Source organism: Triticum aestivum, chromosome 4A, assembly GCF_018294505.1.
Source record: "Triticum aestivum cultivar Chinese Spring chromosome 4A, IWGSC CS RefSeq v2.1, whole genome shotgun sequence".
Taxonomy (NCBI): domain Eukaryota; kingdom Viridiplantae; phylum Streptophyta; class Magnoliopsida; order Poales; family Poaceae; genus Triticum; species Triticum aestivum.
The window spans coordinates 124,501,697-124,573,785 of NC_057803.1; the positions used below are offsets into that span (position 1 = coordinate 124,501,697).

The following is a 72,089-nucleotide window of genomic DNA, read 5'->3' on the forward strand; positions in this document are numbered from 1 at the left end:
ATCGGCACATATGGTAGCGAACTATATGGCATGGAGTCTAAAGATTCCAGACAAGTTGGTTGACGCGTATATTCATCTGGCACTTAATCAGTCTGCACGCCAAGGATGCTCCATTTCAGTTGAACTGCACAAAAAATTTGGGTGGTTCATTTTCTCAACCGCCTCCTTTCTCGTCTGCAATGTAGAATTTTGGCGAGATACAGGACCAAGATGAGCCAGTAAACTAGTTGGATGAAAGTAGTGGCCAAGTTGCTCAAACCTCCCTCGGCACGAGGCCACTATTTGAGGATAAACCTACAAGCAAAGTTCAGATTGTCTGTGCTGCCTCTTATGTACTCGAAAGTTTACTCGTACAAGAACTAATTTTAGCAAGAAGTACCTCCGATTGAACACCATTTACCAGTCTGTACCCTAGGTAATTAAAGTTCGTCCATGGATCATATTGGCTGTGATCTCAATCATTTGGATGCATAAACATACTGAACATGTGTATATCTGAATCTTTTTGTGAATTATGTATGAATATTGTCGTGTGATCTATCAATCATTTGGATGCATAGATATGCTGAGCTTGTGTATATATGAATCTTTTGAGTTGTTGATAGTGAATGTTGGCTATGAATATGAACGTGTCCTGTGAACCTGAGTTTGATATGAATGTTTACCTTTTCTGTTGTATTTGTGTGTGAACTTGTTAGTATGCCTACTGTGGGGTATAAAACGCAGGTCTCTTATAAAAGTAATGTGTGTCCAATTTATGTTTTCCCTTCTAACCACATTATATATATTTATATTATTACTATTATCGTATATTTTATAGAGACTTATATATACATTATAAAAACATCCCACGTGTTATTAACTTATAAAAGTAAATGTTTAACGGAAGTTGGCAAGGAAAATCCTGGTTGTTTTTGACTCACAGGCAAGGAAAATCCTGGTGATTGCGTACAAAAGCTTGCGAAGATTTTAAGGACCAATTTAATAATAACGCGCTCATTTTTATTTTGAGCAATAACTCGCTAATTTCTTAATTATATATATAAAAATGTGCCTCTCCGGTTTATTCTTTGATATTAATTGCTCCTTCTAACATAACATTATATATATAACGAGCCCACCTAATACGTGTATTTCAAGGAAGTGCAAATGGGCTGGGATTTCTTAGAAAATATAAATGGGCCTGATTGACGCGAAATTATTTGTTCACCCAGCCCAGCAAATGGACTGTACATTCTAGAAAACATGGGTTAAATATATGCCACATTTTTGCAGGCTGACATGTGGGCCAATAGGTCGAAGCCTACGCAGGGCGTTGTCAACTTGGTCAACAAATGATTGTGTCATCCACAGCCATTGGATTTATATCCAACGGCCGGCATGCACCTTCAATCTCTCGTCTTCTTCCTCCAGCGTCGCCGGGACCGCCTGGTCCGGCCTCCGGCGGCTAGCGGCTCTGCTTAGCACGCATCGCTGCGAAGCGCTACCCCACCGCCGGCCAGGCTATCCCTCCACCCCTCGACACCTCCTGTTATTCTCCACAGACTACAGCCCCACGCCGCAACAGAACCAGTTATAACCCTTCTCCTCCTCTCAATCTGCGACTCCACTGCCGCGTTTTCCCATCTCCGAGTCGTTCCCGTCCGGGGCCTCGCCGTCGTCCACCGCCTCGCTGCGTTCGGTGCGGCGTGGTCAACAAACGAGAGTCATCGGAAGAGGACTGTACGTGGAGAGCCTGACGGCTGGGACCCACGAGGTCCATGGTCGCACGCAAGGAAAGTTCCTCCTTATTAAGCTGAAAAAAATGTTTCCTCCACCTGACAGCTGGGACCCACCGGCTGTATCTTCGCACGGAAGGAAGTGCCTCCTTGTTTTGCGAAAAAAATTATTCATCCCGTTGACAGCTGGGACCCGTCAGATTTGGTGACTGACTTGTGGGCCTACTAAGCGGACGTGTACGCACGGCTTTGTCAACTTAATCAACAAATGATTCTAGCAGCTGGACCGTTGGATGTTAATCCAACAGCCGTGCTCCTTCTTCAACCTCTGTTCTTGCTCCTGTCTCCCGTGGGCGGCACCGCGGCTGTGCTGCCGCGCACCCGAACCAGTGAAGTTTCCCACTCCTCTCCATCTGCGACTCCACTGCCCCGTCTTCCCCATCTCTGGGTCGTTCCAGTCTGGGTGCGCTCGGCATGGTGTGGTCAACGTGGTCAACCACCGAGAGTCATCGGAAGATGACTGTACGTGAGAGGCTGACAGTGGGGACGCACCACGCCCATGGACGCATGCATGCAACGGAACGCGGCGAGGTCAACGTGGTCAAGGAACGACTTCCATCGGAAGTATACTGTACGTGGAGAGTCTCAGCTGGGTCCACGGCCGCAGCAAGTAAGTGCCTCCTTATTACGCGTAAAATAATGATTCCTCCAACTGACAGCAGGGACCCACTGGACGGGCCAACGTATTTTGTGAAAAAAACGTTTGCCCCCTGACTGCTGGGACCCACCTGACGGGCCACCGTATTTCGCGAAAAAAATGTTCCCCCCGCTGTCAGCTCGGACCCACCGGAAGTGCCTCCTTATTACGCACAAAAAAATGAATACTCCCCCGGCTAGCTGGGACCCACCTTGGTGGGAGGCTGACTTGTGGGCCTACTAAGTTGACGGGGACGAAGGGTTTTGTCAACTTAGTCAATATGAACGATTCTAGCTCCAGTGACCGTACGATGTCCATCCAACGGCCGTAGTGCTTCTTCAACCTCTGGTCTTCTTGCTCCAGCCGCCCAAAGCAGCGCCGGTCGTGCCGCATGCTCCTGCCTCCCGTGGCCGGCTGTGCTGCCGCGGAGGCCTCACCGCCCCCTACTATTCCCACCGCTGGCCAGGCCCTGCGGCGACGGCAGCCTCACACCGCAGCCGAACCAGTGAACCCTCGTACTCCTCTCCGCGCGGGCTTCCACTGCCGCGTCTTCCCCGGCTCCGCGTCGTCCCCTTCCTAGGCCTCGCCGTCGTCCACCGCCGTGGTGCTCTCCGCGCGGCGTGGTCAACGTGGTCAAGGAACGACTTCCATCGGAAGAGTACTGTACGTGGAGAGGCTGACAGCTGGGTCCACGGCCACAGCCCAGTTTTTTTGTGATTTGCCAAGTAAGTCGCTTTGTCAGGCCTGTTGGGCTGCAAATCTTTCAAGACGAGGAGAGCTTTCATTCGGCTGGCCGAGAAAATGGCCCATCAGTAATGAGAAATGGGCTGTACATTTTTAAAACACATCAAACCGGCAATTAGTTTCAAATATCTTTTTTTCATTTCGAGATTTTAAATTACATTAATTTTTATGCGTGGAGAATTTGTTGGATTTTATATTGATATACATTTATTTTTAAAATCAGTTTGAATGTGAGTCGAAATTTCGGGATTAAAAACAGTTCGGACCGCACCGAAATATGCAAAATTTCGTATAATTTTTTAACCGTGGCCACAATATGGGCTGTAATGCTAACAAAAAGAATATGGGCTCCAAAAAAACCTTAATAATTAGCAAATGGGCTGTAAATTATTAGAAATAATGGCAGATGGGTTGTATGCTGTTTTCCACAGATTTGAGGCTTTCCTAAAAAAAGGTTGACGCACAAGCAGTGACTGTTGGATGGCCATCCAACGGCCGTCGTGCTTCTTCAATCTCTGCTCTTCCTGCTCCAGCCGCTCAAACAAGCGCCGGCGGGACTGCCTGCTCCCTCCTCCCCGCGGCCGGCTCTGCTGCCGCGCAGGCCTCACCGCCCCACCGTACTCCCATCGCTGGCCTAGCCATCCCTCTACTCACCCACACCTGCTGTTATTCTCCGGCGACGGCAGACGAACCAGTAAACCCTCGTACAGTCGTACTCCCCTCCGCGTGGGAAACAACTGCCGAGTCTTCCCTGCCTCCGTGTCGTTCCCTTCCTAGGCCTCGCCGTCGTCCACCGCCCTGGTGCTCTCGGCGCGGCCTGGTCAACATGGTCAACGACCGACATGCATCTGAAGTGGACTGTACGTGGAGAGGCCGACAGCTGGGTCCACGGCCGCACGCAAGGAAATGCCTCCTTATTACGCGCAAAATAATGATTCCTCCACCTGACATCAGGGACCCACCGAAAGGGCCTCTGTATTTCGCGAAAAAAACGTTACCGCCGCTGACAGCTCGGACCCACCAGCTATATCTTCGCACGCAAGGAAGTGCCTCCTTATTACGCACAAAAAAATGAATACTCCCCCTGTTAGCTGGGACCCAGTATAGTGGCAGGCTGACTTGTGGGCCTACTAAGTTGACGGGGACGGAGGGCTTTGTCAACTTAGTCAATATGCACGATTCTAGCTCCAGTGACCGTACGATGTCCATCCAACGGCCGTAGTGCTTCTTCAACCTCTGGTCTTCTTGCTCCAGCCGCCCAAACCAGCGCCGGTCGTGCCTCGTGCTCCTGCCTCCCGTGGCCGGCTGCGATGCGGCGGAGGCCTCACCGCCCCCTACTACTCCCACCACTGGCCAGGCCATCCCTCTACTCACCCACACCCCCTGTTATTCTGCCGCGACGGCAGCCTCACACCGCAGCGAACCAGTGAACCCTCGTACACCTCTATGCGTGGGCATCCACTCCTGCGTCTTTCCCGGCTCCGCGTCGTCCCCTTCCTAGGCCTCGCTGTCGTTCACCGCCCTGGTGCTCTCGGTGCGGCGTGGTCAACGTGGTCAAGGAACGGCTTCCATCGGACGTGGACTGTACGTGGAGAGGCTGACAACTGGGTCCACGGCCGCGGCAAGGAAGTGCCTCCTTATTACGTGCAAAGTAATTATTCCTCCACCTGACAGCGAGGTCCCACCGGACGGGCCACCGTATTTCGCGAAAAAATGTTTGCCCCTGACTGCTGGGACCCACTAGCTACATCTTCGCACGCAAGGAAGTGCGTCTGGGCAAAAAAAACGATTCACCCCCTGACTGCTGGGACCCACCAGCTACATCTTCGCAGGCAAGGAAGTGCCTAATAGTCGGGACCCACCTGGTCGAAGCGTATGTAGCATTGTCATTCTGGGCGCGAACGTGTACATACATATATACTGGTGGATGTAGAGGCACGCACGTGTCGTAGTAGAGGCGCGTACATGTCATAGTAGAGGCGCGCACGTAGCATGTACACGTACGTACAGCGGCCAGGGTGCAAGAAAGAAAATACAGCCACATATGTGTACATACGGGCGGGGTCTCGAACGCCTACTCGCGCATACGTACAGCCAGGGCTCGTGTACATGGCTGGGTCGGAACGGAGAAACAGCGTCGTCGTCGTGTTCATGGGGAGGCAACGGAATGCGTCGTGTTCATCGAGAGGCAACGGAACGTGTGGGAGCGAACCGGCTGGGTCGGAATGGAATGCGTGGTCGTGTTCATCGGGAGGGCTTGGACGGAATAGGCGATGGAAACGAGGCCTGGCGTACCGCACAACGGAGGAAACAGACCTCCTACATTCGGAACAGGGTCCTGTTGATCGGGAGGGGTGTGGCGTACCGCAAAAATAGAGGAAACAGACCTCCTACGGTCGAAACGAGGGTCCTGTTGATCGGGAGGGGTGTGGCGTACCGCAAAATGGACGAAACGGACCTCCTACGGTCGAAACGGGGGTCATGTTGATCGGGATTGGTGTGGCGTACCGCAAAACGGACGAAACGGACCTCCTACGGTCGAAACGGGGGTCCTGTTCATCGGGAGGGGTGTGGCGTAATGCAAAACGGGACTCCACGGGATACTATTCATCTCCACCATCGACCTCCTCTAGCCTCCACGGGCTACCGTCTACCTCCTCCAGCCTCCACCACGCGCTACTCCACCGGCTACTGTTCAACCACCCCTCCACGGGCACCCCTCCACCGTCTACTGTTCATCCAGCCCTGCACACCACGAGGTCCTGTTCAACCACCCCTCCACCATCTACTGTTCATCCAGCCCTCCACACCACGGGGTCATGTTCATCTAGAGGCAACGCCGCCGCTCACTGTTCATCCAACCCCTCCCCCCCTGCAACACTCACTGTTCATCCCAGAGGCAGCATCGATCGGCTTCAGTTAGCAGCAGTAGCGAAGGAATCGTTCGATCGGGTTCAGTTAACAGCCATCGATCGATCACTCGGGTTCAGTAACGCGCAGCCTGCAGTGCAATCACTAGGGTTCAGTTAGAGCCCAACGCCTCGCTCGGGTTCAGTTAGAGCCAACGCCTCACACACAGGCGCATACGTGTACGAGAGAAACACACATCGCTCGGCCCCCGACCTCCCACCGTAACCGGGAACTCCTCGAAATTTTCCTCGCCCTCGCTTCTACCACAGTTTTTTCCATCATGGACGGCCCAAAGAATGTCATGCAACTGCGTCTCCGGCCCGCCCAGGACGAAAAGCCCATTTTCTGTCATGATTTTTTGTCATGGAAGTAGGAGCCCACCACATCTATGATGATACCGGGTTTTGTCACAAGTATCGTCGTAGAAGTGTCATATGTATGACAGAGAAAAAAATTCGTTCGGCCCAAAATGTCATGGATGTGTCTTTTTTGTAGTGTGGGAAAGGACACCGCAAGATTGAACCCAAAGCTAAGCCCTTCTCCTATTGCAAGAAAGATCAATCTAGCAGGCCAAACCAAACTGATAATTCGAAGAGACTTGCAAAGATATTTAAATCATGCATATAAGAATTCAGAGAAGAACCAAATATTGTTCATAGATAATCTTGATCATAAACCCACAATTCATCGGATCTCGACAAACACACTGCAAAAGAATTACATCGAATAGATCTCCAAGAGAGTCGAGGAGAACTTTGTATTGAGATCCAAAGAGAGAGAAGAAGCCATCTAGCTAATAACTATGGACCCGAAGGTCTGTGGTAAACTACTCACACATCATCGGAGAGACTATGGTATTGATGTAGAAGCCCTCCGTGATCGATTCCTCTCCGGCAGAGCACCGGAAAAGGCCCCAAGATGGGATCTCACGGGTACAGAAGGTTGTGGCAGTGGAAATAGGGTTTCGGGGTGCTCCTGGATGTTTTCAGGGTATATGAGTATATATAGGCGAAAGAAGTAGGTCGGTGGAGCTGCGAGGGGCCCACGAGGGTGGGGGGCGCGCCCTCCTGCCTCGTGGCTTTCTTGCTGCTTCCTTGTTGTCCACTCCAAGTCTCCTGGATTGCGTTTGTTCCAAAAACGATCCTTGCAATGGTTTTATTCCGTTTGGATTCCATTTGATATTCCTTTTCCGCGAAACACTGAAATAGGCAAAACACAACAATTTGCACTAGGGCCTTCGGTTAATAGGTTAGTCCCAAAAATAATATAAAAGTGCATAATAAAGCCCATTAAACATCCAAAATAGATAATATAATAGCATGGAACAATCAAAAATTATAGATACGTTGGAAACGTATCACGCGTAGGGGCATTTTTTTGGCCCAACGCTAGCTCAAAGTGGCGCCAATGAATCATCGGTGAGCCCCTTTCCGTGCAACCGCGCAGGTTCCCACGCATAGCCGCGCAAGCTTCTCGCCCGACTCGGTGAAATCCCCCAAAATCTCAATGCTTACCGGCCTGCTATATAAACCCTCATGGCCGGCGAGTCCTGCGTCACATTTCCCCCTCCCTCCCTGTAGCTTATCTCGTCTGCTTCTCTCACAATCGCCAATGCCACCGCTCCATCATTGTTGCTCAGCCACTCCACCGTCATTAGAGGACAACTAGGCTACACCGTGGCGTCGGCGTAGTCCCTAATGTAGTGTAGTGCGCGTGGCGTCCATGTTGGGTGTCCGCATAACACCCACCAAATGCTCCACCGCCACTGCCCGTCGGCAGCTGTTGCCAGCCACCACTGCCGCCACCCCACCGTCGAAAGCCAGGGCCATCGCCCAATCTGCCACCGCGGCTCGAAGGCGGGAGGTGGCCGTCGTGGCTGCCACTGAAGGAAATATGCCCTAGAGGCAATAATAAAGTTGTAATTTATTTCCTCATATCATGATAAATGTTTATTATTCATGCTAGAATTGTATTAACCGGAAACATAATACATGTGTGAATACATAGACAAACATAGTGTCACTAGTATGCCTCTACTTGACTAGCTCGTTGATCAAAGATGGTTGAGTTTCCTAGCCATAGACATAAGTTGTCATTTGATTAACGGGATCACATCATTAGTAGAATGGTGTGATTGACTTGACCCATCCGTTAGCTTAACACAATGATCGTTTAGTTTGTTGCTATTGCTTTCTTCATGACTTATACATGTTCCTATGACTATGAGACTATGCAACTCCCGAATACTGGAGGAACACTTTGTGTGCTACCAAACATCACAACGTAACTGGGTGATTATAAAGGTGCTCTACAGGTGTCTCCGATGGTACTTGTTGAGTTGTCATAGATCAAGATTAGGATTTGTCACCCCGATTGTCGGAGAGGTATCTTTGGGCCCTCTCAGTAATGCACATCACTATAAGCCTTGCAAGCAATGTGACTAATGAGTTAGTTGCGGGATGATGCATTATAGAACGAGCAAAGAGACTTGCCGGTAGCAAGATTGAGCTAGGTATTGAGATACCGACGATCGAATCTCGAGCAAGCAACATACCGATGACAAAGGGAACAACGTATGTTGTTATGTGGTTTGACCGATAAAGATCTTCGTAGAATATGTAGGAACCACTATGAGAAACCATGTTTCGCTATTGGTTATTGACCGGAGACGTGTCTCGGTCATGTCTACATAGTTCTCGAACCCGTAGGGTCCGCACGCTTAAAGTTTTGTGACGATCAGTATTATGAGTTTTTTGTGTTTTGATGTACCGAAGGTAGTTCAGAGTCCCGGATATGATCACGGACATGACGAGGAGTCTCGAAATGGTCGAGACGTAAAGATCGATATATTGGATGACTATGTTCAGACACCGGAAGTGTTTCAGGACGTTTCGGACATATATCGAAGTACCGGAACCCCCGGGGGGATGTAATGGGCCTATTGGGCCTTAGTGGAGAAGAGGAGGGGCGGCCAGGGCAGGCCGCACGCTCCCTCCCCCTCTAGTCCGAATTGGACAAGGAGGGGGGTGGCGCCCCCCTTTCCTTCCTCCTCTCTGTCCTTCCCTTTCCCCTTCTCCTACTCCTACTAGGAAAGGAGGAGTCCTACTACCGATGGGAGTAGGACTCCCCCCTTAGCGCACCCTCCTCCTGGCTGGCCGCCTCCCGCTATCTCCTTTATATACGGGGGCAGGGGGCACCCCAAAGACACACAAGTTGATCATTGATCTCTCCCAGCCGTGTGCGGTGCCCCCCTCCTCCATAATCCACCTCGGTCATACTGTAGCGGTGCTTAGGCGAAGCCCTGCGACGGTAGCTTCATCAACATCGTTACCACGCCGTCGTGCTGACGAAACTCTCTCTCGACCTCTACTGGATCGTGAGTTCGCGGGATGTCACCGAGCTGAATGTGTGCTGAACGCGGAGGTGTCGTACGTTCGGTACTGAGGATTGGTCGATCGTGAAGACGTACGACTACATCAACCGCATTGTCATAACGCTTCCACTTAACGGTCTACGAGGGTATGTGGACGACACTCTCCCCTCTCGTTGCTATGCATCACCGTGATCTTGCATGTGCGTAGGAAAATTTTGAAATTAGTACGTTCCCCAACAATGGCATCCGAGCCAGGTTTATGCGTAGATGTTATATGCACGAGTAGAAAATAAGTGAGTTGTGGGCGATGCAAGTCATACTGCTTACCAGCATGTCATACTTTAGTTCGGCGGTATTGTTGGATGAAGCGGCCCGGACCGACATTACGCGTACGCTTACGCGAGACTGGTTCTACCGACGTGCTTTGCACACAGGTGGCTAGTGGGTGTCAGTTTCTCCAACTATAGTTGAACCGAGTGTGGCTATGCCCGGTCCTTGAGAAGCTTAAAACAACACTAACTTGATGAACTATCGTTGTGCTTTTGATGCGTAGGTAAGAACGGTTCTTGCTCAGCCCGTAGCAGCCACGTAAAACTTGCAACAACAAAGTAGAGGACGTCTAACTTGTTTTTGCAGGGCATGTTGTGATGTGATATGGTCAAGACATGATGCTATATTTATTGTATGAGATGATCATGTTTTGTAACTGAGTTATCGGCAACTGGCAGGAGCCATATGGTTGTCACTTTATTGTATGCAATGCAATCGCCATATAATTGCTTTACTTTATCACTAAGGGGTAGCAATAGTCGTAGAAGCAATAGATGGCGAGACGACAACGATGCTACGATGGATATCAAGGTGTCGCTCTGGTGACGATGGTGATCACGACGGTGCTTTGGAGATGGAGATCAAAGGCACAAGATGATGATGGCCATATCATATCACTTATATTGATTGCATGTGCTGTTTATCCTTTATGCATCTTATTTTGCTTTGTTTGACGGTAGCATTATAAGATGATCTCTCACTAAATTTCAAGGTAAAAGTGTTCTCCCTGAGTACACATCGTTGCCAAAGTTCATCATGCCGAGACACCACATGATGATCGGGTGTGATAAGCTCAACGTTCATCCACAACGGGTGTAAGACAGTTTTGCACACACAGAATACTCAGGTTAAACTTGATGAGCCTAGCATATGCAGTTATGGCCTCGGAACACTAAGACCGAAAGGTCGGGCGTGAATCATATAGTAGATATGATCAACATAGTGATGTTCACCATTGAAAACTACTCCATTTCACGTGATGATCGGTTATGGTTTAGTTGATATGGATCACGTGATCACTTAGATGATTAGAGGGATGTCTATCTAAGTGGGAGTTCTTAAGTAATATGATTAATTGAACTTAAATTTATCATGAACTTAGTACCTGATAGTATTTTGCTTGTGTATGTTATTGTAGATAGATGGCCCGTGTTGTCGTTCCATTGAATTTTAATGCGTTCCTTGAGAAAGCAAAGTTGAAAGATGATGGTAGCAATTACACGGACTGGGTCCGTAACTTGAGGATTATCCTCATTGCTACATAGAAGAATTACGTCCTGGAAGCACCGCTACGTGCCAGGCCTGCTGCAGATGCTGCTGATGACGTTAAGAACGTCTGGCAGAGTAAAGCTGATGACTACTCGATAGTTCAGTGTGCCATGCTTTACGGCTTAGAACTGGGACTTCAACGATGTTTTGAATGTCATGGAGCATATGAGATGTTCCAGGAGTTGAAGTTAATATTTCAAGCAAATTCCCGAATTGAGAGATATGAAGTCTCCAATAAGTTCGACAACTGCAAGATGGAGGAGAATAGTTCTGTCAGTGAACATATACTCAGAATGTCTGGGTACCATAACCACTTGACTCAACTGGGAGTTAATCTTCCTGTTGATAGTGTCATTGCTAGAGTTCTTCAATCACTGCCACCAAGCTACAAGAGCTTCGTGATGAACTATAATATGCAAGGGATGGATAAGACGATTCCCGAGCTCTTCGCAATTCTAAAAGTTGCGGAGGTAGAAATCAAGAAGGAGCATCAAGTGTTGATTGTCAACAAGACCACCAGTTTCAAGAAAAAGGGTAAAGGGAAGAAGAAAGGAACTTCAAGAAGAACGGCAAACAAGTTGCTGCTCAAGAGAAGAAATGCAAGTCTGGACCTAAGCCTGAAACTGAGTGCTTCTACTGCAAAGGGACTGGTCACTGGAAGTGGAACTGCCCCAAGTATTTGGCGGATAAGAAGGATGGCAAGGTGAACAAAGGTATATGTGATATAGATGTTATTGATGTGTACCTTACTAGAGCTCGCAGTAGCACCTGGGTATTTGATACTAGTTCTGTTGCTAATATTTGCAACTCGAAAGAGGGACTACAGATTAAGCGAAGGCTGGCTAAGGACGAGGTGACGATGCGCGTGGGAAATGGTTCCAAAGTCGATGTGATCACCGTCGGTACGCTACCTCTACATCTACCTTTGGGATTAATTTTAGACCTGAATAATTTTTATTTGGTGCCAGCGTTAAGCATGAACATTATATCTGGATCTTGTTTGATGCGAGACGATTATTCGTTTAAATCTGAGAATAATGGTTGTTCTATTTAGATGAGTAATATCTTTTATGGTCATGCACCCTTGAAGAGTGGTCTATTTGTGTTAAATCTCGATAGTAGTGATACACATATTCATAATGTTGAAGCCAAAAGATGCAGAGTTGATAATGATAGTGCAAATTATTTGTGGCACTGCCGTTTGGGTCATATTGGTGTAAAGCGCATGAAGAAACTCCATACTGATGGACTTCTGGAGTCACTTGATTATGAATCACTTGGTACTTGCGAACCATGCCTCATGGGCATGATGACTAAAACGCCGTTCTCCAGAACAATGGAGTGAGAAACAAATTTATTAGAAATAATACATACTGATGTATGTGGTCCGATGGAGAATGAGGCTCGCGGTGGGTATCATTATTTTCTCACCTTCACAGATGATTTGAGCAGATATGGGTATATCTTCTTGATGAAACATAAACCTGAAATGTTTGAAAAGTTTAAAGAATTTCAGAGTGAAGTGGAAAATCATCGTAACAAGAAAATAAAGTTTTTACGATCTGATCGTGGAGGAGAATATTTGAGTTAGGAGTTTGGTCTACATTTGAAAGAATGCGGAATAGTTTCGCAACTCACGCCACCCGGGACGTAATGGTGTATCCGAACGTTGTAATCGTACTTTACTGGAAATGGTGCGATCTATGATGTCTCTTACTGATTTACCGCTATCGTTTTGGGGTTATGCTTTAGAGACGGCTGCATTCACATTAAATAGGGCACCATCGAAATCCGTTTAGACGATGCCTTATGAACCGTGGTTTTGCAAGAAACCAAAGTTGTCATTTCTTAAAGTTTGGGGCTGCGATACTTATGTGAAAAATCTTCAACCTGATAAGCTCGAACCCAAAATGTGTCTTCATAGGATACCCAAAGGAGACTGTTGGGTACACCTTCTATCACAGATCCGAAGGCAAGACATTCGTTGCTAAGAATGGATCCTTTCTAGAGAAGGAGTTTCTCTCGAAAGAAGTGAGTGGGACAAAAGTAGAACTTGATGAGGTAACTTTACCTGCTCCCTTATTGGAAAGTATTTCATCACAGAAATCGGTTCATGTGACATCTACACCAATAAGTGAGGAAGCTAATGATAATGATCATGAAACTTAAGATCAAGTTACTACCGAACCTCGTAGGTCAACCAGAGTAAGATCCACACCAGAGTGGTACGGTAATCCTGTTCTGGAAGTCATGTTACTAGACCATGATGAACCTACGAACTATGAACAAGCGATGATGAGCCCAGATTCCGCAAAATGGCTTGAGGCCATGAAATCTGAGATGGGATCCATGTATGAGAACAAAGTATGGACTTTGGTTGACTTGCCCGATGATCGGGAAGCCATCGAGAATAAATGGATCTTCAAGAAGAAGACTGATGCTGGCGGTAATGTTACTGTCTACAAAGCTTGACTTTTTGCTATAGGTTTTTGACAAGTTCAAGGAGTTGACTACGATGAGACTTTCTCACCTGTAGTGATACTTAAGTCTGTCCAAATCATGTTAGCAATTGCCGCATTTTATGATTATGAAATTTGGCAAATGGATGTCAAAAGTGCATTCCTGAATGGATTTCTGGAAGAAGAGTTGTATATGATGCAACCAGAAGGTTTTGTCGATCCAAAGGGAGCTAAGAAAGTGTGCAAGCTCCTGCGTTCCATTTATGGACCGGTGCAAGCCTCTCAGAGTTGGAATAAACATTTTGATAGTGTGATCAAAGCATATGGTTTTATACAAACTTTTGGAGAAGCCTGTATTTACAAGAAAGTGAGTGGGAGCTCTATAGCATTTCTGATATTATATGTGGATGACATATTGCTGATTGGAAATGACATAGAATTTCTGGATAGCATAAAAGGATACTTGAATAAGAGTTTTTCAATGAAAGACCTCGGAGAAGCTGCTTATATATTGGGCATCAAGATCTACAGAGATAGATCAAGACGCTTAATTGGACTTTCACAAAGCACATACATTGATAAAGTTTTGAAAAGGTTCAAAATGGATCAAGCAAAGAAAGGGTTTTTGCTTGTATTACAAGGTGTGAAGTTGAGTAAGACTCAATGCCCGACCAGTGCAGAAGATAGAGAGAAAATGAAAAATGTTCCCTATGCTTCGGCCAAAGGCTCTATCATGTATGCAACGCTGTGTACCAGACCTGATGTGTGCCTTGATATTAGTTTAGCAGGGAGGTACCAAAGTAATCCAGGAGTGGATCACTGGACAGCGGTCAAGGACATCCTGAAATACCTGAAAAGGACTAAGGATATGTTTCTCGTTTATGGAGGTGACAAACAGCTCATCGTAAATGGTTACGTCGATGCAAGCTTTGACACTGATCCGGATGATTCTAAATCGCAAACTGGATATGTGTTTATATTGAACGATGGAGCTGTCAGTTGGAGCAGTTCTAAACAAAGCATCGTGGTGGGATCTACGTGTGAAGCGGAGTACATAGCTGCTTCAGAATCAGCAAATGAAGGAGTCTGGATGAAGGAATTCATATCCGATCTAGGTGTCATACCTAGTGCATCGGGTCCAATGAAAATCTTTTGTGACAATACCGGTGCAATTGCCTTGGCAAAGGAATCCAGATTTCACAAGAGAACCAAGCACATCAAGAGATGCTTCAATTCCATCCGGGATCAAGTACAGATTGTAGACATAGAGATATGCAAGATACATACGGATCTGAATGTTGCAGACCCGCTAACTAAGCCTCTTCCACGAGCAAAACATGATCATCACCAAGACTCCATGGGTGTTAGAATCATTACTGTGTAATCTAGATTATTGACTCTAGTGCAAGTGGGAGACTGAAGGAAATATGCCCTAGAGGCAGTAATAAAGTTATTATTTATTTCCTCATATCATGATAAATGTTTATTGCTAGCCATAGACTTGAGTTGTCATTTGATTAACGGGTTCACATCATTAGTAGAATGGTGTGATTGACTTGACCCATCCATTAGCTTAGCACGATGATTGTTTAATTTGTTGATATTGCTTTCTTCATGACTTATACATGTTCCTATGACTATGAGATTATGCAACTCCCGAATACTGGAGGAACACTTTGTGTGCTACCAAATGTCACAACGTATCTGGGTGATTATAAAGGTGCTCTACAGGTGTCTCCGATGGTACTTGTTGAGTTGTCATAGATCAAGATTAGGATTTGTCACTCTGATTGTCGAAGAGGTATCTCTGGGCCCTCTCGGTAATGCACGCCACTATAAGCCTTGCAAGCAATGTGACTAATGAGTTAGTTACGGGATGATGCATTACAAAACGAGTAAAGAGACTTGCCGGTAACGAGATTGAGCTAGGTATTGAGATACCGACGATCAAATCTCGGGCAAGTAACATACCGATGACAAAGGGAACAACGTATGTTGTTATGCGGTTGATCAATAAAGATCTTCATAGAATATGTAGGAACCAATATGAGCATCCAGGTTCCGCTATTGGTTATTGACTGGAGACGTGTCTCGGTCATGTCTACATACTTCTCTAACCCGTAGGGTACGCACGCTTAAAGTTCTATGACGATCGGTATTATGAGTTTTTGTGTTTTGATGTACCGAAGGTAGTTCGGAGTCCCAGATATGATCAAGGACATGACGAGGAGTCTCCAATTGGTCGAGACGTAAAGATCGATATATTGCATGACTATGTTCGGAGACCGGAAGTGTTTCGGGAGGTTTCAGACATATACCGGAGTACGCGGGGATTACCGGACCCCCCCGGGGGATGTAATGGGCCTATTGGGCCTTAGTGGAGAAGAGGAGGGGCAGCGAGGGCAGGCCGCGCCCCCTCCCCCTCTAGTCCGAATTGGACAAGAAGGGGGGTGGCACCCCCCTTTCCTTTCTCATCTCTCGCCTTCCCTTTCCGCTTCTCCTACTCCTACTAGGAAAGGAGTAGGACTCCCCCCTTGGCATGCCCTCCTCCTGGCCGGCCGCCTCCCCCCTAGCTCCTTTATATACGGGGGCAGGGGGCACCACAAAGACACACAAGTTGATCATTGATCTCTCCCAGTCGTGTGCGATGCCCCCTCCACCATAATCCACCTCGGTCATACTGTAACGGTGCTTAGGCGAAGCCCTGCGATGGTAGCTTCATCAACATCGTCACCACGCCGTCGTGCTGACGAAACTCTCCCTCGAACTCTACTGGATCATGAGTTCACAGGACGTCACCAAGCTGAACGTGTGCTGAACACGGAGGTGCCGTACGTTCGGTACCGAGGATTGGTCGATCGTGAAGGCGTACGACTACATCAACCACGTTGTCATAACGCTTCCGCTTAATGGTCTATGAGGGTACATGGATGACACTCTCTCCTCTCGTTGCTATGCATCACCATGATCTTGCGTGTGCATAGGAAATTTTTTGAAATTACTATGTTCCCCAACATTCACCCCATTGTTGGCCACCATGGCCATCACCCTCTCCACCACCACAGCCCGAAGGCGGGAGGTGGCGGTCGTGGTCGCCACCCTACCATCAGCCGCCATGGCCGCCAGCCCACTGTCGACCGCCGGGGTCATCACCCGCTCCACCACCGTCGCCCGAAGGGGGGAGGTGGAGGTGGAGCCCCACACGTGCGCAACGATCTTGTGTGCTACCTTGATTTCCTGCGGGAGGAGGAGGAGCGCCTCGTCAAGCATGCAAAGAGTCTATAGCCATCATGGCCGCAGCACACACTGCCATAGAGGCGAGGAATGAGGACATCTACGAGGAGTCCCACCGCTTTGAGAGGGGTCATCTGGAGCGGCAGAGGGCGTTCGAGGTGACCGTCGCTAAAGGTGCAGCAGCGGGAGGCACCGGATTCCAGTTGTCCAGCTCGTCAGTAGGGTACTCCCCCTCCGCCCCTCTGTAGTAGTAGTATTTAGGGGCTATTTTGTTTAGTTCATCTGACTATAGATGTGGTTGAACTATACAATGTACTTAAAATTAGCTAGTATATATAGTTGAACTAGCTATTTCAGTACGTGGTTGGCAACAATTGGGAAAAAGTTTGGTCGGTTCAGCTGTCGAGTGGAACTGTTTGTATAAGGAACGACTGCTTAAACTGTGAACGAAATCTATACTTACTGAATTTTAGTTGCAAAATTTTGATAGTGCTATTGATTTTTAACTGCAAATTTTCACAAATGGCAGTGTTACAAGGTTGACAAAGGGCAATGTTACTAGATCAACAAATGTCAATCTTTCCAGTTTGACAAATGGCAATATACCCAATATGACAGATGCAAATCTTACCAAATTGTCTGTACGTGCTTGCACACGGGTCATCCGAAAAACCATTTGCGTTGATGGGATGTACAAATCAAGCGTCCCCGATTATCTCTTAGCTTAGTGGTGAAGTCTCGCATTGCATACCGTCTTCAATCTGAACTGTTTGCGTTGAAGAGATGCGCGGTGAATTTTCCCTTGGCTTACTGGGGAGGACCATAGCTCTCACTTTGCATACCCTTGTGTCGAATCAATAAATTTGGGTTGAATACTCTTCCCTCAAAAACTGTTGTGATCCCCTATACTTGTGGGTTATCAATACCTTTTTCTGGCTCTGTTGCCGGGGAGCATAGCTGTATTTACCGAGTCACTTGGGATTTATATTTATTGATCACTATGAGGAATCTAAAAGATACCAGAACCAAGATTTTTCCCTCTACTACGAGGGGAGGTAAGGAATTGCCATCACACTCCGCACTTGATTCACCTTCTGTTAAGTAAGCTTGCGACACCTACACCTGCTATTAATTCTGATATGTCACAAGTAATTGATGATGTTACTTATGCTATGAATAGTGCTTATGATGATGCTAGTAGTTAGCTTGATAATACTGTGCCACTGGGTGAATTTCTTGATGAACAACTTGCCGGAGCTAAAGATATTGAGAATGTTGAACTGTCGAAATTATTGAGACTGAACACTTTGAAACACCCATTAGACCTAGCACTCCTAGAAATGAATTGTCTGTTATACCTGAGGGTTATGTTATGGATGGAGAGGTAGCCAGAAACTTTCTTGCTTGTAAGGATAGAGAGGATCTTAGCAAATTACTAGTCAAGTTGAAAGAAAAATCCTTGAATGCTAGAATGCAATATGATCTGAAGTTTTCTGCTTCACCCATCTTTGTTACTGATAAGGATTATGAATTCTCCATCGATCCTGAGTTAATTACTTTGGTTGAATCTGATCCTATCCATGGTTATGAATCTGAAACTGTTGTGGCACATCTTACTAAATGGAATGATATAGCCACCCTATTTGCTCATGAGGAAAAAATTCATTGCTACTATATTCTTAAGTTGTTTCCTTTCTCATTAAAGGGTGATGCTAGGATATGGTTCAATTCTCTTGCTCCTGGTTGTGTGCGTAGTCCCCAGGATATGATATATTACTTCTCTAAAAAATATTTTCCTGTTCATAAGAGACAAGCTGCTTTACAGGAAATATTTAACTTTGTGCAAATTGAAGAAGAGAGTCTCCCACAAGCTTGGGGGAGGCTTCTCCAATTACTTAATGCTTTGCCTGATCATCCTCTCAAGAAAAATGAAATACTTGATATCTTTTGTAATGGACTAACCGACGCTTCTAGGGACCACCTAGATAGTCGTTGTGCTGGTTGTGTTTTCAAGGAAAGAACTGTTGAACAAGCTGAAGAATTATTGCTACTTCTTGAGCTTGCGTTGGTTTTTCCCTTGAAGAGGAAAGGGTGATACAACAAAGTATAGATAAGTATTTCCCTGAATTAGAGAACCAAGGTATCAATCCAGTATGAGGTACAAGCAAGTCCTCAATCTATGCACCTGCACAAACAATCAAACACGTGCACCCAATGCGATAAAGGGGTTGTCAATCCCTTCACGGTCAATTGCAAAGGTGAGATCTGATAGAGATAGATAAAACTAAATAAAAGATAACTAAATATTTTTGGTTTTTTTGGTTTATATATCTAAAAATAAAAGATTGCAAAATAGTAGACCGGAAACAAATATGATAGAAAATAGACTTGGGGCCCATAGATTTCACTAGAGGCTTCTCTCATGAAGGCAAATAATATGGTGGGTGAACAAATTACTGTCGAGCAATTGATAGAAAAGCGCAAAGTTATGATGATATCCAAGGCAATGATTATGCATATAGGCATCACGTCTGTGTCAAGTAGACCGACTCCTACCTGCATCTGCTACTATTACTCCATGATGACCCACAAGTATAGGGGATCAATTGTAGCTCTTTTCGATAAGTAAGAGTGCCGAACCCAACGAGGAGAAGAAGGAAATGACAAGTGGTTTTCAGCAAGGTAATGTGTGCAAGTGCTAAAATTGTAGTAACAGAGTAGTTTGATAGCAAGATAATTTGTAACGATCAAGTAACGATAATAGTAAGAAAAGTGCAGAAAGATATCCCAATCCTTTTGAGGCAAAGGATAGGCCAAAATGATCTCTTATAATAAGCAAAGCATTCTTGAGGGTACACGGGAATTTCATCTAGTCACTTTCATCATCTTGATTCGATTCATGTTCGCTACTTTGATAATTTGATATGTGGGTGGACCGGTGCTTAGGTGTTGTTCTTACTTGAACAAACCTCCTACATATGATTAACCCCCTCGCAAGCATCCCCAACTACAAGAAAAGTATTAAGTATAAATTCTAACCATAGCATTAAACTTTTGGATCCAATCGGTCCCTTACGGAATAGCGCATAAACTAGGGTTTAAGCTTCTGTCACTCTCGTAACCCATCATCTAATAACTACTCCACAATGCATTCCCTTAGGCCCAAATATGGTGAAGTGTCATGTAGTCGACATTCACATGACACCACTAAGGGAATCACAACATACATACTATCAAAATATCAAAGACATATCAAGTTCACATGATTAATTGCAACATGATTTCTCCCATGACCTCAAGAAAAAAAGTAACTACACACAAGTGATAAACATGCTCAAGGTCATAGGGGTATTAAATAGAATATTGGATCTGCACATATAATCTTCCACCAAATAAACCATATAGTAATCAACTACAAGATGTAATCAACACTACTAGTCACCCAGAAGCACCAATCTATAGTTCCGGTACAAAGATTGAACACAAGAGATGAACTAGGTTTTGAGAGGAGATGGTGCTGTTGAAGTTGTTGATGGAGAATGCCCTCCCCAATATGGGAGAGTTGTTGGTGATGATGATGACAATGATTTCCCCCTCCAGGAGGGAAGTTCCTCTTGCGGTATCGCTCCGCCGGAGGGCAAAAGTGCTCCTACCCAAGTTTCGCATCGAGACGGTGGCGCTCCGTCCCAAAAGTCTTGTCCTTATTTTTTCTAGGTCAAAATGACTTATATACCAGAAGATGGGCACCGAAGGTGGGTCGCGGGGAGCACAACCCACCAGGGCGCGCCTGGGCTCCCTGGCACGCCCAGGTGGATTGTGCCCACCTGATGGGCCCCCCTATGGTTCTTATTGGCTCCAATATTCCTCATATATTCCATAAAAAATCTTCGTAAAGTTCCAGCTTGTTTGGAGTTGAGCAGAATAGGTGGCCTGACGTTTCCAGGTCCAGATTTCTAGCTGCTGGAATTCTCCCTCTTTCATGAAAAACATGTCCACATGCTTAGAACATGTCCACGGGCTTAGAGAGAGGTGCCGATAAAAACAAAATATGGACATAGAAGCATCATGTAGATTATTATAACGGCAACTAACTTAAACATAAGACTTTCATCATAGAAGTTTTTTCATAGACTTCTCATGAATAAGTAACAATTCATCACACTATCGAAGTATAAAGCATAAATTGTGTTAGAAACCAACAAACTATGTTCTCAGTCAACTTTGTAGCTACAATTCATCATCTTTTAAGGAAGGGTCATGTATTGGAGCCTTTAGGCAAGTCCACATACTCAACCATCATATAGTATTCTATGATTGTTAACACTCGCCGCATACACATGAGAAAAACGTTTCAACCGAACACATAGAAAGATAGGGGTTTATAGTTCTGCCTCCCAACGTATTCACCTCAAGGGTGATGTCAACAATAATAACTCATGCCACCCATATTCAACTGGACATGTGTGCCTAGATCTTTCCTCACCACATGATGCTTGCCAAAGGAGAAAAATAAAAAGGAATAGAGAGAAAAACTTTGACTCTTGCATAAAAGTAATTACATAAAAGTAAAAGATAGGCCCTTCGCAGAGGGAAGTAGAGGTTGCCATGCGATTATTTGTTTGTATGCTCAATCCCTTAGTGCAAAAGAACATCATGTTGTATTGCCCGTTGTGATGGCAACCTTTATTATGCAGTCTATCGCTTTTATTCTTCACCATCACAAGTTCATATAACTCTCAATTTTCTCTTTCACTAAATGATCTCACACTTTTAGAAGCAATTTTTATCGCCTTATTGCACCGATGACAACTAACTTGAAGGATCTTACTCAATCCTTAGGTAGGTATGGTGGACTCTCAAAATAAGATTTGGGCTTAAGGGTTTTTGGATGCACAAGTAGTATCTATACTTAGTGCAGAATTTTTGGCTAGCAGAGATGGGGGGCAAACACCACATGTTGAAGGATCTATGACAATATTATTTCTATGTGAATATGAACTAACATAAATCATTATGTTGTCTTCCTTGTCCAACGTCAACAATTTTGGCATATAATATTTTGATGGGGGCTCACAATCTCAAAAGATTTCCAGGATAGTATATTTATATGTGAACCTTCTCTTCCCTTATTAATTCTTTCATGGGTTGCATCATTGACCAATGCTATGTTTGTTAATCTCTAATAAAATTTCCTACTTATACATTTCCTTATGTGGTGTCATCACCTACCATAAGATTAGCATATGCTATTTTTAATTTATTTCCTTTCTTTTTATTGGAACATGAAGGTAAAGAAGACAAAAACTCAAACTAAACTTTATTATATATCTCGCACACGATTACAAGGATAGATCACTAAGCAAGTTCTCGAAATGAAAGGATTGAACTAAACTTTCATTCATCTAAAGCAACAAATCGAACTAAACTTTTATTCATCTAAAGCAAAACATAACTGTGGATCAAACTAAAATAAGTAATGGCAAAAGATAGTGGGGTGATATGATACCGGGGCACCTCCCCCAAGCTTGGGAGAAGCCAAGGGGAGTGCCCATACCCGACACTCAATTTTATTTTGGTGATGAAGAAGGTGGTGGTGATGAAGTAGAGGCTTTGTCCTTCTTCTCCTTTTCCAGCTTACGTCAGAGAGTAAAATTGTCTATCCTCAACTCGTCGTTTTCCATCTCCAGCCTTATTTCCTCTGGCATAATGCCTCCATGCTTTCATTTTTGAAATGAGGAGGAACTGATTCATCTTCATCCTCTTTGGAAGTCCCTCTATAGTGCTCCACATCCCCATAAACCTTGGGGATTGCGATATAATCAGCAACATATCTCTCTACCTTCGAGTCTTGGGATGACATATCTTCAGATTTCTCCGCGATACGGTGGTCAATAGGTTCGGGGGGTATATAAAGATTTTTTTATCTTGGGAAACAAGCAAGCTGTAGAAAAATAGAGTCTCGAAGGTACCCGAGGAGGACACAACCCATCTGGGCACGCCTGGTAAGCCAGGCGCGCCCTGGTGTCTTGTGCCCACCAGGGTCCGCTTCCCGGTAGTTCCTTATTTTCCTAATTTTTGTTATATTCCAAAACTGACAAAAAATATTTTTGCGGATTTTTCGGAGTCCATTTACTTACCGTATCGCGTACCTTTTCTTTTTCACGATTCTGGAGTGTTCCAGAAGGTCTCTTTTATGTGTTCTTCCGGTGTCAAAGTTTGGATAATATTACTTTGTAGCGACCTGACCCAAATGGATCAAGTCTATGTGCTTCAGTGTCATCCCTGGATCGGTATGCTGACACACACAGTACTCGAAGATTGATAACAGAGGTAAATCACATGTATAAAGTAACGTAAATACTATTACCTCAATCCAAATAGCGGAAGTAACAACAAGGTTGTGGATTCCCATCAACACCAACGACAACGTTGAGTGTAGAAATCATAACCCTAACGTATGACTTCCTCGTCGTAAGTGAAAGTGCAACTATCCCTGGGTGGTTTTGGTAATTCCTAACAACATATAGCTCATTGAGCTAACATTATTCCAAGATTAATATTTGAGGAAAATCTCAATGAATGGCATGGCATGGATGAGGAAAGTGGATCCCTCAAAATTCTAAGGACAAAAAGTTTGGCTCAAGCTTCAAGATCAAGACTCTACATTTTATATTTTAGTGATCCAAGATTACATTGAGTCTATAGGAAAAGCCAATACTATCAAGGAGGGATGAGGTGTTGCTTAATGGCTTGCTTGCTCATAGTGCTTAGTGATATGCTCCAAAATCCTCAACTACCTTCCCACATCCACATATGACCTAAACCAAAAGTCAAACTTGGCCCCACCAATTCTATCTATCCGGCGCCACCGAGTTTCAAATGTCATAGCCACTGCCACAAACCCTAGGAAAATCGGTTTCACCAATAGGGATCTCGATCTCACCGAGATGGGATTGTAATCTCTCTGTTTCCCTTCTTAGCGTTTCGGTCTTACCGAGATGAGCGATCGGTCCCACCGAGATTGCAATGTAAACTCTCTCTTTCCCTTTTGGAACATTTTGGTCTCACCGAGATGAGCGAATCGGTCCCACCGAGTTTACCTGACCAACTCTCTGGTTAGCTTATTACCAAAATCGATCCCACTGAGTTTGTGTAATCGGTCACACCGAGATTACGTTATGCCCTAACCCTAACCATATCGGTCCTACCGAGTTGCATCTCAGTCCCATCGAAAATCCTAACCGTCACTAGGTTTGCTGAATTGGTCCGACCGAGTTTAACCATTCGGTCCCACCGAGTTTGGCAAATTGTGTGTAACGGTTAGATTCTGTGTGGAGGCTATATATACCCCTCCACCCACTCTTCATTTGTGGAGAGATCCATCAGAACATACCTACACTTCCAATACACATTTTCTGAGAGAGAACCACCTACACTTGTGTTGAGGTCAAGATATTCCATTCCAACCATATGAATCTTGATCTCTACCCTTCCCCAAGTTGCTTTCCACTCAAATCTTCTTTCCACCAAATCCAAATCCTGTGAGAGAGAGTTGAGTGTTGGGGAGAATATCATTTGAAGCACAAGAGCAAGGAGTTCATCATCAACACACCATTTGTTACTTCTTGGAGAGTGGTGTCTCCTAGATTGGCTAGGTGTCACTTGGGAGCCTCTGACAAGATTGTGGAGTTGAACCAAGGAGTTTGTAAGGGCAAGGAGATCGCCTACTTCATGAAGATCTACTGCTAGTGAGGCAAGTCCTTCGTGGGCGACAGCCATGATGGAATAGAAAAGGTTGCTTCTTCGTGGACCCTTCGTGGGTGGAGCCCTCCGTGGACTCGCACAACTGTTACCCTCCGTGGGTTGAAGTCTCCATCAACGTGGATGTACGATAGCACCACCTATCGGAACCATGACAAAAACATCCATGTCTCCAATTGCGTTTGAATCCTCCAAACCCTTCCCTTTACATTCTTGCAAGTTGCATGCTTTACTTTCCGCTGCTCATATACTCTTTTGCATGCTTGCTTGAATTGTGTGGAGATTGCTTGACTTGTGCTAAGATAGCTAAAATCTGCCAAGAACTAAAATTGGGAAAAGGCTAGATTTTTATTTGGTCAAGTAGTCTAATCACCCCCATCTAGACATACTTTCGATCCTACAAGTGGTATCAGAGCTTTGGTCTCCATTTGCTTTGATTTCCATAGCTTTTGGTGGTCATAGCCTTGGTTTCACAACCTAGGAGAGTATGGCGTCTAGCGAGGGAAATTATCACCGTAGAGGTCCTTACTTTGATGGTACTAATTTTGCTAGTTGGAAGCATAAGATGAAAATGCATATTCTTGGACATAACCCCGCCGTTTGGGCTATTGTGTGTGTTGGCTTGCAAGGTGAATTCTTTGATGGGAAAGAACCAAATCGTGAAGCTACCGTGGATGAGTTGAAGATGCTACAATACAACGCTCAAGCTTGTGATATCCTCTTCAACGGATTGTGCCCCGAAGAATTCAACAAAATCAGCCGTCTTGAGAATGCAAAGGAAATTTGGGATACTTTGATTGATATGCATGAAGGTACCGACTATGTCAAGGAATCCAAATTGGATGTGCTTCAAAGTCAACCTGACAAGTTCTAAATGAAGGATGGTGAAGGTGTCACTGAAATGTACTCTAGGCTTGCTCTTATCACAAATGAGATTGCCGGCTTAGGGAGTGAAGATATGACCGATAGATTCATCATCACTAAGATCCTAAGAGCCTTGGATGGAAAATATGATATCGTGTGCACATCGATCCAAATGATGCCAAATTACAAAGATCTCAAGCCAACGGAAGTCATCGGAAGAATTGTTGCTCATGAGATGTCACTCAAGGATAAAGAGGAACTTCACAACAAATCGAGTGGTGCTTACCAAGCCTCATGTGAAGCCCCCACATCATCGAGTGAGAAACAAACCTTCAATGAAGAATTGAGCTTAATGGTGAAGAACTTCAACAAGTTCTACAAGAGTAGGAGCAAAGAGAGAAGCTCCAAGTCAAGGTCCTACAATGACAAAAGATCTTCTAGTCGAGAGCGAAACTTCTACAATTGTGGAAGGCCCGGACACTATTCCAATGAGTGTACGACCCCTACAAGAGAAGAGAAGATTCTCCCAAGATAAGAAGTAGAAGAGAAGAATCACCATCTAGAGAAAGAAGGAGTAGAGATGGACGTTATGAACGAAGACCCTCACGGAGAAGCAAGGATTCGGAAAGAAAGGACAAGTCATCGAGGAGCTACACAAAATGAAGACATCAAGCTCATGTTGGTGAATGGGTATCCGACTCCGACTCTGACAACCACTCCGAGAGAAGCTATCACTCCGACTCCGAATATACTCAAGATGAAGGTGTTGCCGGTCTAGCACTTGTGACAACCAACTCCTATGACATATTTGACTCACCAAATGAAGGAGTTGGAACATGCTTCATGGCTAAAGGCCCAAAGGTATCACACCCCGAGTATGTTGATTTCAATAGTGATGAAGATGAATTGTTAGGTGATGATGATTTACTTGTTGACAACTCTAGTGATGAATACTATGATGAAACGTCAATTAATCATGCTAATCAAGATAAAACGAATGACAATGATAAGGAGAAGATTGAGTCTCTAACTAAAGAACTAAACACTCTTAAGTTAGCTCATGAAACTATCTTAGGAGATCATCGAGAACTTTTAAGGACTCATGAGAAATTGCGCTTTGAAAAGCTCAACCTTGATCAAGAGCATGAGTTCTTAAAAGCAATCAATGATGATCTTCGTAAGAAAAGTTCTTCTTATATTGCCAAGCGTTTACTCTTATCCACTTACATGCCTCAAGTCAAGTCTAGTAACAAGAACAAGAAAGATTCTTCCTCTAGTAGTACAATAATCATGCTAAATCGAATATTGTTGCTTCTAGTAGTTCTCTTGATTCCACTAATGATTCTCTTAGCCAAGTTACACTTGAGCAAGAAAATAGCTTATTGAAGGGAATTATAGAGAAAGGTGTTTACAAGAGCCTTGCCAGAAGTAAGCAATTCGAGGAAATTGTACGCAAGCAAGGAAGGCACCGGAAGAATCAAGGTGTTGGTTTTGAATGAAAGTTCAATGCCAATGGAGTTGAGTGGGAAGAAGATCAATACCCCAACACGAAGTTTGTTCCTCAACAAGAGGAGTATGATCCTACTTCTCTCAAAGGGACACAAGCTCAAGATGATCTTCCACCACAAGACCACAAGCAAAAAGGCAAGGACAAGCTTCAAGAGGAAATTGATGCATTTGAAGAAGTTCCTAAGGCCTTGGTCAAGTGGGTTCCCAAGACTACTTCAAGTTCCACTTCATCAAGTACAACTACAACACCAAGGATTCCCATCAAGATGGTGTTGATCCAGAAGAAGAAGAACTAGAGAGTTCTTGAGGGTGACTCCGCCAACATACTTCACTCTTATCATCTTGGCAAGAACAAGTGCAATCAACTTCCACATCTTGCACTAGTTCAAGGAGTCACAAACCCTCTTGTTGGTAAGACAAGGGACAAGGTAACCTAAAAGCTTTCATAGACATCATCTTGTGTGTGCATCACTCTATGTCTATGGATATCCTTGTTTGTTCCTTCTGGGACTAACCCGTGTACGTATTGAAAGTGCAACTCACTCCAATGGATAGCTCCAAATGATCTACATTAACATTGAGCATCCACATCTTCAACATCTACATGAAGTCATCATCGACAAAACCCAAGGTTAGTTCATCCCTCTTAGGGGGGATCTCACATCTAGGGGGAGCTTTACTCTAAGAATTGAGCTAAAGCAACTCTAATGGTGTGAACACAACAATGCCTTATGTAAAAGTGGTAACCCCACTTGTGCTTAAACGATGAGTATGACCTATGATCAAATGTTCTCATTTGACTCCTACGTCAATATACTCATATATAGATGACCTAGTCATCGCAAATTGTTTGATGGATGCTAGAATTGGTTGTGCATGCTTTGCCACATATTTCAATTGCCATTTTATTGTGTGAGCATGTTGATTGCATATTTTACTCATTCGAGGCAATCCACTTGTTGTTTTGATTGATTGGTTTTCTTTTGCCAAGTGGATGGACAAGAATGCCTAAGAACCCTCTCTAGCTATCTATGATTTTCTCGTCTCAAACTCTATTCATGCTGCATCACAAAATTTGATCAAGTCAGATTCGAACCACTCTGTGTGAGGAGCACTCGGAGTCCCCGATTCATCATAGACTTACACTTCCAAAACTTCTTTGTGCATTTCGGTCTAACCGATTCATCCATTTCGGTCATACTGAGATCACTAAGTCGATCTAGGTTTTCAATCTCAATGCAACTGATTTGAACTTTTCGGTCACACCGAGTTGCTGTAACTGTCAACAGTTATGCATCTCGGTGCCACCGAGTTGTTCCACTCGGTCACACCGACAGGGTCGGGCTATATATACTCACGGGCAAAATTTTGGAAATTTCTCCGAAACCCCTTCACCCGCGCATAGCTCGCTCTGCCTCCTGGGTCTCCAGATCGTCCTCCTCGTCGCCAGCCGCCTCCTGTCGCTGGTCTCCGCCACCGTCAACGGAATTCTTCCCCGCCGTTGCTTCCGTAGCGAGTTCATCGCCGAACTAGGGTATGGACTCGATCACAGTGCTATCCCCGTCCGATTCCTAGCACATTGTGTTCATTATGATTCTTACCACGATTGAAACGCTTCTATCCAGTCAAAACACTTTGTAGATTAGAGTTGAATCAAAAATTTAGGGTTAGGTTTCCGCCGAAACCATCTCGGACCCACCGGGTTGCAGAACTCGGTTCCACCGATTCGGCCAAGGCCATTGCACATGTGGTTCTTGGTCTGACCGAGAATTGCAAATCGGTGTGACCGAGTTCAAGACTTTGTGAAACCCTAGCAGTCTCGGTGCCACCAAACTGTGACTCGGTCTGACCGAATTCACTAGTTTAGGTTCCAACAGCTGCTTCGGTATCACCGAGTTTGCAAATCGGTTGATCCGAAATGCTTTCTATGGAAAACTAAAACTAAGTTTTTGACTCATTCTTTTGCAAAAACCTCTGCATTTTGTGATGCTCATCCACTCTATCTCATCTATATCTATTCACAGGGTCTGCTGTCAGTGTTTGCAACATGTCTGACCAGAGTGACAGCCAGAACAGGTCAGAGGAGCAGGTTCACCTGAGTGAGGGCACTAGTCCCTCTAGCAGTTCAGATGATGGTAGCAGGATCACCCCCAAGAAATTTGCCAAAGGCTGCCACTAGAGCAAGCAAGAAGAAAACTTCAGAGTCTGAGGATGAAGACTATGTGGCCACTGAGGATGAGGCCACATCAAAGAAGAAAGTGGTTAAGGAGTACAGCTCAGCTGCAGTTAAGCCAGGGATGAAGATCAAAAGGCCAGCAGGAAGACAACCAATGTCTAAGGCCAGAGCATCCTCTCAAGCATCTTTGGAATCTCAACCCAAAGAGCCTGCTGCAGAAGGGAAGAAAAGGAAGGAAAGGGTCAAGAAGACCATGGCCAGAGTGATTGGAAAGGCTTCCATGATGGAAGAAGAAGAGGAAGAAGAGGTTGCTGCACCAGCACCCAAGGCACAGAAGCTTATGGGTGATGCTATCAGGACAAGGGCTGCATCATCAAAGCCCAAAGAAGCACCCAAAGCTGCCTCCAAGCCCAAGACTGCACCAAAGAGAAATACCAGAAACATACCAGCTGCTGAGAAGAACAAGGCCCCAGTGCCTGAGACTGTTGCTGATGAAGATGATGAAGGACAAGTCCTGAGGAAGCTCAAACCCAAGATTCCAGACCACAATGATGCTCATCCTGTGGCTGAGAACATGAAGATCAGGAGAGACTCTGGACTGAGGATATGGAGAGAGACATATCCATATGCTACAAGAAGAAGAACTGCTATTGATTACAGGTTCCACACAAAGAACATCATGATTTCTACGAGACAGTTTTGTTGGACAAGAAGCCTATAGTGTGTGATATGAGGTGGGTCAACTGGACCTACATGAAGGAAAATGAGGAACACTATCCTAGTGTGTTTGACAGCTTCAGTGCTTGTGGAGTTGCAGACTTTGTTGGGCAGAAGCTCACAAAGTGGAATGAGGAGCTCATAATGCAATTCTACTCCACATCACACTTCTATCTAGATGGCAGGATAGTATGGATGTCTGAAGGTACAAGGTACCACTCAACTGTTGAGGAATGGGCAAATCTGATCAATGCTCCTAAGGAAGAAGAAGATGACTTGGATGTCTATGCCAAGAAGAAGATGGATCACAACTCTATGGCAGATATGTACAAGGAGATTCCTGATGATGATCTTGAGACTCACCAGTTTGGGTCAGTAAAACACTTGCTGTCAGGGCTACCTACAATCAATTGGATCCTTAGGCACACTCTCTTGCCCAAGTCTCGTGATCACAGAATGATCAGAGGCCATGCAATTAACTTGCTACATATATTTGATGTGCCACAGAAGTTCAAGGTCATGAGCCTTATAGTTGACACTATCAAGAGGACTTCAGCTGACCAGAAAAGAAGTTGTCGATATGCCACATAGATCCAGGAGTTGATAAACTCAAAGATGGGCACAGGCACATACTTGTTGGATAAGGAACACTTGCCTACCTATCCTGACTTCGAGGACAACCAAGTTGTGATGAATGAAGATGAACCCTCCTTAGTGCAAGCACAAGCAAAGAAAGAGAAGGCTGCCAAGATGCCAACTCAAGAGGAGGCATCTGAGTACTTTTTGAAAAGCAAGCAAGACCAGCTTGGTTACTTGATAGCATCATCTCTGAGGATTGAGAAGGGGTTGGCCACCCTAACTCAAAACCAGGAGAGCCTAGAAAGAATCGTGGAACAAAAATTCTATGATTTAGATGTCAAAGTAACTGAGATTCAGTCTGTTGTGGAGGAGCTACAAGATGACATGCAGGAGAGGAAGGGCAAGACAACCGCTGATGCATTTGCCAGAGTGCCTCGAGCTCAGAGACCTGCTGCAGTGCTTATACCAGACACTAGAGCCACTTCATCTGCACCAGCTACAGCTTCAGTCCCACCAGCTCCAGCACCTACCCCATCAGCTCCGTCTACTTCGTCTGAAGCCTTCATCCTTGGAGTTCTCCGGACACCACCACCTGAAGACCAAGCTTGAGAGACGTTTTAGTGCTATGCATTTTCTATGAACTTTTTGGTAACTTGTTGCCAAAGGGGGAGAAAAATGTATAGATCATAGGCTTCGAGAGAGAGCGTAGCTTTTAATTCTCTCTTGCTTTGGTGGTTGAACTTTGTTTATCTTTTGATTGCTTGAGATACTACGCTATTATCTGTGAGACATTGATGATCATGTGGTTGATCATAAGCTACACTTATGCTTGTTAGATGATATTATCTTACTTATCCTTATATGATCATTCACTTTGCTTGGTGATGAGTGCATGTATTTAATTCTTATCATTTTGAGCGCTCCACCAAGATGTATGTGACATGGAAGAGTAACCCAAGATCCTAACTCATTGTGCATTTGCAGTCCAAAGCAAATCTTAAGATATGCACAAATTTAGGGGGAGCTCTTGCTTTTCACATACTTCTCAAAGCGACAATATCTTTCACTCTTATTATCATTTGTCGAAGCTTTTATCTATATGTTGTCATCAATTACCAAAAAGGGGGAGATTGAAAGTGCAACTATCCCTGGGTGGTTTTGGTAATTCCTAACAACATATAGCTCATTGAGCTAACATTATTCCAAGATTAATATTTTAGGAAAAGCTCAATGGATGGCATGGCATGGATGAGGAAAGTGGATCCCTCAAAATTCTAAGGACAAAAAGTTTGGCTCAAGCTTCAAGATCAAGACTCTACATTTTATATTTTAGTGATCCAAGATCACATTGAGTCTATAGGAAAAGCCAATACTATCAAGGAGGGGTGAGGTGTTGCTTAATGGCTTGCTTGCTCAAAGTGCTTAGTGATATGCTCCAAAATCCTCAACTACCTTCCCACATCCACATATGACCTAAACCGAAAGTCAAACTTGGCCCCACCGATTCTATCTATCCGGCGCCACCGAGTTTCAAATGTCATAGCCACTGCCACAAACCCTAGGCAAATCGGTTTCACCGATAGGGATCTCGGGCTCACCGAGATGGGATTGTAATATCTCTGTTTCCCTTCGTAATGTTTCGGTCTTACCAAGATGAGCGATCGGTCCCACCGAGATTGCAATGTAAACTCTCTGTTTCCCTTTTGTAGCATTTCGGTCTCACCGAGATGAGCGAATCGGTCCCACCGAGTTTACCTGACCAACTCTCTGGTTAGCTTATTACCAAAATCGGTCCCACCGAGTTTGTGTAATCGGTCACACCAAGATTAAGTTATGCCCTAACCCTAACCATATTGGTCCTACCGAGTTGCATCTCAGTCCCACCGAAAATCCTAACGGTCACTAGGTTTGCTGAATCGGTTCGACCGAGTTTAACCATTCGGTCCCACCGAGTTTGGCAAATTGTGTGTAATGGTTAGATTATGTGTGGAGGCTATATATACCCCTCCACACACTCTTCATTTGTGGAGAGAGCCATCAGAACATACCTACACTTCCAATACACATTTCTGAGAGAGAACCACCTACACTTGTGTTGAGGTCAAGATATTCCATTCCAACCATATGAATCTTGATCTCTAGCCTTCCCCAAGTTGCTTTCCACTAAAATCTTCTTTCCACCAAATCCAAATCCTGTGAGAGACAGTTGAGTGTTGGGGAGACTATCATTTGAAGCACAAGAGCAAGGAGTTCATCATCAACACACCATTTGTTACTTCTTGGAGAGTGATGTCTCCTAGATTGGCTAGGTGTCACTTGGGAGCCTCCGACAAGATTGTGGAGTTGAACCAAGGAGTTTGTAAGGGCAAGGAGATCGCCTACTTCGTGAAGATCTACCGCTAGTGAGGCAAGTCCTTCGTGGGCGACGGCCATGATGGAATAGACAAGGTTGCTTCTTCGTGGACCCTTCGTGGGTGGAGCCCTCCGTGGACTCGCGCAACCGTTACCCTCCGTGGGTTGAAGTCTCCATAAACATGGATGTACGATAGCACCACCTATCAGAACCACGACAAAAACATCCGTGTCTCCAATTGCGTTTGAATCCTCCAAACCCTTCCCTTTACATTCTTGCAATTTGCATGCTTTACTTTCCGCTGCTCATATACTCTTTTGCATGCTTGCTTGAATTGTGTGGAGATTGCTTGACTTGTGCTAAGATAGCTAAAATCTGCCAAGAACTAAAATTGGAAAAAGGCTAGATTTTTATTTGGTCAAGTAGTCTAATCACCCCCTCTAGACATACTTTCGATCCTACAGTAAGATAATCCTACAACATGAGACGTTGCAGCCACAAAGGGTCAGTACATTGAATGTACTGGCAAATTCACACTTTAGAGCAATGCTGAATAATGAGTATCACTACATGCATATATGGCTGGTGGAGGCTCTAAGTTTAAGTTTTGCATAAAGTTAATTTTTTTCCTACAACAAAGTAATATATTTTATTTAACTACAAAGTTGGTTGAAAATTATTGAGAAGGTTCCTCCAACTCAATCCCAAAATAATAATTATAACCCCTCAAATTAATTAAGTAAAGTGATGAGATCAAATCAATAATTCAAGTACCAGATACTCAAGATGTCCATAACCGGGGACACGGGTAATCATGATTAGTTTGTACACTCTGCAGAGGTTTGCAGACTTTTCCCCACAAGACTCGATCTGCTCCGTTGAATTTCTCGCACTGCATGATGTTTGAGAGACGGATGACCGAGACATAGTCTTTCTGGAGAGGTCCCCTTAACCGATAGATAGGCCGGTACACCTACAATCCCCTACATCTGCTAGCCCATCATGGAAAGGATTCCCACAACTTACTCAACTATGCCAGAGTCCATAATGGATTGTGGCTGCACACGGAAGTTTCCAGCATGAATAATCTTATGATCCCTTTGAGCCTGGGTGACAAACTATAGGATGATCACACGGGTACTCCCGGATATCCCAGGACAGCTCTGGATTGCTCCAGGTGCCCAGACAACCACTGGGTGCTCCAGGGTGCCTCAACCAATCCACCCAGATGTGTATTAAAGTAGCCACCTTAAGTTAACCATTATTTAACAACTCTCACATCTGTCATGGATACTCTCAGCCAAAGCACGTCTACAAGCATAGCATTGCAATATAAGCATAACGTAGAAGTATCTGCCAGGGTTTGATATAAAAAGATAATAGGTTCTACCTAATCATCTACTTCCCAAAACCCACATGTTAAGCAGATCCTACTCATGCAATGTTTGAGGGTTGAAACTAATGCATAAAAACTGGGTAATAAAGGGGTATGATCAAAGTGTTACCTACCTCGTACTATTGATGAAGATGATTCACACACATAACTCCTTATAGTTCTACTCGTCACACTCCAGTCAATCCATCGTAAGCAAGCAATAGTAACCACACATAAGCAATCATGCAAAAGAAATCGAAGAAAAGATCTTGGAAAACTTTGAAAACAAGCAATTAACTCTTGCAACCGAATTTTTTTCTAACAGTACCAAAATTGAGTGAATTTGGTCTTATCAGAAAGTTAGATCAAGAGCTTCGAATAGCAAAAAGAATCAACTGAATCGGAGTTATAAAACTCAAGTTATGAACAAAAGAAGTTTGAATTCAAATCTATTTGAAACCAAATTTTAAACTTCCAAAAACATTTTTAAGTTGATTATCTGGATAGAGGGGATCATAACGAAGAAGTGGGCGTTAGTTTCGTTGGATTTGGATAAGCGAGCAAAAAGGTGTGATCGTTTTAAGATCAGGGACTAATCTGTAAATAAAATATTCACGGACAAGTCCCTAGCTGAAATTAAACAGAAAAAGAAAATCTATCGGATGAACTCCGCTGCGAAAACCTAGCGAACGGATTCGTTCGCTGCGAAGAGATAAACAGTGAGCGTTTGCTAAATAACTAAACCCAAAAAAATAGATCTAGGTTTTCTCAATAAAACCGATCTAGGGTTTAAAAAAGCGAACTTTACAAAGGAAACCGAATCGGACCGGCGGTTTCTTTACCGGTCAGGGGCGGTGGTTCGACGGCGAGGTGGGATGGCGGCGATGGCGTCGGCTGCAAGCGGGAGCGGCGCCTCTGAGGTCGGCGGCAATGGGCGGAGACGGCGGCGAGCGCGACGCGGGGCGGCAGAGTCGGAGGTGGCGGTGGTGGCGGTTAACGGCGACGCGGGCAGCAGCTGCGGTGGGAAACAGCGGCAGCGGCAGTGGTTGTGTGCAACGGCGCTGGCGGGCGGCTGCGGGTTCGGCGGCGGCGGACTAGGGTCCAGGGCCCCTGGGGGTGGAATATATATAGGGGGCGGCGGACCTCGAGAGGCATGCTCGGGTCGGAGTCCGACAGTGGCGGCGACGTACAGGAGCTGGTCTCCTACGGGAGGTCGGTGATGGCTGCCTGGGCCGGCTGGGCTTCAGCCCAGTCGGTCCGAAGAGTTTTTTTAAACACAGAGAAAAAAACAACAGAAAAAAAAATTATATAGGCATATTATATGTCAAAATTTTCAGAGAAAGATTTTCTACTACATGAACATTTTTCTAACATCAAATAAAATCCACAAAAATTTAAATATAGCAAAGAGTGCTTCTAGTTCAATAAAACGCAATAAAAATCATTTTTAAAATACCAAAATGATTTCAAATTTATTTCTCTCCAATTTTCTACTGTAGGGAATCATTTTACCCTAATTTATATTTTTTGGAGAAAAATAATTTGAATAAAACCCAAATAACTCCAAATTGAAAGTGTGTTTAAAAATACTTCAAAGGGACTTTCAATTTGTTTCCTTTTAAACTCCCAACTCATATTTCATATGTTTTGAAGAAGTCATTTTATCTTCTTTATTGAAAATCATTGAGTTGCATAAAGTTTCTGAATTGGAAAAATATTTCCAAATGAAATTCAAATCATTTCAACAACCCTTTTCATTTATTTAAATGGAAGAAGTCATGTCATCTTCTCTCTAGGGTTTTGTGATGAAATAAATTTGAATTCATGGAGATCAGAAAGCAAAGGTCAAAGTTTGGGAAAGTCATTTCATTCCCTCTCATTTAACTTTCAAAAAGTTTTTCCAAATTTCACTCAATTTCACACATCACAATCAAACAAACAATCAAAACTAGCTATTTATTATAACATTCCAAAATTTAAAATTTTGGGATGTTATAAACCTACCACCCTTAAAATGAATCTCGTCCTCAAGATTCGGAGAGGCTAGAAAGAAATAGGTTAGGTTCGGGGGTCTTCTCAAAATCCATCGATCGTCTTCGGGGGTCTCGGGTGCTACCACCCTTAGAAGCATTGTTAGGGTTCCATCAAAACTCATATACTCCATCCTTAAGGTTGACAGGGTCGGTCTTCTCAGATTCTCAGGAAATTCCTTCTCTGGGCTCTTCTGGTAGTGGCATAACATTTTCCTCAATTCTTCTGTCCTTCCATCTTGGTACGGTTCTTCTATGAACGGGTCTTCTTAGCTGACTGGTCTGGCGCTAATATTAAACAACTATCGATATCTCATGGTGGTTATCAAACAATTAGACTGGGTCCCTGCAGAAAACGGGTCTGGGTTTCATTCTCACCGTATGACCTACGATTGGCAATAGCGGCCTTGTACAAGGGGAAAAATTGTCATACCATTCTAAGGTTCAAACAAGGTTTTGATCGCCGTCGCTCTACTATAGGCAAGTTACTCAGATTTACCATCCCATATAGCAAGGCGAATAATAAGAGTAAGTCGGTATGGTGATCAATCCATCCTGCACCCAAATCATTACCTTGTATATGGTTTAGCAAGTCTCGCATTCTAACACTCGGTCATCCTCACAAGCATTGCTGACTTTCACTTGTCGACGAACTAAGTTAGGATAAATCCATTAATTCTGCAAGCCAAACAAACATCTACCGTTCCATCACAACTACCAGGTTTTGCGTAAACTCCTATAAGATCATCTATTGATAAAGTCGTAACTTCTTCCAGGGTTTTTCCTTCAGCAAGAGTGTGCTTGCTTCTTAATTTCCTCCACATCATTTGCGGGCATCCGATACGGTCTCTTCGATATTGGTCCGGTGCTTGGCAATAGCTCTATCAAAAATTCTACGTCTCGATCTGGCAGCATGCCTGGTGGTTCCTCTGGAAATACATCCGGGTAATCCTTCACAACACGCACTTCTTCCTGAACAATTCTAGAGAGAGAATTTACTTGGGTCCTCCTTGGTGCATATTCATAATATTGAAGCCAAAAGATGCAAAGTTAATAATGATAGTGCAACTTATTTGTGGCACTGCCGTTTAGGTCATATTGGTGTAAAGCGCATGAAGAAACTCCATGCTGATGGGCTTTTGGAATCACTTGATTATGAATCACTTGATGCTTGTGAACCATGCCTCATGGACAATATGACTAAGACTCTGTTCTCCGAAACAATGGAGCGAGCAACTGACTTATTGGAAATAATACATACTGATGTATGCGGTCTAATGAGGGTTGAGGCTCACGGCCGGTATCGTTATTTTCTGACCTTCACAGATGATTTGAGCAGATATGGGTATATCTACTTGATGAAACATAAGTCTGAAACATTTGAAAAGTTCAAAGAATTTTAGAGTGAAGTGGAAAATCATCGTGACAAGAAAATAAAGTTTCTATGATCTGATCACGGAGACAAATATCTGAGTTACGAGTTTGGTCTTCAATTAAAACAATGTGGAATAAGTTTCACAAATTCGTGCCACCTGGAACACCACAGCATAATGGTGTGTTCGAACATCATAACCGTACTTTATTGGATACTAGTACAATGCCCGTGCATTGCTACAGGAGAAATACATGAATAAATCAAACTGATGACTAAGTGACATGTGTGAAGTCCTCCGGATATATATCGCATCTTATCAATTTCTTTAGCGGATAGTATGAGAGCAACTATGCATCAGTCGCCTGTTTTTATCGGTGATAAAAAATTTATGATCGCCGTCTTCTTCATCCTCTTTGTCTTCATCCTTCCATCCCAACGACCCATCCTTTGACGTTGGTCGTGGCCGGTGTCGATGTCATGTGCCACACTACCCGAGCTGCCTTCTTTGTCGGTTCACCATTGCCCCGACACTGATCGAGGCCGGTGTTGATGCTACCCTGCCCATTCTCAAAACAATTATGCAAATCTTAGATGATCTCTTAAATGAAACATGTTATCAGTGCTGTGAGATGGCGTGTGCATAGCTTATAGGAAGCATGTGAAAGAGGGTGTCATGTTTTCAGAGGGATGGATTGATCAGTACCAGCATGTATGGAAACTTAATGCCTTCCAGAACTAAGCCACAAATTTTTCAAGCAAAGCACCATATTTTTCACCCTCACCAACGGTGGCCGTTCATGTTATCAAACTGCATCCGAACATGGTCGATCCCGAAGACAATGAGATCAGACACCACACAACATACATGTCACTGAACCGCGGCAGGGAAATCCCTTCTTTCAAACTTAAATGCAAGCTACTCCCATACAAAGTCTATACACCGTTCATCATACTCCCACTCACTTTCAACTTGTAATTTTGTGGAGTTGTTTCATGGAGGGAGGGGAAGTCCTGTGTCTGTCCCTGCATGCCTCTTTAATGCGTCGCCATGGAGCAAACACCAATATTTTCCTTCCAGTTGGAGAGATGTTTGCTACAAATAGTACACATATGTTCATCCATAACAGATAAAAATAGATAGTTCACTCTTTTTCCCATAATCAATATATTGGCGGATGACTTATTCTTGGAGCATTTCTTAAATTACTTCAGAGACCAAAGTTACAGTGTCAGGAATTCCATTGAAGTTATGTGTCCACTGAAGTGTAGCACTGAGCACCACGGATCACTTCAGGGATGATGTTTGGATTCTTGGTATTACCATAGAATGCCATCAACCCTGCTGATAGAACAGATGTTGGATCACATAATGCCCCATCCTCATTTTGCCATGAGAATATCATGCCATTCCTATAAACATGTAATATGTAAAAAAAAGTGATTAACTAAAAATATGAGAAAAGAGCCACCTGTCACTTATGCATATGTAAGAAGTGGTCTAGGGCCTGGATATGCTAATTTATATTCAGAATGGAACCCTTTTAAAAGAAAGCGATTTATTCCCTTTTACCTTCATGCTTTAGAGACAACAAAATTGCAAAGATGATCTATAAGCTGCTAGAAGAAATACTCACTCTGAAGTCCATTTGTAAGTTTTATATGCAAGGAAATGTACTCTTCCATTGCAAGACAAGCAATAAGGCTTTAAGTAATAGCATACCTGTAGTGCATACACTCTGTTGTATGTTCTTCCTGTGTTCCAAAATTCAACTCACGCAAGCAAGAAGTATTTCACTACCTTACTCCAGTAGTTTCAGTGCATACATTTGTTGCTCGTTGTGATTGCAACCTGAACAGAGTAACAAAATTGTCAGTTCGGCGCATGGATGAATTAATGGAAAAACACTGTCACATTGGCATGCATAGGTGTTCTGAAACTGTAAAAAAAATAGCATCTATATCTGCGCATACACAAGGAACAATTGCAGAGAAAATAAAAATTGAACCAGTCAAGGTTTTGATAATCATGAAAAAAAACTTGAGTTCACAGGAAACCAAATTAGTCGCTTGAGCCTCACCAACTCCTAATAAAGGCAAAATACAGAGGCTTGCTTGAGCCTATGCCAACATACAAGGCTGATTTATTGATCCAGTAATCGGATAATACTAAAATTAAGAGCAATAATAGAGAAGTTGTTCCAGTAATTATTATTACTAATCTTTTGTTTAGAAACTTTGCACAAGACTTTCTAACTACTGGTGCAACCAATTGACTCATGCCCATACACCTGTCATGTATCAACATACAGGACTGTATGCTACATATGAATGCTTTCCAATTCTTTAGGTCACAGCAAGCAACTAAAGGATAATACAAAAAATCACAAATAGTCTTTGTTCTTCATGATGGAGGTATTTTGATAATCATGAAAAAGAGGGAGCTTGAGTTTACAGGAAACCAATTGGCTATCATGATCGATGGGCACAACCAAATCAGCTAGTAACCAAACAAATAGAACATCTTTTGATGGTGAAATTATAGAAAAATAGTAGATAATTTTATATGCGTCAATCTACAGAAGGCACTGAACCATGTACTATGGGTGAAGAACAGGCGGACAGAATTCCGGCGAAGTCGAATGGCGAGATTCTGGCGAAGTCGGCAAAACGGCGACAACAATGTCGAGCATGGGAAGCAATTGAACAGGGGTTTCGGCCGAGGGAGTCAAGGCGTTCTCATAGCCAAGGAGATACGAAGTAGTTTTTGTACTTTAATTTCCTGCAAGCAGATATTGCTGTCAATCTATCCCCATAGCTCCCCTTGCGCCATCTTATGAAAGTCCAAGTACCAAGTCCTGACAACATAGAATCTGTCTATATATGCATCGAATCACATGAAACAGAAAGGGCATCACACAACTAGCTTCAACAACAACAAAAGGCTGCAAGACTCATAGAATAAATATCTTCACAGGATGTAATGCTTAGATTAGCATTAGCTGATGGATTAGCAGAAACTCTTCACCGGTAATCACTAAGCTTTATACATGACTTTTCTTTTCCAACCGTGCTTCACCAATGAAATTCAGATTTAATAGAATTAGTAATGAAAGATGTAAACAAAATTAGTGATGAGAATTAGCAGAAAATCTTATGGATTAACAGAAAATCTTAACTACAAACAATCATCAGTGATGAGAATTAGTAATGACAGCTGTAAACAAAATCAAAATTTAACAATGGGTTCTTCACAAGTTCATAACAATCCAACTGAACAAATTTTGGACTCAAAAATTAATATTAGGACACAATCTCTGGACAACATAAACTCCATGTACAGAATTTTAACCACTTCTTCAATTATCCAGAATAGCAAGAAACATATACGCTGATGCATGAACAAAAAATAGCAAGAACAAAAGTTGTGGAAAATCACAAGAAACATATACGCTGATGCATGAAGGAAATTCAGAAAGAAAAAAAACAGCGCATGGATATTACTCTAACAATGTGCATGAAGAAAAGCAAATCTAAGTCGATCATATACAGACCTTTGACCAACAACACAAAAACCTAACCCAGAGGATGTAATTAGAAGATCAAAAGCACCTCCCACCCATGAACAAAGGTGCGGATATAATTAATTGAAAAAGGCTAAAAAAAATTAAAGTCTTTGAATCTTAAGGCACTATTTGATGATTGATCACAAAATTATGATTAAGCAAATAATCAATCAGTACAGGAGCACATCTTGTAATTTACAGAAGATTACCATGTGATTTTGCTGAGATAATCGCAGTCAAAGGAGTCCCGTCCTACACAAATAATCAATCTGTACAGAAAGATTACCATGTGATTTTGCTGAGATAATTGCAGTCAAAGAATGCCGTGGAAACAATTGCAGTCAAAGCATGTCTTGGCCAAGGCCGGTGTTGCACGCCACCTGCTGCTTTCCTGTTGATGGCCCCCTGTTGCCTCTCCCCGATTCCCTTCCGCTCGTGCAGCCTGCACTTGACCCCCCACTCGGCCACTTTGACAGCCCGCGCTCACAGCGCTTGAGCTCGTTCCTGCTATGGCGCTTCGCCGGGCAGCCAATGGCGCATGTGTGGATCATGTCGCTCGTCCTCTGCTCCTACGCCTTCCGCTTGATGCTCTGCATCTGGCGGAGTTGGTGCCTCTGCATCGACCTGTTCCGCCTCTCCTACGGCCCCCTGCTCGCGCCTACTTCATCGCCGGCCATCTCGGCGCCCCCCGCCCCGCCGTCTTCATCCTGCACGCCAGCACGGCGTTCGCCCCCGGGTACGCGGGCTACTCCCTGGCCAGGCACCGCCTGCACGTCAGCGGCACCGTGCCGGCCCTCGCCCTCCTGCCCAACCCGTCCCCCCACAGCAGGCAAGACGCGGAGGGGCACGTCAATCTGGTGCACAGCTTGACGGTCGTCGTGGTGGTGCTTTTGGCCGCGTTCATGGCGCTCATCGTCAGGGTAGTCCAGCCGACCGACGAACTGATGACCGCGTTAATAAGGACCAAATTATTTACATTCGGAGGAAACAACGAAAGAATGTTCTAATAAGGAATTTTGACAAAAATCTTTAGTGCGTACCCCCAAATTAGTACCACCTTGTTTATATTACGATTTTGTCCATACAAATTTTTAAAGCGTATTATGACAAGAGAAGAAAGCGTATTGTAACGGTGAACCCACGGAGTCAATCCGTGCTTTGTTATTACTAGCAAAAGGGCCCGTGCGTTGCAACGGGAGAAACAAATCTTGCATGCCTTAGTTTGTGTTTCTACTTGAATGTCACATGTTTTGATTGAAAATTATGTGCAGATTAGAAAGAGCAATCCGCTATACTACCAACTTCCACTTTGCACATTTTTTCAACCTGTATAATGCAATGTAATCAGGTGTCCTGAAGGAGTAGCTTCAAAATCAGAAATATCTTTTCTTAGAATCAAAATCTGAAATAGCTAGCATGGACCCAAAATCATCTAATCGCTAGCCTGCTCTGCTCTGCTCGTTGTGACTTCATTTGTACACTTTTTGTGCCTTTTGTTCTTGCACATGTCCCGTCGCAAGCGCTCACCAAACAGAAGAGATGTGAGAGATACAGTAGTATCCACAAGAGAATGGATTCACCAACCGATGGTTACTCATCACAGTACGTTGTAGCTTTTCCATCTTTAACCGGAGCACCAAAGTATATGCGAGAAAGCTTTGGTTTGTAACCCATAGAAGAGAAAAATTCGAAGCTACAAAAGAGAAATTTATTCTGTATGGGTATCATCCTTTTGCACGTACTGTCAGAATGTCGTTTAAAGAAATAGCTAGCGCAGACCTGAAAGAGATAAATATATTTTTGTGAGTAGTACAATACATAGTCCTGGATACCACTTCTTTCTCAATTAGCATGATTGCCTGGCAAGATGACAAAGTTGTGTTGCTGAAATTTCTGGACAACATTGAAAAGAGAGGGGATTCGAGAAGAGAACTGCCAAATAAAGAGCTGAAGAAGCCTATCTCATCACCATATGCCACCTGTTGTTTATCTTGGTGGATGAAACAAACTAATATCCTGAACAAATTTACCTTCGGCCATGGTGAAGATTATATTTGATAACCTAGTACCATGAGACAATATCATTTTGAAATAGATCAGTAATTGGTATGAACAATAAAACAGACGTTGAGTTCCTCCGATCACCTGGAATAGGCCATGTTGATCATCGTGATGGGGGCATCGGTCAAGATGCAGGCGGTGTTGCTGCAAGTACAATCTTTTCCATCTCAAGATTCAATAAGCTCACCTAGAGTAAGTAAGAATTCAATTTGAATAAGAGTTGAGATGAAATTATTGACCTAAACAACAACTGGTGCACAACTAATTGAGAAAAAAGAGGAGTAACAACAGTGTAGGCATGTTAGTAAAATTGACAGTAATATATGCTTAGAAAAATTCATACACAAGTTGAGTAACTGAATGGACCAATCTATTGGAGTAACTTGAATTGCTAATGAGATGGTAAAGTATGCCAGATCATTCTGGTGGCATGTTGAGCCCATTATAGTGCTTGTGTAGTCATACAAAACAGTGTGATGCAATATATGTATGGAAAGGGTGTCACATAAGAACATGCAGGATCAGACGACTTAATATTAACCTTTGAATTTATATCTAAAACATCAACCAAAGTTTTCCTAGAGATTCTTAATTTCCCTTGTAATTTGCTTAATAAACGTGTTTCGAGTAATATTATGAACGCTATCAAACTTATTATTGTGAAAACAACAACATTCCAGAAGACAATGCCTATTGTTTCTCAAAGGCATATCATCAAACTAACTATTAGATAAACACCAAACCATGCTAGATCTGTTCAATGAAACGAGCTATTAGTGTTATGTAAAAAATCTGATTATAGCAGAGGAAGTGGGCACTAATATTTATCATCTACTACAGACTGAATCAAAATTCCAGCGCCATAAACTGCTCCTTTGGGTGCTGCCATACAACCCTAGCATTCTCTTCAAACAAGTATTTAGCCTCATTAGAACCATCATGAATTCTATTTGCGATCAAGCGAATTGATTATTCAACAGGCTGGAAGAAGTAGAGGCCGGGCAGTCAGCCGGTGACCATGGTGTAGCAATAGCGATGGCGTCCCATGGAGGAAGCTCGAGGCAGCACTGTGGACGAGCTTGGGGCAGCGATGCGATGATCTGCTATGCGAGCGACCTCAAGTCGGTCCACGAGCTGAGCATTCTCGTATAGTAAGAGTTTCACCAGAAAATTAAAATGTATTTCGATCCCTAATACGCATAACATCAAACAGGTTATGGGAAAAAGCTCATGGAAAGGGTGCACCTAATTTGGAACAACATGTATGAATAGTTAGGAAAATAAAGAGTTAAGAGAGTACTTTGGCCGCTGCAAATCCATGTAAGGGAGATGGTCGCTGCTTCTTGTCGATTCTAATCTAATCACACTTCCTGCCTCACAACACCTGCACATATAGCACAACAAAAACCAAAGATAAGATGACAGAGAACAGAGAGCAGCACAACAACAGGAGGAGATGCATTTTTTAGCCACCGCCGCCCAGAGAGCCGTAAGATCGTGCCCTTATACCTCCAGCGAGATCACCAGGCGAGGGCGTATCCAATGCTTGTTGGTGCTTTTCTGCAGTGGAAGATTGGATCGATCAGTGGTTGAATCAGAATGAGGCGGCGGTGGCGTTGGTCGCCGTCGACAGCCTGCCAGCAACTGGCTAGGGGACCAATGGGATATGGGGTCCGCGAGGGGAGAAGAGCGGCCTTAATGAAGCGATGGCAGCGGATTTGAGGAGGGTGTCGAGCAGGTCGAGCGTGAGCGACGACGGTAACTCCGGAAGCTTAGATACGACGCACGACACCAGGGTCAGCTCGTTCATGAAGGCCACGGACATTGCTTGCACGTCTGCACGATGATGGCCGCGGGGTCGCCGGGCAGTGGAAGGCCACCGGTGTTGGCCTTTTGGGGCACGTGGGGTAGGGGTAGGCGCACCGGCGGGATAGGCGGCGCTGCCGCACGATAGGGGGTGTGGGCCGGCGGCGCGCGGCAAGGGGGGCGCCGTGGGGGAGGGGAGGGGGGAGGCACGCGGGGCGGGGCGGAGGAGGCTGCGCGCCGGAGTGGAGATGGGGCTGGGAGGCAAGGTCGTGCGAGCGGCTGCGTTATTTTTCTTCTTCTTTTCTCTCGTCGTACCGGTTTGCGTATAGTCTTATTACGAGGCAATAGCTGCTTTATTAGTACCACCTCACGTATATGTTTTAAATTCAAATTGAAAGCATAAATTCACAGAAAGAAAGCGTATTGTGACGGTAAATCCACGGAGTCAATCCGTGCTTTATTATTATTATTATTATTATTATTATTATTATTATTATTATTATTATTATTATTATTATTATTATTATAAGGATAGACTAGCAAAAAGAGCCCGTGCGTTGCAACGGGAGGACAAAATTTTCGTATGCGTCAAGCAATCCATTCGTGTTGCCACTTCTGTACGCCACCATCATCGACGATGGCCATGTGGTCCAACTATTCACGTCTTTCAATTCCAAGCCGATGAGCTTGGTTGTGAGGCAATGTCGCGTACGAGAACTTGTGATTGAACTTAGATATCGTACATATGACTTTGCCATACAAAATGGACACATAGTTAGTGTCAATCGGCAAGCCGTTTAAAAAAAGTATGAACCGGAATACCAATTCATGGATAGAGTATTGAACAATTTTTTGTATTTTATTGAAGTACCGATTAGATCAAAGATGAATGATTTTACGCAAAGCACCTGCCATACGGTTGAGGTCGACATTCCCTCTAAGAAATTGCGAGTGCATATTGCGTATTAGAATCCTTTCAATCAGGTCCATACCCTGAGCTAATGTTTATTTAGGAACTTGAAACTTAAAAAGCAAAATTCATTGGACCAGAATTTGATACCCTGAACTAATTCTGGAGCTAATGCTGGCCCTTGCTCCTTGTGTGTACAGTAAAATAGAAAAAAAATCAAAAAAAACTGAACATTTTTATGTCATACTTTCACAAATATTTGTTTTGCATGCAAAATTTCATCGCGAAATTACATTGGTGGAAGTCATATAAAAAACAAAACCAATTCTGCAAGTAATATTTTTAAAGCACCAATTTCATTTTTTACGAGGCCTTCCACCAATGTGATTTTGCGATGAAATTTTGCATGCACAACAAACTTATAAAAGGATGCCAAAAAAATCAATTTTTTGAAAAATTTTTATCTTACCGTTCCATTTAAGTGGTCTTCCACTTGCTTTCACATTGGCCATGCGCTGGACGATTTGTGCACGATCAATCATACTGATCCAACCGTACATGCGCTAGACAAAGTGGAGGCCGTCCGCTAGCTGCTTATAGTACTGTAGTTCCGATTAATCTTGGTGGACCTGGATTCACCATGACTCCCTGGAAGAGTGGGCGGCCGCCGGTGTCCGACCAGCAGCAAGCCGGCAACACAGCTGCGGCAGCTTCGCGCTGGGAGCCAGGGAGGACGCCCTGCGAGATGCGGGAGTGCGCGGCCGCGGGTGTCCGACCAGCCGCAACTACCAAGCTCTTCTTTCTTTGTTCCATTCACGCCCTTCGTTGCCGTTGCGCTCGTCGGCGAGGTGAGTGAGCTCCCCCCTCCCTTTTCTCTTCTCTCTGGTCCCTCATCTCTGTCTTCTTTCTGATCCGCGCACCATCGGAGCGCCATGGACCGTCTGGCTCCTCCTTGTGTGTTCTCGTTGTTGGCCTCCTCCTTGCCCACCGAGCCGTCCCATTTCTTTCTTATCGTGTGTGCACAATTCTCATGTCTGTTTGTTGATTCCTGAGGAGACCGGTTGATATTGCAGACAACCTGGAAACGTATTTAAATTGGGGAGAATTCTTTCAATGAAGCAAGGTGGTACTATTCCAGGCTACCTTGATTAGAATCTTCTGATGATAGTATGAAAGGGTGCGTTTGATTATCACATAACTTTTACCATGGGTGCAGGCCCTGCCAGGCCCATCTGAGCGACAGGAAGAAGCGAGGCGGCAGCCCAACCTGGCGACGTACCAGGAAATCAAACGCATCTTAGGAAGAAACGAAGCGATGGACGATCAGAAGCAATCACCCTTTAGTACCACCTCGAATGTGTTTTAAATTCAAACTAAAAGCGTAAAATCACGGGAAGAAGCGTATTGTGACGGTGAACTCACGGAGTCAATCCGTGCTTTATTATTAGGGATAGACTAGTACAAATGCCCGCATGTTGCACCGGGCGATAAAAGGGGCACAACCTGCTTCATGTGTCATTTTAAACCATTTTTCATATCCAATTTTAATAAACATCGATAATAATGTCTAACATGGAAATTTCCTTATTTTTAATAAAATTTAATGTGTTCATTAAAAATGTAACACCATTTGAAGAATAGTTAACATTTTCATGAAAATTGGAAATTTTCTTTGTAAATTAACATTTTTTAACATATTTTTGTTTGGTAATTTTTACACGTGGTTGGTTGTTTGATTGGGAAGAGTTTTTTTTAACTATTCGACCAAACAAAATAGTTAACGTACACAAATGGACCCAGGAACTCATCTTCCTACCCCTGCTCTAGTACTCCTTGTGTTCTAGGAAATGTGCCCATGCGTTGCAACGGAAAAAAAAATCCTTGCACGTCCCCAACGGCAACCCATCCATATTACCGCCTCTCATCCTCGCCATTGTCGCTGATGATAGCTACATTGTCCATTTATTCATGATAAACATGGTCAATCCTAAGGCAATGACTTTGGTCATCATATTTATAACTCTGCTTTCATGAGCTCGTCCTTTCTCCGAATTGTAATTCTATAGTTTTTTAATAATGATGAACGCCATCCTTATCTCATCTTCACTTGATGCCTGCGCCATCTTGCATTGTATATAATTGCTCTTTTTCATGACATGCAATATATGATACAAAAAATTATTGTTGGATAAATTTGTATCAAATAACAAAGGTCCCACGCGATGAAGCTCAATGACAACGGCTGGGAAGTCACTTAATTTTCATGGATGATTTCCTATGCCTTCTCCATCCTATCTAAGTCATATAGATATCCCAATCTGTCTGCCTGTGCATTGCAACGGTATAAATAAATTTGATAGTTTCTGTCGTATTCGAGAATTTACCTAGTGCATTGTAAGTCCCAATCCGTTGTTTCTGCCTCACCTTATTTTTCTTTGATTGAAAATTTTATTATTAGACACGGATCAAAATAATGACATATATTAGCTCCAAGTAATGCAGTCATAGATATATTTACTCCTGATAGGCCTCAAGTTTTACAATCATGATTAGCTGTGTGAGTAATTATTCTGTGTACATATTGAAAATAAAATGATCATGCACATAATGACATGTGGTAGTAACGAAAACACAAAGTATCTCAAATTAATTTACTATCAAAACACAAAGACGCGGGATGTGTGATCGGCAGTATTGCCACATGTGTGTTCCCGTTTTCTGGATCAAATTCACGGCGCTGTCTGTTGGGCATCTCGTCCTTCCCTCCTCTTTTTTTTTTGAGCTAATCTGTACTCTTTATTGCACGTTCAAAAACATCGAAATACAGATAATTTCGGGCATAGTAGCAAGCCACACATGGCGCCCGGGAAGGAGAGATGCCGCTGCCTTAGCTAAGGCATGAGACTCTCCATTATGTCTCCTACTCTCATAAATAAATTCAACATTGCTAAAAGACCTCCTTTGATGCTTGATATCTTGTAAGATAGGGAAGAACCTACACGGGGAATCATCAGCTATTCGTGTCACCACCTCCTGACAATCTGACGCCACACAAACGGATCGAACATTTAAATCCATCGCGAGTGCTAGCGCCTCACTGCATGCTCGTGCCTCAAGAATTGCTGGCTCCAAACAACCTTAAAAAATGATGGCAGAAGCTCCCAGATAGTTACCCTGTTTGTCTCGGCACACCACGACTGAGGCGCCCCTGTCCCCAATCTTAGAGAAGCCACCATCTGCATTTATCTTCACATCATGGGATTCCGGCGGCAGTCATTCCAGATGTTCTGGCTGACCCACATGCACTCCGGATCTTGCAGACAGGTCCCTGGGAGTTACATGCATGCCCCCAGGCGTCACATGCAGGTCCTTGGATGACGCGTGCAGTTCTCTTGTACGTGCCCCTTTCTTTGGAATTTGGCCCAGCTCCGCCATGAACTTCTGGACAAAAACATGCGTGCTAAGGGGACTTTGAAACTAGTTGTCGTGAATAGACGGGACTTTGAAACTAGTTGTCGTGAATAGCTCTGCGCCTAGCCCACCAGATCGCCCACATCGTTACGAGCACGCACGCAAGGGACTCCGTAGGTAGGGTATCCACCAGCCAAAACATCCAAAGCTTTGCATCTTCGGTTCGGTTGGATATGATCGTTGCAGTGGTGTCCTCATCGGCGAGCGCCCAAACACAGCATGCCATATGACAATCAAATAAAGCATGGCGCCATGAGTCAACTGCCGCATGGCAAATAGAGCATTCCGCGGAGTCTGCCATACTTCTGTGCTTCCGGACCGCCCCTGTGGGTATTGAGGTTTTGGCTAAACGCCAGGCAAAAACCCTCACCTTGGAGGGGACCGCCGCTCCCCAAAGCTTGGACCATGACCGGCTGACGGCTTGGATGTTGGAGTGGCCATCGTTGTGCTCAAGACAGTCGGTGCGCTGCTGCTTGGTGGAGGCTAGTAATCTGTATGCTGACCTGACTGTGAAAATCCCACTTTGCTCATAATGCCAAGACCAGAAATCCGCTTGAATTCTGCTGCTAAGGGGAATGTTTAGGATTGCCTCCATATCCATCGGATATAAATGCTCATTAAGAACTTCCCGGTCCCAGGTGAAGGTGACAGGGTTGATTAGCTCTGAGACATGTTGCGGGGGGTTTAGGGATTTTGGACAGACCGGCCATAATTTGTAATCATGGGGGATCCAGTTATCATGCCAAATGTTGGTATCCTCTCCCGATCCGATGCGCTTCACTAGGCCAAGTTTGAGTGCATCTCGTCTCTCAACTATTGAACGCCAGACTTGTGAGGGGTTTCTTCCCATATCTGCTTCAAGGATTGTAGAAGCCGGGTAATATACTGCTCTAAGAATCTGAGCGCTGAGAGAGTCAGGCTGTCTCAGAAGTCGCCATGCTTGCCGGGCAAGAAGAGCCAAATTGAAAAGCTCAATGTCGCGAAAACCCATGCCTCCCATGCATTTTGGCTGTGACATGACCTCCCAAGAAACCCAGGCCGTCTTTCTCTCTCCTTTTTTGATCCCCACCAAAACTTCCTAAGCAATCCGTTTATATGTTGGCACAGACCTCGTGGCAGTTTGAAACATGCCATAGAGTATGTAGGGATAGCCTGGGCCACTGATTTTATTAGCACTTCCTTTCCACCAGCAGATAAAGCCTTCTCCATCCAACCTTGCACATGTTTCCATATTCTGTCTTTCAGGTATTTGAAAGATCCCTCCTTGGCTCTCACCACATCAGCTGGAAGACCAAGGTATCTGTCAGAAAGTTCTTCATTTGAAACCTCCAGAATTTACTTTACCTCCTGCTTCAAAGCGTCCTTCCCTCCTCTAAGTAAGTTAATATGAAATCTTGTACTTATTTATTCCCCACGCAAGCAAGCCCACAAATCTCTCTTTGAAAGCAGCGATGCATGTCCAGCAGTGTTGTCGTATTGCTCCTTCCTTCCCCATCCATCACGGATGTTCTTTCCTCCGTCAGCCCACAAATTCATTTAAAGCACCGGCATCTCCCTCCTCCTTTATCGAGTTATTATCAATTTTTCCTTTGGTTCTTGGTTCTCAAGGCTTGCTATAGGAAACTTTGTAAATGTATATAAATCAGTAGAATTTCATGTAAAGGACCAAGATGGGACTATTAGGCAACCAACCCATTAATTGGCATGAATAAATTGTATCTCAGTTGGTCGTTGTCTTCAGTATCTAACGGGACGGTATGGGTTCGAACACCACTCCTGAACTTTATTTTTACTTTTTGCTAGTCGGTTGTGTAGCAGGTGCAGATCGGCCCACTGGAGTTTTTGCTAGTCGGTTGTGTAGCAGGCCCAGATCGGCCCATTGGAGCGTGCAGGCCGCCGGCTATTTTTCGTGACCTCAAATTAGTACCACCTCGTTTATATTATGATTTTATCTATATACAAATCGTAAAAGCGTATTATGACATGAGAAGAAAGCGTACTGTGACGGTGAACCCACGGAGTCAATTCGTGCTTTATTATTAGGGAAAGATTAGGGAGAGATAGTGCAATCTATGATGTTTCTAACCGATTTACCACTATAGTTTTGAGGTTATGCATTAGAGGCAGCTGCATTCACGTTAAAAAGGGCACCATCTAAATCCGTTGAGATGACACCGTATGAACTCTGGTTTGGCAAGAAACCGAAGTTGTCGTTTCTTAAAGTTTGGGGTTGCGATGCTTATAAGAAAAAGTTTCAACCTGATAAAGCTCAAACCCAAATTGGAGAAATGTGTCTTCAAGGATACCCAAAGGAGATAGTTGGGTACACCTTCTATCACAGATTCGAAGGCAAGATATTCGCTGCTAAGAATGGATCCTTTCTAGAGAAGGAGTTTATCTCAAAAGAAGTGAGTGGTAGGAAAGTAGAACTTGATGAGGTAACTGTACCTGCTCCCTTATTGGAAAGTAGTTCATCACAGAAATCTGTTCTTGTGACTACTACACCAATTAGTGAGGAAGCTAATGATGATGATCATGTAACTTCAGATCAAGTTACTACCGAACCTCGTAGGTAAACCAGAGTGAGATCCACACCAGAGTGGTATGGTAATCCTGTTCTGGAAGTCATGTTACTAGACCATGACGAACCTGCGAACTATGAGGAAGCGATGATGAGCCCAGATTCTGCGAAATGGCTTGAGGCCATGAAATCTGAGATGGGATCCATGTATGAGAACAAAGTGTGGACTTTGGTTGACTTGCCCGATGATCGGCAAGCCATAGAAAATAAATGGATCTTCAAGAGGAAGATGGACGCTGATAGTAGTGTTACTATCTACAAAGCTAGACTTGTCGAAAAAAGGTTTTTGACAAAGTTCAAGGTGTTCACTACGATGAGATTTTCTCACTCGTAGCGATGCTTAAGTCTGTACGGATCATGTTAGCAAATTGCCATATTTTATGAAATCTGGCAAATGGATGTCAAAAACTACATTCCTTAATGTATTTCTTAAAGAAGACTTGTATATGATGCAACCAGAAGGTTTTGTCGATCCTAAAGGTATTAACAAAATGTGCAAGCTCCAGCGATCCATCTATGGACTGGTGTAAGCATCTCGGAGTTGGAATATATGCTTTGATGAGTTGATCAAAGCAAATAGTTTTATACAGGCTTGCGGTGAAGCCTGTATTTACAAGAAAGTGAGTGGGTGCACTATAGCATTTTCTGATAAATATATGTGAATGACATATTGTTGATTGGAAATAATGTAGAATTCTCTGGAAAGCATAAAGGAGTATTTGAAAGGAGTTTTTCAAAGAAAGACCTCGGTGAAGCTGCTTATATATTGAGCATCAAGATCTATGGAGATAGATCAAGACGCTTGATATGTTTTTTCAATGAGTACATACCTTGACAAGATTTTGAAGTAGTTCAAAATGGAACAGTCAAAGAAAGAGTTCTTGCCTGTGTTACAATGTGTGAAATTGAGTAAGACTCAAAGCTCGACCACGACAGAAGGTAGAAAGAGAATGAAAGTCATTCCCTATGCCTCAGCCATAGGTTCTAGAAAGTATGCCATGCTATGTACTAGATCTATTGTATACCCTACACTAAGTTTGGAAAGGGAGTACAATAGTGATCTAGGAGTAGATCACTGGACAATAGTCAAAATTATCCTTAGTGGAATAAGGATATGTTTATCGATTATGGAGGTGACAAAAGGGTCGTCGTAAAAGGGTTACTTCGATGCAAGTTTTGACACTGATCCAGATGACTCTAAGTCTCAATCTGGATACATATTGAAAGTGGGAGCTATTAGCTAGAGTAGCTCCGTGCAGAGCATTGTAGACATAGAAATTTGCAAAATACTTACGGATCTGAATATGACAGACCCGTTGACTAAAATTATCTCACAAGCAAAACATGATCACACCTTAGTACTCTTTGGGTGTTAATCACATAGCGATGTGAACTAGATTACTGACTCTAGTAAACCCTTTGGGTGTTGGTCACATATCTATGTGAACTATGGGTGTTAACCACATAAAGATGTGAACTATTGATGTTAAATCACATGGCGATGTGAACTAGATTATTGACTCTAGTGCAAGTGGGAGACTGGAGGAAATATGCCCTAGAGGTAATAATAAAGTTGTTGTTTATATTTCCTTATATCATGATAAATGTTTTTATTCATGTTAGAATTGTATTAACTGGAAACTTAGTACATGTGTGAATACATAGACAAACAGAGTGTCACTAGTATGCCTCTACTTGACTAGCTCGTTGAATCAAAGATGGTTAAGTTTCCTAGCCATAGACATGAGTTGTCATTTGATTAATGGGATCACATCATTGGAGAATGATGTGATTGACTTGACCCATTCCGTTAGCTTAGCACTTGATCGTTTAGTATTCTACTATTGCTTTCTTCATGACTTATAAATGTTCCTATGTCTATGAGATTATGCAACTCCCGTTTACCGGAGGAACACTTTGTGTGCTACCAAACGTCACAACATAAATGGGTGATTATAAAGGTGCTCTACAGGTGTCTCCAAAGGTTCTTGTTGGGTTGGTGTATTTCGAGATTAGGATTTGTCACTCCGATTGTCGGAGAGGTATCTCTGGGCCCACTCGATAATGCAAACACTATAAGCCTTGCAAGTATTGTAACTAATGAGTTAGTTGCGGAATGATGTATTACAGAACGAGTAAAGAGACTTGCCGGTAACGAGATTGAACTAGGTATTGAAATACCGACGATTGAATCTCGAGCAAGTAACATACCGATGACAAAGGGAACAAACGTATGTTGTTATGCAGTTTGGCCGATAAAGATCTTTGTAGAATACTTAGGAGCCAATATGGGCATCCAGGTTCCGCTATTGGTTATTGACCAGAGAAGTGTCTCGGTCATGCCTACATAGTTCTCGAACCCGTAGGGTCCGCATGCTTAACGTTCGTTGACGATATAGTATTTTATGAGTTATGTATGTTGGTGATCAAATGTTGTTCGGAGTCCCGAATGAGATCACGGACATGACGAGGAGCTCCGGAATGGTCCGGAGGTAAAGATTCATATATTGGATGATATGGTTAGGCCAAGGGGTCAGGCCCACGGGGCTATAAGTCAGTGCAAAAGGAGTTTTAAGGAGGCCAGGGGGCCAAACGTCGGAGACCCTGGCGTCTGGCCCTAGAGTCCGAGTGGGACTCTTGCCTTTCGGGCAAAACGGACTTTGAGGAGGCTTTTGCTCCAAGTTTCGACCCCATGGCTAAACATGTAAATAGAGGGGCAGGGCTAGCACTAAAGACACATTAAGAAACACCAAGTCGTGTGCCGGCTACCCCGTCCCCTCTAGTTTAATCCTCCGTCATAGTTTGCGTAGTGCTTAGGCGAAGCCTTGCGGAGATTGTTCTTCACCAACACCGTCACCACGCCGTCATGCTACCGGAACTCATCTACTACTTCGCCCGTCTTGCTGGATCGAGAAGGCGAGGATTTCATCGAGCTGAACGTGTGCTAAACGCGGAGGCGACGTACGTTTGGTACTTGATCGGGACGGATCATGAAGGTGTACGACTACATCAACCGCATTGATAGATGCTTCCGCTTACGGTCTACAAGGGTACGTAGACAACACTCTCCCCTCTCGTCGCTATGCATCACCATGATCCTGCGTGTGCGTAGGAATTTTTTTGAAATTACTATGTTCCCCAACAATATCCTCCCAAGTTCGGGGTAAAACAAGGCTTCTGCGATGCTCCAAAATTATACTTCCCCTGTCCATACTTCCTTTTGTGGCTCTCTATCTGCTGCTACTTGCTTTCAATCATAAGAGCTCGATCTACCAACTCCTGGTAGTTTGTGAATGTTGCCACCACTGCATACTCATCTCATCATTCAGCCCTTCCATAAACTTCTCCTGCTTTGTGGCATCTGTGGCCACATCATATGGGGCATAGCGGTCTAAGTTGCTAAACTCATCCATGTATTGCCCCACAATACAATTTCCATGGCGTAAGTTGCGAAACTCATGCTTCGTCATGTTCATAGCTCCAGTTGAGACATGGGCTGTGCGGAAAGCTTGCTAAAAATGATCCCATGTGAAATTGGCTATGGGAAAAGTGGCTGTGTAATTCTCCCACCATGAGCCTGCTGGTCCATCCAATTGATGTGTGGAAAAGCGCACCTTCTCAGCATCTGTGCAACCTGCGGTGGTCAACTCCCTTCCAATCCTGCGGAGCCAGTCATCAGCAACAATCGGCTCGGTGCTACTGGAAAACACCGGCGGATTCAACCTCAAGAAGTGGGCTAAGTTGTCAACTGGAGGTGGTGGCGGTGGGTTGTTGTTGTTGTTGTTGTTGTTGTTGTTGTTGTTGTTGTTGTTGTTGTTGTTGTTGTTGTTGTTGTTGTTTCCTTGGTTCTGAACTATTATCTACATCAAGGCATAACCCACAGGTCCCAGGATCGAAACCTGGCTCTGACACCATCTTGTAGCGACCCGACCCAAATGGATCAAGTCTATGTGCTTAAGTGTCATCCCTGGATCGGTATGCTGACACACTCAGTACTTGAAGATTGATAACAGAGGTAAATCACATGTATAAAGTAACGTAAATACTATTATCTCAATCCAAATAGCGGAAGTAACAACAAGGTTGTGGATTCCCATCAACACCAACGACAACGTTAAGTGTAGAAATCATAACCCTAACGTATCACTTACTCGTCGTAAGATAATCCTGCAACATGAGACGTTGCAGCCACAAAGGGTTAGTACATTGAATGTACTGGCAAATTCACACTTTAGAGCAATGCTGAATAATGGCTATCACTACATGCATATATGGCTGGTGGAGGCTCTAAGTTTAAGTTTTGCATAAAGCTATTTTTTTCTACAACAAAGCAATATATTTTATTTAACTACAAAGTTGGCTGAAAATTATTGAGAAGGTTCCTCCAACTCAATCCCAAAATAATAATTATAACCCCTCAAATTAATTAAGTAAAGTGATGAGATCAAATCAATAATTCAACTACCAGATACTCAAGATGTCCATAACCGGGGACACGGCTAATCATGACTAGTTTGTACACTCTGCAGAGGTTTGCGCACTTTTACCCACAAGACTCGATCTCCTCCGTTGAATTTCTCGCACCGCATGATGTTTGAGAGACGGATGACCGAGACACAATCTTTCTGGAGAGGTCCCCTTAACCGATAGATAGGCCGGTAGACCTACAATCCCCTACATCTGCTAGCCCATCATGGAAAGGATTCCCACAACTTACTCAACTATGCCAGAGCCCATAATGGCTTGTGGCTGCACACGGAAGTTTCTAGCATGAATAATCTTATGATCCCTTTGAGCCTGGGTGGTAAACCGTAGAGTGATCACACGGGTACTCTGGGATATCCGAAGACAGCTCTGGATTGCTCCAGGTGCCCAGACAACCACTCGGTGCTCCAAGGTGCCTCAACCAATCCACCCAGATGTGTATTAAAGTAGCCACCTTAAGTTAACCATTATTTAACAACTCTCACATCTGTCATGGATATTGTCAACCAAAGCACGTCTACGAGCATATCATTGCAATATAAGCATAACGTAGAAGTAACTCCCAGGGTTTGATATAAAAAAGATAATAGGTTCTACCTCATCATCTACTTCCCAAAACCCACATGTTAAGCAGATCCTACTCATGCAATGTTTGAGGGTTGAAACTAATGCATAAAAACTGGGTAATAACGGGGTATGATCAAAGTGTTACTTGCCTCGTACTGTTGATGAAGATGATTCACACACATAACTCCTGATAGTTCTACTTGTCACACTCCGGTCAATCTATCATAAGCAAGCAATAGTAACCACACATAAGCAATCATGCAAAAGAAATCGAAGAAAAGATCTCGAAAAACTTCGAAAACAAGAAATTAACTCTTGCGACCAAGAACAATTTCTAGCGGTACCAAAATTGAGTGAATTTGGTCTTATCAGAAAGTTTAGGTCAAGAGCTTCGAATAGCAAAAAGAATCAACTGAATCGGAGTTATAAAACTCAACTTATGAACAAAAGAAGTTTGAATTCAAATCTGTTTGAAACCAAATTTTAAACTTCCAAAAACATGTTTAAGTTGATTATCTGGATAGAGGGGATCATAATGAAGAAGTGGGCGTTGGTTTCGTTGGATTTGGATAAGCGAGCAAAAAGGTGTGATCGTTTTAAGATCGGGGACTAATCTATAAATAAAATATTCACGGATGGGTCCCTAGCCGAAATTAAACAGAAAAAGAAAAATCTACCAGACGAACGTCCGCTACGAAAACCTAACGAACGGATTAGTTCGCTTCGAAGAGATAAACAGCGAGCGTTTGCTAAATAATTAAACCAAAAGAAAAACAGATCTAGATTTTCTTAATAAAACCGATCTAGGTTAAAAAACAAACTTTAAAAACAAAATAACGGAGAAGTCATCCATGAAAACCTCAACAATATTTTCACAAAAGTCAAATAAAATAGCAGTCATACATCTTTGAAAGGTAGCAGGTGCATTGCATAAACCAAAAGGCATACGTGTATAAGCAGAAGTTCCAAAGGAACAAGTAAAAGTGGTCTTTTCTTGATGAGGTTGAGAAACAGGTATTTGTGAAAAAACAGAATATCCATCAAGGAAGCAAAAATGTGTGCGCTTAGATAGTCTTTATAGCATTTGATCAATAAAAGGAAGATGGTAATGATCTTTTCTAGTTGCTTTATTTAACTTTCTAAAATCAATTACCATTCTATAGCCTGTAATAATTCTTTGTGGAATAAGTTCATTCTTATCATTAGGAACAATAGTAATACCTCCCTTCTTAGGGACACAATGAACAGGACTTACCCGTCTACAATCATCTATAGGATAGATTATACCTACTTCCAGAAGTTTTAATGTTTCTATTCTTAGCACTTCCTTCATTTTCGGATTTAACCGACGTTGGTGATCAACAATGGGTTTAGCATCATGTTCCATATTGATCTTGTGCTGACATAGAGTGGGAGTAATGCCCTTTAAATCATCAAGAGTATACCCAATAGCAGCTCGGTGCTTCCTTAGAACTTTCAATAATCTTTCTTCTTTATGTTCTGAAATGTTAGCACTAATAATAACATGATATATCTTCTTCTCATCAAGATAAGCATATTTCAAAGTGTCTGGGAATTGTTTTAATTCAAACACAGGATCACCTTTAGGTGGACGAGGACCTCCTAGAGTTTCAATAGGAAAATTGTGATTAAACAGAGGACGTTGTTCAAAGAAAATTTTATTTATTTCATTTGTTTCATGCATATGTAAATCATTTTCATGGTCTAGGAGATATTGTTCTAGTGGATCAGTAGGAGGCACAACAACAGAAGCAAGACCAATTATTTCATCCTTACCAGGCAATTCTTTTTCATGAAGTTTTCTACTAAACTTGGAAAAATTAAACTCATGAGACTCGTCACCACAACTAACACCGACAGTTTATTTCTCACAATCAATTTTAGCATTAACGATGTTCAGGAAAGGTCTACCAAATATAATGGGACAAAAGTCATATTGTGGGGAACCAAGAACAAGAAAATCAGTAGGGTATTTTATTTTCCCACACAAGACTTCAGCATCTCTAACAATCCCAATTGGTGATATAGTATCTCTATTAGCAAGTTTAATAGTAACATCAATGTCTTCTATCTCTGCGGGTGCTATGTCATTCATAATTTCTTGATATAAGGTATAAGGAATAGCACTCACGCTAGCACCTATGTCACATAATCCATGATAACAATGATCTCCTATTTTAACTGAGACAACAGGCATGCCAACAACAGGTCTATGATTATCCGTTTTATGGGGTTTGCAATTCTAGCAGCTTCTTCACATAAGTAAATAATATGCCCATCTATATTTTCTTCCAGGTGATCCTTAACCATAGCAACACTAGGTTCTACTTTGATTTGTTCATTAGGTTTAGGTGTTCTAACATAACTTTTGTTAACCATAGTTGAAACTTTAGCATGTTCCTTTATCCTAATAGGGAAAGGTGGTTTCTCAATATAAGCAGTAGGAACAACTAGATCAACATTATAAAATATAGTTTCCTCTTTAGCTAGTACCGGTTCTTTAATTTCTTCTTTAATAGGTGGGTGATATTTAAACCACCTCTCTTTAGGGAGATCAACATGGGTAGCAAATGATTCACAAAAGGAGGCTACTATCTCAGAGTCAAGTCCATATTTAGTGCTAAACTTTTGAAAAACATCGGTATTCATAAAAGATTAAACACAATTATACTTAAGCTTAATACCTGACTCTTTACCTTCGTCGAGTTCCCAATCTTCAGAGTTGCGTTTAATTCTTTCTGAAAGATCCCATCAGAATTCAATAGTCTTCTTTATAAAAGAACCAGCACAAGAAGTATCAAGCATGCATCGGTCATTACGAGAAAGCCGGGCATAATTTTTTTGGATAATAATTTCTCTTGAGAGCTCATGATTGGGGCATGAATATAACATTGACTTAAGCCTCCCCCAAGCTAGAGCGATACTTTCTCCATCACAAGGAAAAATTATATATGTAATTCCGATCACGATGAACTAGATGCATAGGATATTTTTTTGGTGAAACTCCAATTTCAATCGATTCCAATTCCAAGATCCAATATCATCGCATAGCCTATACCATGCCAATGTTTTTCCTTTCAAAGAAACAGGAAAAACCTTCTTCTTAACTTCATCTCCAGGTAAACCTGCAAGCTTAAACAATCCACAAATTTGTTCCACATATATCAAGTGCATATCAGGATGTTCGGTTCCATCTCCTGCATAAGGATTAGCTAGCAGTTGTTCTATCATACCCGAACGAATTTCATATTCAATATATTCAGTAGGTGCAGTAGGTTGAGGGGTAGATAATTGTGGTTTCGGTCGAGGTGAAGATACCCCGAACAAACCCCTCAAAGGATTGTTTTCCATAGTAACAAGTGACAATAAATTTCAGCACACTATAAATGTTTCCTTACCAATTTCCACTTACCAAAGGCACTTCACTCCCCGGCAACGGCGCCAGAAAATAGCTTTGAAGACCCACAAGTATAGGGATCAATTGTAGCTCTTTTCGATAAGTAAGAGTGTCGAACCCAACGAGGAGCAGAAGGAAATGACAAGTGGCTTTCAGCAAGGTAATGTCTGTAAGTGCTGAAATTGTAGTAACAGAGTAGTTTGATAGCAAGATAATTTGTAACGAGAAAGTAATGATAATAGTAACAAAAGTGCAGCAGAGATAGACCAATCCTTTTGAGGCAAAGGACAGGCCAAAACGGTCTCTTATAATAAGCAAAGCTTTCTTGAGGGTACACAGGAATTTCATCTACTTACTTTCATCATGTTGATTTGGTTCATGTTCGCTACTTTGATAATTTGATATGTGGGTGGACTGGTGCTTAGGTGTTTTTCTTACTTGAAAAAACCTCCTACTTATGATTAACCCCCTCGCAAGCATCCGCAACTACGAGGAAAGTATTAAGAATAAATTCTAACCATAGCATTAAACTTTTAGATCCAATTGGTCCCTTACGGAATAGTGCATAAACTAGGGTTTAAGCTTCTATCACTCTCGCATCCCATCATCTAATAACTACTCGACAATGCATTCCCTTAGGCCCAAATATGGTGAAGTGTCATGTAGTCAATGTTCACGTGACACCACTAAGGGAATCACAACATACATACTATCAAAATATCGAACACATATCAAGTTCACATGATTACTTGCAACATGATTTCTCCCGTGACCTCTAGAACAAAAGTAACTACTCACAAGTGATAAACATGCTCAATATCATAGGGCCGTGTCATTATGCAGTAATGAGCAGGGACTTTGTAAATATAATCATGTAGATTTGAGTAGTAATGTGTAGCCTCCATCGTAGGGCTTGAACCCACGTCCACGAGGTTAAGAGCTTTGTGCTTTATCAAGTAAGCAATGGACCCTTGAATATAACGGATTAAGACTTGTGTACCTTGAATCATTGATAGGAACAATTGGTAGCCCCCAAGGGCCGGCTCATTATGATGTGATGATTCGGGTCTTCAATAAGGCCAATAAAAATGACTTTGCATTAGCCCCCAAGTGTCATGGTGCATGCTTGCGGCGACATGAGAATTGCATATTTGATATAATCTCAACTTGAATAATGTAGCCCCCAAGTGCCGGGTCGTAAGCCTGCAGCGACTCGGGACTATTCCTTCAATTGTAGAATGAATTATATCTATTTATAAGATAATAGCCATTGCGCTTAAAGCGACTTTGAAAACCTCAATCATAATACTGGTTATTGATAACCATTAAAAATCCAGCCATGTTTGGCTATTTGAAGATTTGAATAATATAATCCGGTTTAAAAACCTCAATCATTCAATATCATCATGAAAATCCAGCCAATTTTGGCTATGAAAGATATGAATATCTTACCAATTGATAAGTAAATCCGAAGTTTAAATACTCGACGGCTCTTGGCCGATGGCGACTTAATGCGCATTCATTGTAAGCCGGAATTTTTATGACTCGGCGGCTGATAGCTTTTGAGAAAATCCAAAATGGATAACCCTTTTGAAGCATCAATTTGGATGATGAGCTTGAATTTATATGTCATAATTCTGTAAATCCTGCACAAAGTGTAAATAACATATGCCCTGGCGACTTAATATCGAAAGCCAGGGTGGGTAGCCACCCGAATGCATTCTTATCTTGCACACAAGTAGATCACAAGAATCCTTGGCGGTTTACCGCAGGGCGGGTCATAATGCCCATATAAATAGCCAGGGTTTATAACCAAAGCTGTAATTGAAGATAATCAAATATGACATAGATGATACCTATGACATTGAATCACCTCATTGGTTTAACCAATTCTTGTAGTGAGGGTGGTAACCCCAATCTTGAGTATTTGAGAACTCCTTCCTTAATTTGCCGGATTATGATAATAAACCGTACTAGGATATAATAAACACCGGATTTTCCTTATAACACTGGCGACTTGTTAGTCAAAACTAGACCGGGTTAATGAACACCAGATTATAACTGATCATGTACTGACAACTTGTAGTTGAAAGACAAGCCGGGTCAAGGACGCCGGTTTATCAGAAGATATTATGAACCTCAATAAAGGCGAAAAAACTTGGCAAATAGAACTCAAAAAAGAACATGCGAGGCTTTTTATGAGCTGCCAGGCTCCAAATCGAGGCTTTTCATGGGCTGCCAGGCCACTGAATTAACCATTTCACAAATCCTCTTAAGATGGACCTAATCTTTAACCAATCACTATCGGATTTCGGGTTCCGGCAGACCCTTGAGGTTCGAACACTGGGGTGCGTGCGGAGATCTCTCCCCTACCGATCTACGTCCGATCCTCTCGTGCGAACTAAGATGAAAATGATGAGCAACATAAGAGACACGAGGTTTATACTAGTTCGGGACACCGTTGTGGTGTAATAACCTACTCCAGTGTGTGGTGTGGTGGATTGCCTCTGGGGCTGATGATGGACAGTACAAGGGAAGAACAGCCTCGCGAGGGGTGTTCGTGAGCTGGTGCGGTGTGTTCTACTTAGTCTCTACTGGGTTTTCTCCTCTCTTTTCCTCTCTTTTTCTCTCCTTTTCCCTCTTGTGGAGGCTAGCTCTATATATAGAGGCCCTGGGCCTCTCCCCGAATAATTGAGTGGGAAGGGCGCCAACATTTGGCCATTTTGAAGGGGAACATCTAGTACACGTTATCCTGACCAAAGGTTGTCTTCGGCTGCCAAAAGCACTAGTGATGACGCCGTCTTGGGCTCCACGGTGACCTCCGTCCGGCCGTCCGGCTGGTCTTGGTCTCGTTGCACCAGAATGGTAACCTTTGCCTGATACCTTGGCCTGTGCTTGCCCCCTTTGCACCAAAGGGGAAACAAGGACCCTGAGCAGGCCGGCACCCGCCTGGTGCCTGCCTGGCCTTGATCGTCATGGCTTGCGTCATGGGATCCTCGCGAGGTACCCTTGCATTGATCTTTCCGCCTCCTCGCGAGCCTGCCTGATGAGGTCGCTCTTGAGGAAGCTTCCTGTCGTCCGCCCCGCGAGGCTCGGCCCCTCGCGAGGGTCTTGAGCTTGGGATGATGAAGATGGGCCGCGCTGGGCCCCCACCCGAGCCACGCCGCAGGCCAGAGGCAGGCAAGTCTAGGGACCCCCGTTCCCAAAACACCGACAGTAGCCCCCGGGCCCAAGGCGCCCGCGGGCTTGGCTTAGCAGAGAAGCGAAGGGGCAAGCGCAAGCGCCGCGGGCCCTAACAGCCTGCGGCCTTGGGCGCCGCGTGGCGGTTGATTGGGCGTGGTCGTCTGCACTTCCCACGACGCCTCGGTAACTACATGACTTGACAAGTCCTTGCATGCAGAGATATGGGTCATGATTACCTGAGGTCATGGTGCTCGGCGGTTGGCCTTCCCCGGCTATAAGTACGGGGCCGTGTGAGCTTCCTCTGTTCACCCCTTTCTGCTACTCCCTTCTTCTTCTTGGCCACTCGGTGTTCTCATGGCTCCGAAGAGATTCTCGGCCGCAGAGAAGGGAAAGGCTCGCCAGGCAGGGCCCGACTCCCCCCCGGCCAGGCACGGCCGGGGTCGTCCTCGCACGGCCGGGGTCGTCCTCGCAAGCATCCTATGGGTGCGGTTCCCTGTGCGGTGGTGAGCGCTCGACTATCGAGGGGAGGCATGTCGTGACCGCACGGCCCCCCAGGCCGCGCTTTCGCTTGGCGGAGGTACTGCCGGAGTTCATCGTGTGGTCGGCGGACCCGACCAGCACCTGGCTCCAGCTCCCCCGCTTCTTCGTAGGTGAGCTGTCGGCCAGCGCTCGGTGCGGCTTCTGGCTCCAGCCGGATGGTTGCTGCAGCAGGGCCTTCTGGGCTTCGCTAGAGGTTTCCCCTTCCAAAAATGGGGCCCTGACTCGTGGCTGGCAAACGTTTGCCCGCGCGCGCGGCCTAGGTCAACGGTGCACCCTGCACTTGAAGTTCGATGGCGACGCCACCCTCTACGTGAGGGTGTTTGGGGAAAATGGTCGCCGCGCTGGGTGCTGCCCCGAAGATGGTGACCGCGGCCACCTTCCCAGCCCCGGCACCGACCAGGATGAAGACAGCGCTAGGCGTGCCGGCGGCGGTGCTCGGGGCTCGCCAAGTTTCGGCAACTCTCCCTCAGGCAGCAACTCCTCTAGCGGTGGCCGTGACCAGCCCCCGCGCCGTCGGGCCCGCCTGGGTGAAGGCAGCGGGTCCACCCGCCGCCGCGCCCTGGTGAAGTGAGAGGAGGCGTCCGCCTGAACCCCAGGAGCAGCTCGAGCTTTTGCTGTAGGTTGGTGTTGGATAGTTCGTGTCCATTTTGTTTCCTTCCTTTCCTGCGTAAGAAGAAGGTAGTACAGGGCCCCGTGGGGGCATGTTAGAACTGTTGCTGTCAAGTGTCGCGTTGCTTTTGCCATTTCTGCACTATGTTTTCGTGCTGCGTGTCCATGTGCGGGAGTCATTTGAGCTTGGTGGAGCTTGACGCGGCCCTCGCCTCCGGAGGCTGAGGCCTCGCCGTGCGCTTCATGCCCTGCAAGGATTAGTTAGAGGGGTAACCTTTGGTCCCGGCAGCGGGGGCGATCAGCCTAGGTCCTGCGTTTGTGTCGCGATGCCCGTGAGGCATGGACTGGGAGGGGTGCTCCCGCAGAGGACTCAGATAGGAAAGCTCCAGACGATCGGGGCAGAAGACGCTCGCGAGGGCGCCCGCGAACATCCCTCGCGAGACTTGTGCGAGAGAAAACAAGGTGAGTGGATGAAAAAGACAGAGAGTCACAAGCCAGGAACGCCAACAACTCCAATAAGACTTCAAACGGGAATAATCATGCCAACTGCAGAAAGCAAATGAAAAAGCCGCGTTTGGCACCTATTCTAGTCTTCAACATCTTCTCACCAGCGCGGAGCTAAGTGGTGCAATTGGGCGTGGGCGGGAGCCACCGAGGCCCAAGGGCGGCACTCCGGAGACTCCGGGGCGTGTACAGCCCCACTCATTATTACGTGAGAGTGTCATGGGCGGCGATCTTCACAGACGTTTGCCTTCTTCACAGGCACCGGGCCTGTCCCAAAATGCGATAGCTTCACAGGCATTGACCTTCTTCATGGGCACCGGGCCTTTCCCAAAACGCGATAGCTTCACAGGCATTGGCCTTCTTCACAGGCACCGGGCCTTTCCCAAAACATGATAGCTTCACAGGAATTGGCCTTCTTCACAGGCACCGGACCTTTCCCAAAACGTGATAGCTTCATAGGCATTGGCCTTCTTCACAGGCACCCGGCCTTTCCCAAAATGCGATAGCTTCACAGGCATTGGCCTTCTTCACAAGCACCGGGCCTTTCCTAGGCGCTAGGCCTCGCTTAGGGGTAGAACCTCCGGAGATGTTGAGTGTTCCATGCGTTCTGGATGGGTACTCCCTCCGGAGTCTCCAAGCACGCGGAGCCAGGCCTGGAAACATGAACAACCTTGAACGGGCCCTCCCACATGGGAGAGAGCTTGTGCAGCCCCTCCCTGGAGAGAACCCGTCTGAGCACGAGATCCCCTACCTCAAGGGTCCAGGGGCGGATGTTGCGGCAGTGGTATTGTCATAGCGCCTGTTGATACCTTGCCGCTCGCAGTGTGGCTTCCCGACGGCGTTCCTCCCCCAGCACGAGATCCGTCCCCCGCATGGCGTCCTGCTGAGCCTCGTCGAATGCCAGGACCCGCGCGGAGCGACACCTGACCTCGTGAGGGAGAACAACCTCTACTCCATAGACGAGGAAGAACGGGGTCTCGCCAGTCGGCTTGGTCGCTGTTGTGCGGATTGACCACAGCACGGACTGGAGCTCGTCGTACCAGCCCCTACCACAGGCCTCCAGCTTCTTCTTGAAGGTCCTGGCCTTGAGGCCCCTCAGGACCTCGGTGTTGGCTCGTTCGGCCTAGCCATTGCTTCGGGGGTGTGCTACCGAAGCGTAGCATATCTGCGTTCCAAGGTTAGCACAGTATGTTTTGAAGAGATTACTGGTGAATTGCGAACCGTTGTCAGTGATGATGCAGTTAGGCACCCCAAACCGGCTCACGAGGCCCTTGATGAACTTGACTGCCGAGCCTGCCGGGATTGTGCGGATAGCTTCCATCTCGGCCCACTTGGTGAACTTGTCCACATCGACTTAGAGGTAGCGATAGCCCCCTGGCACCCGAGGGAACGGGCCCAGAATGTCCAACCCCACACTACGAACAGCCATGAGAGGGGTATGGTCTGCAGACCCCCCGCAGGCTGATGGATCCGTTTAGCGTGAAACTGGCAGGCCTCGCAAGCCTTCACCAGCTCAACGGTGTCGTTGAGTGCTGTGGGCCAGTAGAACCCGCTGTGGAACGCCTTGCCGACGAGGGTTCACGACGACGAGTGGTGCCTGCAGTCTCCGCTGTGTATGTCTGCCAGCAGTTCCTTTCCTTGCTCCCTGGAAATGCAACGCAGGGACACGTCATTTGTCCGCTTCCTGTAGAGCTTGACATCCTGGATGTAATAAGCAGTGGCCTGCCGTGCCACACGCTCCGCCTCCTCCTCATTCTCCAACAGAATCCCTTGCATCATGTAGTCCTTGAGCTCTGGGATCCAACATCCCTCCTGAGGCTCCAACGCCAGGAGCAGGCATGCCCCTGAGGCCGGGCCGCAGACCGGAGCTCCCGAGGCAGGCAGCTAAGGAGGCTCCTCCCTTGGTTGCGCCATGCCCGATAGCGACGGCACCGCCGAGGGCTTGAAGAGCCACTCCTCGAAGACGCCAGGTTCCTGTGGCAGCCGCCTAAACGCCCTCTTGGCAATGTCGTCGGCCTCCTGCTTGGTGCCGCGAGGCACATGCTGCAGCTCCAGCCCCCAGAACTATTTCTCCATCCTGCGGACTTCAGCGAGGTAAGCTTCCATGTGCTCGTCCTTTGGCGCGTATATCTTGTTGGAGAAGTTGACGAGGAGCTGTGAATCACCCTTGATGGTGAGGCGCTTTACCCCTAAGGCGATCGCGGCTTTCAAGCCTGCTATTAGGCCTTCGTACTCTACTATATTGTTGGAGACCTTCTCTCCGTGCTGGAAGCAGACTTGCACGGCGTAATAGAGTTTGTCCTGAGTGGGGGATACGAGCACCGCGCCAGCTCCCGCGCCATGTCGGGAGAACGCCCCATCGAAGTACATGACCCAGCCGTCCGGCGCCTCGCTTCCTAGGGAAAGTGACCGGTCTTCGCCTGCCTCGAGAACCGGTGCTTCTGCCCATTCTGCCACGAAATCCGCAAGTGCGGCTCCCTTGATGACCCTGGTCGTACTAAATTCCAGCTGAAATGCTTGTAGTTCGATGTTCCATTCAGCGACCCTTCTAGCTGAGTTGGGGCTCCTGAGTGATGGGTTTCGTAGTAATTTCAAAAAATTTCCTATGCACACGCAAGATCATGTGATGCATAGCAACGAGAGGGGAGAGTGTTGTCTACGTACCCAACGCAGACCGACTGCGGAAGCGCTGACACAACGTAGAGGAAGTAGTCGTACGTCTTCACGATCCAACCGATCAAGCACCGAAACTACGGCACCTCCGAGTTCGAGCACACGTTCAGCTCGATGACGATCCCCGGACTCCGATCCAGCAAAGTGTCGGGGAAGAGTACCGTCATCACGACGGCGTGGTGACGATCTTGATGCACTACAGCAGTAGGGCTTCGCCTAAACTCCGCTACAGTATTATCGAGGACTATGGTGGCAGGGGGCACCGCACACGGCTAAGGAACAGATCACGTGGATCAACTTGTGTGTTTCTGGGGTGCCTCTGCCTCAGTACATAAAGGAGCCAAGGGGGAGGGGGCCTCCGGCCAGGAGGAGGGCGCAGGAGGAGTCCTACTCCTCCCGGGAGTAGGACTCCCCCCCCCAATCCTAGTTGGACTAGGATTCCCCGAGGGGGAAAGAGGGAGAGGGGGGCCGGCCACCTCTCCTAGTCCTAATAGGACTAGGGGAAGGGGGGAGGCGTGCGGCCACCTTGGGCTGCCCCTTTCTCCTTTCCACTAAAGCCCATTAAGGCCCATATGGCTCCCGGGGGGTTCCGGTAACCTCCCGGTACTCCGGTAAAATCCCGATTTCACCCGGAACACTTCCGATATCCAAACATAGGCTTCCAATATATCAATCTTTATGTCTCGACCATTTCGAGACTCCTCGTCATGTCCGTGATCACATCCGGGACTCCGAACAACCTTCGGTACATCAAAAATGCATAAACTCATAATATAACTGTCATCGTAACCTTAAGCGTGCGGACCCTACGGGTTCGAGAACAATGTAGACATGACCGAGACACGTCTTCGGTCAATAACCAATAGCGGGACCTGGATGCCCATATTGGCTCCTACATATTCTACGAAGATCTTTATCGGTCAGACCGCATAACAACATACGTTGTTCCCTTTGTCATCGGTATGTTACTTGCCCGAGATTCGATCGTCGGTATTCCAGTACCTAGTTCAATCTCGTTACCGGCAAGTCTCTTTACTCGTTCTGTAATACATCATCCCGCAACTAACTCATTTAGTTGCAATGCTTGCAAGGCTTAAGTGATGTGCATTACCGAGAGGGCCCAGAGATACCTCTCCGACAATCGGAGTGACAAAACCTAATCTCGAAATACGCCAACCCAACATCTACCTTTGGAGACACCTGTAATGCTCCTTTATAATCACCCAGTTACGTTGTGACGTTTGGTAGCACCCAAAGTGTTCCTCCGGCAAACGGGAGTTGCATAATCTCATAGTTATAGGAACATGTATAAGTCATGAAGAAAGCAATAGCAACATACTAAACGATCGGGTGCTAAGCTAATGGAATGGGTCATGTCAATCAGATCATTCAACTAATGATGTGACCTCGTTAATCAAATAACAACTCATTGTTCATGGTTAGGAAACATAACCATCTTTGATTAACGAGCTAGTCAAGTAGAGGCATACTAGTGACACTTTGTTTGTCTATGTATTCACACATGTATTATGTTTCCGGTTAATACAATTCTAGCATGAATAATAAACATTTATCATGATTATAAGGAAATAAATAATAACTTTATTATTGCCTCTAGGGCATATTTCCTTCAGTCTCCCACTTGCACTAGAGTCAATAATCTAGATTACACCGTAATGATTCTAACACCCATGGAGCCTTGGTGCTGATCATGTTTTGCTCGTGGAAGAGGCTTAGTCAATGGGTCTGCAACATTCAGATCCGTATGTATCTTGCAAATCTCTATGTCTCCCACCTGGACTAGATCCCGGATGGAATTGAAGCGTCTCTTGATGTGCTTGGTCCTCTTGTGAAATCTGGATTCCTTTGCCAAGGCAATTGCACCAGTATTGTCACAAAAGATTTTCATTGGACCCGATGCACTAGGTATGACACCTAGATCGGATATGAACTCCTTCATCCAGACTCCTTCGTTTGCTGCTTCCGAAGCAGCTATGTACTCCGCTTCACATGTAGATCCCGCTACGACGCTTTGTTTAGAACTGCACCAACTGACAGCTCCACCGTTTAATGTAAACACGTATCCGGTTTGCGATTTAGAATCGTCCGGATCAGTGTCAAAGCTTGCATCAACGTAACCTTTTACGACGAGCTCTTTGTCACCTCCATATACGAGAAGCATATCCTTAGTCCTTTTCAGGTATTTCAGGATGTTCTTGACCGCTGTCCAGTGATCCACTCCTGGATTACTTTGGTACCTCCCTGCTAGACTTATAGCAAGGCACACATCAGGTCTGGTACACAGCATTGCATACATGATAGATCCTATTGCTGATGCATAGGGAACATCTTTCATATTCTCTCTATCTTCTGCAGTGGTCGGGCATTGAGTCTTACTCAATTTCACACCTTGTAACACAGGCAAGAATCCTTTCTTTGCTTGATCCATTTTGAACTTCTTCAAAATTTTGTCAAGGTATGTTGTTTGTGAAAGTCCAATTAAGCGTCTTGATCTATCTCTATAGATCTTAATGCCTAATATGTAAGCAGCTTCACCGAGGTCTTTCATTGAAAAACTCTTATTCAAGTATCCCTTTATGCTATCCAGAAATTCTATATCATTTCCAATTAACAATATGTCATCCACATATAATATCAGAAATGCTACAGAGCTCCCACTCACTTTCTTGTAAATACAGGCTTCTCCAAAAGTCTGTATACAACCAAATGCTTTGATCACTCTATCAAAATGTTTATTCCAACTCCGAGAGGCTTGCACTAGTCCATAAATGGACCGCTGGAGCTTGCACACTTTGTTAGCTCCCTTTGGATCGACAAAACCTTCTGGTTGCATCATATACAACTTTCTTCCAGAAATCCATTCAGGAATGCAGTTTTGACATCCATCTGCCAAATTTCATAATCATAAAATGCGGCAATTGCTAACATGATTCGGACAGACTTAAGCATCGCTACGGGTGAGAAGGTCTCATCGTAGTCAATCCCTTGAACTTGCCGAAAACCTTTTGCGACAAGTCGAGCTTTGCAGACAGTAATATTACCGTCAGCGTCAGTCTTCTTCTTGAAGATCCATTTATTCTCAATTGCTTGCCGATCATCGGGCAAGTCAACCAAAGTCCACACTTTGTTCTCATACATGGATCCCATCTCAGATTTCATGGCTTCAAGCCACTTTGCGGAATCTGGGCTCACCATCGCTTCTTCATAGTTCGTAGGTTCATCATGATCTAATAACATGACTTCCAGAACAGGATTACCGTACCACTCTGGTGCGGATCTTACTCTAGTTGATCTATGAGGTTCAGTAGTATCTTGTTCTGAAGTTTCATGATCATCATCATTAGCTTCCTCACTGACTGGTGTAGGTGTCGCAGAAACAGTTTTCTGTGATGTACTACTTTCCAATAAGGGAGCAGGTACAGTTACCTCGTCAAGTTCTACTTTCCTCCCACTCACTTCTTTCGAGAGAAACTCCTTCTCCAGAAAGTTTCCAAATTTAGCAACAAAAGTCTTGCCTTCGGATCTGTGATAGAAGGTGTATCCAATAGTTTCCTTTCGATATCCTATGAAGACACATTTCTCTGATTTGGGTTCGAGCTTATCAGGTTGAAGCTTTTTCACATAAGCATCGCAGCCCCAAACTTTTAGAAACGACAACTTTGGTTTCTTGCCAAACCACAGTTCATAAGGCGTCGTCTCAACGAATTTTGATGGTGCCCTATTTAACGTGAATGCGGCCGTCTCTAGAGCGTATCCCCAAAACAATAGCGGTAAATCAGTAAGAGACATCATAGATCGCACCATATCCAGTAAAGTACGATTATGACGTTCGGACACACCATTACGCTGAGGTGTTCCGGGTGGCGTGAGTTGCGAAACTATTCCACAATTTTTCAAATGTACACCAAACTTGTAACTCAAATATTCTCCTCCATGATCAGATCGTAGAAACTTTATTTTCTTGTTATGATGATTTTCAACTTCACTCTGAAATTCTTTGAACTTTTCAAATGTTTCAGACTTATGTTTCATTAAGTAGATATACCAATATCTACTTAAATCATCAGTGAAGGTGAGAAAATAACGATATCCGCCACGAGCCTCAATATTCATCGGACCACATACATCTGTATGTATGATTTCCAACAAATCTGTTGCTCTCTCCATAGTACCGGAGAACGGCGTTTTGGTCATCTTGCCTATGAGGCACGGTTCGCAAGTACC

The 72,089-nt window shown here is 44.5% G+C and overlaps 1 long non-coding RNA gene across 1 annotated transcript; it reads right to left on the reverse strand.

Annotated features, from left to right (window-relative positions):
• Positions 1–42,851: 42,851 nt before the first annotated feature.
• LOC123081854 (uncharacterized) lies at positions 42,852–45,067 on the reverse strand. Its single transcript, XR_006438819.1, has 4 exons — positions 44,607–45,067; positions 44,398–44,481; positions 43,182–43,284; positions 42,852–43,098 (listed from the first exon to the last, which is right to left on the reverse strand). It is a non-coding gene; the product is annotated as an uncharacterized lncRNA (long non-coding RNA).
• Between the last annotated feature and the right edge of the window lie 27,022 nt (positions 45,068–72,089).